The sequence below is a fragment of the Budorcas taxicolor genome, chromosome 12 (genome assembly GCF_023091745.1).
Source record: "Budorcas taxicolor isolate Tak-1 chromosome 12, Takin1.1, whole genome shotgun sequence".
In the NCBI taxonomy this organism is placed as follows: Eukaryota; Metazoa; Chordata; class Mammalia; order Artiodactyla; family Bovidae; genus Budorcas; species Budorcas taxicolor.
The window spans coordinates 14,273,505-14,345,593 of NC_068921.1; the positions used below are offsets into that span (position 1 = coordinate 14,273,505).

The following is a 72,089-nucleotide window of genomic DNA, read 5'->3' on the forward strand; positions in this document are numbered from 1 at the left end:
AGATTTCAGTGTGTAATTATTTTTGCAAGGTGACTTAGTTTGGGATCCCCAGAAGCAGACTCTGAGCAAGTAATTTATTAGTGAAGTTCTCCCAGGAGAAACTGGTAAGGGTTGCCAGAATGGAAAGAAGAAAGAAGCCAAGTGAGGCTGTTGTATTGGGCAAAGTCCTTTTGAGGGTAGCAAACCTCCCATAGACAGTATTAGGTGAGAGCTAGTGGAGGTAAAATTATGGCTCACTTGGGAGAGGGGTGCTCAACAGGATTTTAAAAAAAGATCTGAGAGGATCTGGGCAGAGCACTGACTGTGTCTACTACACAGTGTTTCGCAGAAAATTTATCTTTGTGACGCATTTCAAAGTAAAGATGGAGCCTCCTGCATAAGACAGTTGCAAATTAAAAGATTGTCTTCAATGTTCAGGATCTGTATTTAGGCCAGTGAATTAAACTTTGAGTTACAACAAAAATGGGAATTGGAGCTTAAAGATGATGCAACTGGAGCTGTGCAGGGAGTGAGGAAAGGAAAGCTCTGAAGGTGGAGATGGCATTTTCTGATGGAAAGAGAAAGAAAAGTGAGAGAATGAGACTAATTATTAGGAAACTGTGCATGAGTAATTACACTGGCAGATTAATTGAGATTGAAAGGCATAGAGGATGAATAATCTAAATTGGTGAAAGATTAGAAAAAGAATGGACTCTTTTGAGAATTGAGTGCTTCATATAAACTTGTATGAACCACAGATAAAATAGCAACATTTTCTAACTTCCCAACCAAGTCAATATCACATCCAACGGACGGAGTTGTCCTCAGAGCAGTATCCCTCCAAGGAACGACAGACACTTGGCAATGGCTGTACACTGTCCGCGTGGAAAGATGGCTGAGGAGAGAGCTGTGTAGTGTTTCCAGCCCAGGGATACCTCTGGCTGGCTGACTGGGCGTGAATTAGTTAACACTATGGGGTCGCACAGAGTCGGACAGGACTGAAGCAACTTAGCAGCAGCAGCAGCAGCAGTCCCTGAAGACAAAATAACTCGGTTCTGCCGGATTGTTACATTTCTCCTGTATCACACACACAATGAGGCACTATGGAATCAAGGAGAAATAAGTCCTGAGAGCACCTTGAGGAAGCTTCTCCGATATGAGTACAGGGATTACAAATTTCTATTCTACATAAAAAAATGTCACAGAGAGTAACAAGTAGATGAGGTGCATGGTATGTCTCGACGTAAATGTTTTGGACAAGAGAAATTTGAAAATGTATCTTAGATGGGCAGTGCATTATCACTTCCTCTAAATTACCTTGTGCTACGTGACTGAGGAATACTGGCAAATATCTGTAATTTAAGTGTTTTATTCTGATTCTTACATGATTGTTATGCCAGAGAGCTTTTTAAGATGATTTATCACATTAACTCTGGTTTTGCTTTTGGAATACATCATCTAATTAATTAAGAGATTGAAGTTTCATTACTTCATGTCTGTCTTTACTGGGTTATGTCAGCAGCAACTCTGTCATTACTAAATCATATGCTATTTTTATATTTCTCAAGATCTAGACCTCACAGTCATCACTTAAATAGAACATTACAGGGGAGAAAAAGCAATTTGAAGCATCCTATTCTTAGCTATGTATTGAATAAATCTATTCTGCTATTAGTATCTATTTCAGTTTATTTTTCCTTGTTTCGGTCATAGTTCACTAACATTCAGGAGAAAGTGCTATATGCAAGCTAATGTGATATAGAAGACCCATTACTTACCTGCCAAATTTATCAGAAAAGTAAAAGAAAAAATCCTTCTCTTAGAAATACATTATAAATTTAAGTAAACAAATACAGGATAGGTTATTTATGACAAGTTTTATTATGATTATTTATACAATTTATTATTATTTATTTGTTATGGTTATTCATGATTTAAGTTATTATAACTTTTAGCTTCTGATCATTAGCTTTACTAATCATTAGCTTAATTTTTGAAAAATAAAATATTTATAGTACTGAAAACATGAGCAACTAATAAATCAGATAGTTTTTAGTTGAAAAACCACAAGTTTTTCTTAATCTACTGACTCTCCCCACCAAAAAATAGTCCTAAATTTCCACAGTATTGATGGAGGCCTTAATTATTTTTATGGATGAGCAAAGGATTCCAAGTTCAATGAAAATGATATAGGAACTTTGCATGTTAACTGCAATACCCTACATGGCTCACACAGTAAACAATCTCTCTGCAATGCAGGAGACTCGGGTTCGATCCCTAGGTTGGGAAGATATCCTGCAGAAGGAAATGGCTACCCACTTCAGTACTCTTGCCTGGAGAATTCCAAGGACAGAGGAGCCTGGTGAGCAACATGACTGAGCGACTAACACTTTACTTGTGAACTTTACAAAGTTCCAAAACAACCTTTATAAGTAAAATTTCCCTTTCCTTGCAAAATTCTTTACTAACTTGCATGCACTGTTATCTATGGATCTAAGTGATTAAAAAAAAATAAAAGACATTTTTATAACAGTTGTAGGTTTACAACAAAATTGAGAGAGTTAGAGCTTTCCCATATACTTCCTGTTCCCACACATGTGTAGCCCCCCCATTTATTAACATTACTCACCAGAATGGCACATTTTTTTAAACCAAGGGTAAACCTACCTCAAAATCACCCAAAGGCCACAGTTTACCTTAGGATTCACCCTTGGTATTGTACATTCTATGCATTTGGACAAATGTATAATGACATATTTCACTTAGTAATATGTGACTTCCCTGGTGGCTCAGATGGTAAAGTGTCTGCCTACAATGCGGGAGACCCAGGTTCAGTCCCTGGGTCAGGAGGATCCCCTGGAGAAGGAAATGCAATCCACTCCAGTATTCTTGCCTGGAAAATCCCATGGATGGAGGAGCCTGGTTGGCTACTGTCCATGGGGTCGCAAAGAGTCCGACACAACTGAGCGACTTCACTATCACTATAACGACATATATCCATCATTATAGTATCATAGAAAATATTTTCAATGCCCCCCCAAATTCCTTGTGTTCTGCCTAATCATCTCTCCTCTAACCCCTCGCCCCCTGGTGACCCTGGCAACCCCTGACCTTTTTACTGTCTCCATAGTTTTGCCTTTTCCAGAATGTCATATAGTTGAACTTAGGTAAACTTTTCAGATTGGCTTCTTTCACTGAGTAATATACACTGAAGTTTTGTCACATCTTTTCATGGCTTGATAATATTTCTTTCTTAAGCACTGAATAATATTCCATTATTTGCCTGTACCACAGCTTATTTACTCATTCACCTACTGAAGGTCATCTTGGCCGCTTCAAAGTTTTGGCAATTATGAAAAAAAGCTGCCATAATCATCTGTGATTTGGTGTGGACATTGGTTTTCTATACTCCTTTGGATAAATACCAAAGAATGTGACTGCAGTACCATATCTTAAGAGAATGATTAGTTTTGTAAGAAACTGCCAGTCTTCTAAAATGACTTGCCTTCCCAGCAGCAATAAATGGAAGGTCCCTGTTGCTCCACATTCTCATCAGCATTTGGTGGTGTTGGTGTTCCAGATTTTGGCCATTCTATTAGGTATATGGCAGTACCTCACTGATTTATTTCTCATTTCCATGATGGCGTTTCATGTGGAGCATCTTTTCATGTGCTTATTTGCCATCTGTATATCTTCTCTGGTGAGGCATCTGTTAAGGTCTCTGGCCCATTTTTTAATCTGGTTATTTGTTTTCTTATTGCTGAGTTTTAAAATTTTACTTTATATTTTAAATAATGGTTCTTTACCAGGTTTGTCTTTTGCAAATATTTTCTTTCAGTCTATGGCTTGTCTTATCACTCTCTTGACAGTGTCTATTATGGAGCAGACAGTTTTAATTTTAATGACGTCTAGCTCTTCAATTATTTCTTTCATGAGTTGTGCCTTTGGTGTTGTACCTAAGAAGGACATCCCTATGCCGATGGTCATCTAGGTTTTCTCCTATATATCTTCTATCAGTTTAATAATCTTGCATTTTGAAGTTATGTCTGTGATCTATTAACCTTAACCCTTGTCCTAAAAAAGTAGCAAGAAAAAAAAACAAACAAAACCTAGTTCTAAGTCATGGACCAAAGCTGACTGTGTTACAGCATAAGCCACTTGAAGTGTTAGCCGTGATTAGCCATGCAAATTCCTAATAGGACTACAATTATTAGGCATAATAAGATTATTAATATCAGGTTTTAAATCAGCTATAATCTAACTGAGTCTTTGCACATAGATAGGTAAGGACAAAATGAACCTGAGATACTTTTTTAATGTTATTGCTTTGAACTCATTAAATCCTAAAAGTGAATATTTTAAAATCATATCTTAAATAATTAATAATTTATTTCTGCTTCTAAAAATTTGACTCAATGGAGCCACAAGAAGGAACGCTTTTACTCTAGAAGCAACAAATTAAGTATTGATTTGTTGCTGTGGACATACATGAGAAAAAAATACATGCTAGTCTACATTTGCTAACATTCATTTTTCAAGAGCTGGTATGTTTGTCTTACATGATGCTATAACTTGCATTTAGCTATAAAATAGTAAGAATGTATAGACAGAAAAGTGAACAAAAGATTGTATACACTGCAAAGCTTTAAAATACATTTATCCAACAGCAAAGAAAAAATGATTGTTACCTTCTGGATAAAAGAGAAACCTAAGTAAATATCGAAAGCCTTGACTACATAACAACATTATAATAAATGTCAATATTTATGGACTTCTTTGAGGCCAAGGTAAAAAAGCAGGTTGTCTGAAATAGACAACCATTTAAAATACCTTAAAAATTCAAATCATTGAAAATTCAAGTGCTTCTTTTCTTCTAAACGTTTGCTTCATATAATAGTGAAGGCAACATGTTTATAAATAGGCATTGATGAGTTCAGGACATCTTATACACTCAAAATATTCATACAGAGTCTTTCACTATTCTGTGAGCCTTCCTACTATCTCTCTATTGCTATCAATCAGTGTTGGAAGGAACTTTGGTAACAAACAGATGACTGGTTCAAAAAAGGAGAAAATGTATCTGTCCTTAAGACAACCCCTTGATAGTGGAGGCTGTTGTTAAGAGCCAAAGGATTTTCTCACCTTTCTATCCCATAATTTTTGTGGCATAGTCCAGGCTCTACAACACCCTATAGCCATGCTAATCTTTCATTCCAATACGTTTTCTCAGTTCAGCAGCGGTTTTTTCCAGCTGTTGGATGTTCCATTGCCATTGTCTTCTATTTGAGTGAAGCTTATTTACCTGACAGTGCAAACGCTTAAGAATTGCACCATATCTTTTATGTTGTACCTATTAAAAGAAGAGCACGTATCAACAGGGTTTGAGAAAGAAAAATAGTAAACAGCCATAAGGGATATTTTGACTACTCTAAATAGGAAAGCACTCAATTAAAAATTACTTAATAAATAATAATGATAATAAAAAATAAACAGTAATTATAACTATTTATTCAATGCTTACTGCATGTTAGATACTGTGTTGAGAGCTTTTTACATATGATTAAACCCTCATAACTCCTTATGATATAAAGATTATTATTCTCATTTTTGTATAAACTGAAGATCAAAGAGTTTAAGTCACACACTCAAGGTTTCACAGCTGGTAAATGATGGTGTTTGGGGTTTGAACCCAAGGCAAGCATTTGTGATGAAGGGCCTTCTACTTATCAAAGTAGTTTTCAGTTAAGAGAAATGGTTTTTTTTCCTGTATCAGGTGGTTCACTGAAACATAGACCCAACTGATCAAAAAGATCTAGGAAATAATGTAGGCCATTTTCCTGCCAGTAGGTCAGTATTTATGCGTGACACAGTACATATACCACATTTTGTTTATCCGTTCATCCATCTAAGGACATTTGGGTTGTTCCTATTTCTGGCTATTGTGACTAACGCTGCAATGAATGTGGGCGTATGAATATTCCTTTGAGAGACTGTTTTCAATTTTGGGGGGCATATACCCTGAAATAGAACTGTTGGATCATTTAATAATTCTGTTTTGAGGAATTGCCATGCTGTTTTCTACTCTGGTTGTACAAGTTTACGTTCTCACCAGCATGGAGGAGGGTTCCAATTCTGCACATGCTGAAAGCACTTTATATTATCTGCCTTTCTGGTCATAATTGAAGCCATCTTAGTGGGTATGACGTGGTACTTCCTTTGAGTGTGACAGTGGTGTTGTGATAAAACGTCCTTTTTAAATGAACTGATGGAATAATATTAATAGAATAATGGGACTGCGAAAGTTACCCCTTCATTCTCGTATCTGTTTAAGAGAGAGCTCTAGTCAATCAGGAAGGTGATTCTAGGTCAATACAAAAAAGAATCAGTTTGTCAAAACACCAGGCCACATTTATCAAAGTAACCAATTTGCCAAAAAAGCTTATAGCTTAAGATGGCTGTAGGGAGACAAGACTCTGGGTTTCTGGGACCTTAAGACTCTTCCCCAGGCTGTCTCCCCTTCCCCCTCTGTAACTCAGCTTTCCTTTCTACTGGGGGCCCTCTTCCTCGGACCCTCAGGGGAGCGCTCCTCTCTCTCAGAGTTCCTCCCTTAGTGAGCTCACAGCTTCTTTACCTTTATCATGCCATGGCTCATTTTGATAGTATAGCAAGGACCACGGACTCCTTAGAATGTTTTTAAATGTATAAAATACAATACACGGGATTACAAAAGAAATAAATTATATGGAAACACAGTTCTGCAGAGCATCAGGGGAACTAGGACAGAGACACTCTAGGTATTCCAAAATACTGACATAAAAACTCATCAACTAAGACTTCACATAAATAACTAAAATCTTTACATATCTTTTTAAATTTTCAGTTTTTTTAATTCTGGAAATTCAGATAGTTCATTCAAACTGGTGAACTAGGCCTCCTGATATGTTGGCAAAACAGAAACTGACTTTAAAAGAATTATAAATAAATTAGTAAACAGAAACATTATCATATTAGGTAATGAAACTATATTCAAAAGAAGATTTTAATATATCAAATATATTCAAAGGGATATATATCAAGTTGGGCTTCCCAGGTGGTGCTAGCAGTAAAGAATCCACCTGCCAATGCAGGAGACTTAAGGGATGCGGGTTTGATCCCTGGGTTGGGAAGATCTCCTGGAGTAGGAAATGGCACCTCACTCCAATATTCTTGCCTGGAAAATTCCATGGGCAGAGGAGCATGGAGGGTTATAATATAAACTAAAGAAAGAATAATCCATCAGAAGGGATTATGTAAAGAACACAGCATAAGAATGGGCAAGTGAAGATAGTTCCCACTCAGTGACTCTCTGATAAGAATAACACTGTTATGGAGATTGGCTCCTTGAGTGTCCAGAGCCAGAGGTCAAGAGCACTCAAACTCAAGTGATGGACTTGATTTCCATGCTCAGTAACCAGCTTTGTGATATCTGGCTTCCAGTGTCGTTTCCTTACAGGGAGAAGAAACACTAATGACTGATACAAGTTTTCTGATTTCCTTGAGAGTTTTGTGCATTCTTATAAATTAATAAACTGGCATTTGAGTTTTTATGTGCTCTGATTCCTGAGATAAACTTTGCCTGGTCATGAGGTATTAACTTTTTTATATATACCAGCTATAGTCAATGTGAAAATATTCTGCATCTATGTTCATGAGGAACACTGGTCTGTAATTACTTTTCTGATAATGTTCTTGTTCATTTTGTGTGTCAGGGTTAGGCTGGCCTCCCAAAATAAGCTTGGAAAAGTTCCTGCCTCAATTTTCTGAAAGAATTTGCATAATCTAGATATTAGTTCTTCCTTAAATATGTGATAGAATTTACCAGTGAGGTTATGTCAATCTGAAGCTTTCCTTATGGGAAGGGTTTTAATTATGAGCTCTATTTCATTGATTTCTAATTCATACCATTTATATAGCCTAATTTGAAATGGATCATAGAGCTAAACATAAAAGTAACTTCTTCCTGTGTTGATGACGATACGTGTATTTTTCAAGGAATTTGCCCATCCCATCTAAGTTGTCAAATTTATTGACATGAAGTTGTTTAAAAGAGGCTTTTATCACCCTTTTAAGTCTATAGGACCTAAAGTAGTATCCCCACTATCCTCCTTTTTCTGATCAGTATTGTTACAGTTTATCAATTTTATCAGTCTTATCAGCTTTTGTCGATTTTTCTGTTTTTCCATTTTCTATTTCTTTCATTTCTACTATTTATTATGTCATTTCTCCCTATTTGCTATTGGCTTATTTTTCTAGTCCCCTATGATAGAAGCTTAGATAATTGTTTCTAAACCTTTTTCCTTTTTAATATACACATTTAAAGCTGTAAGTTTTTCTCTAAATACTGCTTTAATTGTACCTCACAATATTTATATGCTGTTTTCATTATCATTCAATTTCAAATATTTTCTAATAATTCTTGTGATTTCTTCTTTGACTCACAGATTATTTATAATTGTGATGCTTAATTTCAAAATGTTGACGAACTTTCTAGTTTTGCTACTGTTACTGACTTCTAACTGAATTCTGCTGTGATTAAAGAATATAAAATTCTTTGAAATTTATCATCCAGTATACTGTCTGTCTTGGTGAAAGTTTCATGTATATTTGAAAACAAAGTATAATCAACAGTTGCTAGGTAGAGTATTTTATAAGTGGTAATTAAGTTTAGTTGGTAGATTAGTTGTTCAAATTTTCTATATGCTTGTTTATTGATTTTCTATATTGTTCTATCAATTACTCAAAAAGGTTAAGCTCTCTAGTATGACTGTAGATTTGTGTCTTTTTCTTTTAATTTTGTCCATTTCTACTTCTGTATTTTGAAGCACTGTGATTAGGTAAATTTACATTCATTATTATTATTCATTTCTGACAAATTGACTGGCTCCCTTCAACTTTGGGGGTAGTCCGTATCTTAGAATCTACTTGATACTAATATAGTTATGACCAGCTTTCTTAAGATTGATGTCTTCATAGTTTATCTTTTTCCATCTTTCAAATCATGTGTCTATATTCAAAATGTATCTCTTGTGAAAAAGTTATGTTACCAAACTGTTTTTTCAATCCAATCTGATGATTTTTCCCTTTTAATTGGATTGTTTAGTCCATTTACATTTGATGTAACTAATGGTATGCTTGGATTTAAGTCTACCATTTCAATATCTGTGTTCTATTAGTCTCTTTTGCCTTTTTTATTTCTTACTTATTTTCTGTCTTAAGAGTGGATCACAGGCTTAAGTATAGAATGCAAAACCATAGAACTCCTAGGAGATAACAAAGGAGAAATCTAGATGACTTTGGGTTTGGTGATGTCATACATACATACAACACTGAAGGCACAATTCATTAAAGAAATAATTGATAAGCTGGACCTCATTAAGCCTTCTGCTCTATAAAAGATACTGTCAAGAGAATATAACAAGACACAGACTGGGAGAAAATATTTCCAAAAGACGCATCTGATAACTGCTATTCAAAATACACAACAAATTCTTAAAACACAACAATGAGAAAAAATAACCAAATTAAAAAATAGACCAGAAACCTGAACAAACGCCATATCAAAGAAGACAAACATATGGTAAATAAGTATATGAAAATATGCCCAACATGAAATGTCATCAGGGAAATGAAAATCAAAACAACAAGATATCACTACACATCTATTAGAAAGGCCAAAATCTGGAACACCGACAACACCAAATGCTAGTGAGGATGTGGAGCAATGGGAACTCTCTCCTTCATTGCTAGTGGGAATGCAAAATGGTCCAGCCACTTTGGGAGACAATTTGGCAATTTCTTACAAAACTAACCATATTCTACCACATGATCCAGCAATCATAATCTTTGGCATTTACCCAAAGTGCTTCCCTGGTGGCTCAGTGGTAAAGAATCTGCCTGCAATGTAGGAGACTGCCTGCAATACAGGAGACCAGTTTAATCCCTGGGTCAGGAAGTTCCTCTGGAGAAGGAAATGGCAACCCACTCCGGTATTCTTGCCTGGAAAATCCCATGGACAGATGAGCCTAGCAGTATAGTCCATGGGGTCACAAAGAGCCAGATAGGACTGATCGACTAAACCAATTCAATTCAAGCGAGTTGAAAACTGATGTTTGCACAAAAACAGATGCTTAGAGCAGCTTTATTCATAATTTCTCAAACTTGGAAGCAACCAAGATCCCCTTCAGTAGGTGAAAAATAAACTGTTGTATATCCAGACAGGCTAGTTCCAAATCGGGAAAGGAGTATGTCAAGGTTATATATTGTTACCCTGCTTATTTAACTTATATGCAGAGTACATCATGAGAAATGTCAGGCATTTAGCAATAAAAAGATAAATAAATAAAAGAAAAAATGAGCTATCAAGCCATGAAATGACCCAAGGAACCTTAAATGCAATTACTGAGTGAAAGAAGCCAATCTGAAAAGGCCACAAAGTATATGATTCTAACTATATGACAGTCTGGAAAAGGTAAAACCATGGAGACAGTAGAACCATTTTTAGAAAAGATTGGGCTTTCCTGGTGGCTCGGATGTAAAGAATCTGCCTGCAGTGCAGGAGACCCGGGTTCAGTCCCTGGGTGGGGAAGATTCCCTGGAGAAGGGACTGGCAGCCCACTCCAGGATTCTTGCCTGGGAAATCCCATGTACAGAGAAGCCTGGCGGGCTACAGTCCATGGGGTCACAAAGAGTTGGACACAACTGAGAGACTTTCAGGGCTTCCCTGGTTGCTCAGAAGATAAAAAGATTGGGGTAGAGTCCAAAAGACATAGACTCATATTCTATACTGTCTCTTATCACTAGCTATATAAAATTACACGTTATTTAAATTTTCTGAAATTCTATAAAATATGTTACTATGAGAATTTAAATGGGATAGCTTTTAAAAAGTGCTTGAAAAATACCAGGCAATCAATAAACAACAACAGATTTAATAATACTGACTATTTCTCCCTGTATTTTTGTTACCATGTTATCTAGCTATCTGAATCATTCTTACCTTGCCTTTAGTTTACCTTTCTATCTTTGTTTCTTCGGGTTTTTCACCTAGGACAGCCTTTCTAGTTGTATAGTCATTTCTGTGGCTGACCTCAATAAGTGAATGGATTAGTTAGTTGTGCAAGTTGTATGGTATACTGTAACAAGTTAAATGTGTTTTGTTCCTGCTTCCTAGTAGCTCCGAAAGCACACTTAAATCTTTCCTGTACTTTAAATTTGAAGCTCAAATTGAACAAAATTTAGGCAAGAGTAACTAGCAATGAATCTTAAGGTGCTTTACATAATACCTATTATTACAAAATGTTACTTGCAGCACTCATCATTTGCTAAAAACTTCTTAAATGCTCTAGTTTCTCCTTCCTGAAAATGCTTAGATTTGGCAAATAACATGTTTTTAAACCTTGAACTAAAAATTACTGATCGTTGCCTAATGCTTTGTATTTGAAGCTTTGAGTTTGTATGCTTTGTATTTTGCTTCCCAATTTTTTCATCAGTGACTCATAACTTTTTCCTCTCTCTTATCTTTAGTTCCTTTCTTCAACAATGTATTTAAAGACTTACAGTAGACAGGGGCAAAAAGGCATTTGCAGGTAAGTATTTGAAATACTTCTTTCACTCAGACATGGCCTAAAACAACCAAACATATTTACTAAAAAAAACTGTAAAATCCAAAAACCATTTTCATTCTTTCTTAATCAAAAATGTGAACAGTAGCATTAATATGAAGATTAAACATGCAAAGCACAAAATGTTTGAAAGAGTTAAACATTAGAACGAAAGAATGCTATAACCTAGGTAAAAGATGACCAAGAACTGCACCAAGGCCACAGCTGAATACATCCAGAAGGGGAAGGAAAAAAAAAGACTCGAAAAAGAAATAAGTAATAAAAATCTGTTTAAATTTATCCTCTCAAAAAACTGGTTGTTTTGAGAAAGAGGTTGCTTGTATCAATGATGAATTCTCATCAAGCAATAAGAGAAATTGTTGGGGAAAAAAAATGCAGTGTTCTCAAGGCAATGCTGTGGCATTTGTCCTTCAGTGCTATAGTTTATTATAGATAGTCTCTAATTTCTTAGATTTTCATTTTTTCATTTTTCAACCATAATATAGTAATAGAATTAAGGACTATTTTTAATACATTAGAGTTAATAAAACTAAGATTAAAAAGTTTGGACTCTGAGGGAGAAGGAGAGGGTGGGATGATTTGGGAGAATGGCATTGAAACATGTATACTATCATGTAAGAAACGAATCGCCAGTCTAGGTTCGATACAGGATACAGGATGCTTGGGGCTGGTGCACGGGGATGATCCAGAGAGATGATATAGGGTGGGAGGTGGGAGGGGGGTTCAGGATTGGGAACTCATGTACACCCGTGGCCGATTCATGGCAATGTGTGGCAAAACCAATACAGTATTGTAAAGTAAAATAAAGTAAAAATTTAAAAAAAAGTATAGAAGAATCTTTAGTAACTCTATTATGAAAGCTTAAAAAGAGTTTATTGAATTTCACCATAATAAGTATAATGATGAAAACATTAAAAACTGACTATTAAGCTCAGTGACATTCCATCTAAATCTAACATTAGTAGTCACTTACATCACCCTTTACCACTAAATATACCCATGTACACTTCTGCTTCTGTCAAAATAAAGTATAAGTATTTCATATAACTACTCCTCATGCCAAGTAGAACTAAAAACCCTGGACATTGGATATAACATTAACTAACATAAGAAGTTCTGAAAGGTGGAGAGAAGAAGGCAAACTGACTGGAGGCCTTAGAATTCAAGGAACGACTTGGTAATAGCTCCCTGGGTTTTCATTTGGCCTCATACATCACAGATAAGAGGAAGGAAGAAAGAAAGCTTGAAATGCCAACAGATGCAGACAACAACAAAACAAAACAAAACAAATCCAGGAAAAGCCTGCTCTCTAATCAAAGGACCAGGAAAGGGCAGCCTAAGACTGAAAATTTGAGGTAGTAGCCACTCTACTGAAGTCAAACACCACGGAAAAAACAATGGCTCCACCACCACCCACACCAGCAAACACTGAGTGGAAAGCCTAAACTTTCACCATTGCTGGGCTATAACAGGGCCCCAGTCCTGCTGCTGGGCTGGTGTCAGAGAAGGCTGAGTGGGGAGACAGGACTCTTCATTCTCTCTGGAAAGTAACCACATCCCCTGGTGTGAGGGGAGCCCCTCTGGGGAGGCTAGACTTCTGCTCCATCTAGTGGCTAACAAGGCACTCTCCCCCTTCCCACTGGGAGAGTGTCAGAGGCGGCCTAGTGGAGAGTCGAGGTTTTTTATCATCACTCAGTAGTAGCAAGGTCGCATCTATGTGGGAGCAGTAATGAGGTGCTCCTGCCCCACCCAGCCAGGGGCTTATCAGTAGAAGCCGAGTGGGCAGCCAGGACTCCCACTTCTGACCAGCAATAACAGGAAGTCATTATTCCCTCCACGAGTGTCCATGGAGTCTCTGAACTTCTACTACTATGTGGAAGTAACAATGATACAGAACCTTACAACATAATACCCAACATGTCCAGATTTCAACAGAAAATCACTCACCAAAGCAAGAACCAGGAAGCTCTCAAACTAAATAAGAAATAACAACCAACATGTGCCAACACCAAGAAAATGCAGAGATTAGAATTATCTGGCGGGCATTTTAAAGCCATCATCATAAAAATGTTTCAATGAGTAATTAAGGAATGTGCCTGAAACAAACAAAAATATTAAAAGTCTCAGAAAAGGAGTGAAAGATACAAAAAAAAAAAAAAAAACAAATGGAAAAGACACAATAACTGAAATAAAAAACTTGGTGGAGTGGTTCAATAACAGAATGGAGGGGATAAAGGACAGAATCAGTGAATGTAAGATAGAACACTAAGGAGTATGCAATATGACCAACAGAGACAAAAGACTGAAAAAAAGAAATGAAGAGAGCCTCAGGGACCCGTGGGACTCTATCAAAAAAACGACCTATAATTTCTGCCATGAGAGTTCTGGAAGAGTAGGAGAAAAAAGGCAGACCTGCAAAAGTTTCAAATAAATTAGAACTGAAAATTTCCAAAATTTAGCAAAAGACATAAGCCTACAGAACTGAGACGTTAAGAATTTTCAAAATCAGATAAATCCAAAGAAATTAATTCCAGAAAAAACCCACTCCAGTACTCCTGCCTGGAAAATCCCATGGACGTAGAAGCCTGGTAGGCTACAGTCCATGGGGTCACTGAGAGTCAGACACCGACTGAGCGACTTCACTCAAAGACAGCAAAGCTTGAAAGCGGCAAGAAACAAATGTCTGAGAGGAAAACAATTCAATTCAAATGACAGTGAATTTCCCATTAGAAATTACGGAGACCAGAAAGAAGTGGCACAGCATTTTTCAACTGAAAAGAACAGTTAACCCAGAAATCTATATCCAGCAAAAACATCTTTCAGAGATGAAAGGGGGAACGAAGACATTTTCAGATGAAAAAAAAAAAAAAATCCCAAGACTGCCACCAGCTGACCTCTCCTAAAAGAATGAATTTAGAAGCTTGAAAGATAAAGAAAATAATAAAGGAGTAAATCTTAGAACATCAGGTAGGAAGAAAGAATATGGTGGAGCAAAAATACAGATAAATACAATAGACAGATGAAAAGGGCATAGCTAAAGGGTATCAGGTTTCTTTTGAGGTGATGAAAATTTTTAAAATCGACTATGGTAATGGTTACATGGGCTTCCTTGGTGGCTCAGTAGTAAAGAGTCCGCCTGCAGTGCAGGAGACGCATGAGACGTGGGTTCAATACCTGTATTCATATTAAAAACCATTTAATTATGCATTTTAAATGAGTGAATTATATGTTATGTGATTTATATCTCAATAAAGCTGTTTAAAAAATCAGAATCGTGGTAGCCTGAGAAAAAGGGACAAGAGATCTTTCTAGGCATGATGCAGAAGTTTTATATCTTGTTCAGTCATTGTAACACTGCTGCTGCTGCTGCTAAGTCGCTTCAGTCGTGTCTGACTCTGTGAGACCCCATAGATGGCAGCCCACCAGGCTTCCCTGTCCCTGGGATTCTCCAGGCAAGAATACTGGAGTGGGTTGCCATTTCCTTGGTATATATATAAATTGTCAAAATTAAACAAGCTGCTGCTACTGCTAAGTCACGTCAGTCATGTCCGACTGCGACCCCACAGACAGCAGCCCACCAGGCTCCCCCGTCCCTGGGATTCTCCAGGCAAGAACACTGGAGTGGGTTGCCATTTCCTTCTCCAAGGCATTAAAGCGAAAAGTGAAAGTGAAGTCGCTCAGTCCTGTCAGACTCTTAAAGACCCCATGGACTGCAGCCTACCAGGCTCCTCCGTCCATGGGAGTTTCCAGGCAAGAGTACTAGAGTGGGTTGCCAGTGCCTTCTCCGAAACAAACTAAAGCCTTACAAATAATGTACCTACTCTTATGACAGCTCTACTTTAATAAAAATTATTAAGAATCTCAAATTTCTTTCCAAAACGCCTTTACCAGCTTATTCTCATACCAATAGTATTTTAGAATTCAGGCGGTCCACATCTTACAAATTTTAATATGGATAATTGACAGGCCAAATTTGGGGCCTTATTTTGGGGTCTGATTTATCAATCCCTTACTGTTAATGAGGTTGGTCATCATTTCCATTGGGTTTTATCTTTTTTTATATATATTTATGTTTTAAAAGGTAAGACTTTTCAAACCATATTCCCAAGGTTCTATGGCTTGTTTGAAATTTTCTTATCACTTAGTCACTTATGTATGTTACAAATACACCCTCTCAAAACAAGTCTAGTCTTCTTTATTGTTATGCTGCATCTCAATAATCTAGAAATTTATGATATAGCCAAAAGTAGTATTTAATCATGCAGTTTGGATATATGTCTGTGTCTTTTAAAATAAATACTTCTGTAATGCAAATGCAAAGTAACTTTGTCCCTTACATTATCTTTAATCCTTGTGGAAGTCTATGTATGTATGTGTTCAGAGGTAGGAATCTAATTTTACTGCAAAATTGTTGTAATTTTTTCACATGACTAACATTTCATTTGTTCCATTTATGATGGATTATTTCTGGATTCCTTTTTTCTGCTTCATTAATCATTTTTTCTATTTCTATGCCACATATATAGGTTTATAATAAATCTTGATATTTAGAAGGGTAAAAATACCCATTTATTTACATTGCTAGTAAAATAGAAGATAAAATCATGGTGTTTCTTAAAGAGAATGTTTTGTAAAGGTGAGGGCTTTTGTCTTCAAATTCCTGTTGCTTTTTCATTGTGTCAAATTAGTCACAAGCAAGTTGAAAATATGTATCTTTTTATTTTCCAAAGTAATTTTAAAGGGTGAAAATTATTTACCCTTAACAACATACACTTTTCCCTTTTTGTTCTCCACTCATCTAAACAATGACTATAAGGTCTACCAGTGGCATCTCAAATTTAGTCTCACTTTTAATTTATCATTCAGTTTGTTTTCTAATTGGACTATTGAAAATTACAGATAGGAAATCAGAGGTTTAAAATACCAACACTTCCATTGTCTTTACTTTGAAGAGTCTTTAATTTCTGTCTATGAGTGGTCCTTTTTGACTGGATAGCCTCTGCTGTCTATCCATATTAATTGGTTACAAAGCTGATGGAATGTGGAGAAGGAAGTGGCAACCCACTCCAGTATTCTTGCTGGGGGAATTCAACGGACAGGGGAGCCTGGTGGGCTACAGTCCATGGGGTTGCAAGAGTTGAACGTGACTTAGCGACTAAACCACCACCACCACCACCAGATGGAATGAGACCTGGAAAAACTCTAAAGTGAAAGTGAAAGTGAAGTCGCTCATTCGTGTCCGACTCTTTGTGAGCCTGTGGACTGTAACCTACCAGGCTTCTCCGTCCATGGGATTCTCCAGGCAAGAATACTGGAGTGGGTTGCCATTTCCTTCTCCAGGGGATCTTCCTGACCCAGGGATTGAACCCAGGTCTCCCGCCTTGCAGGCAAAGGCTTTAACCTCTGGGCCACCAGGGAAGAACTCTAAGTCAGACTGAAATAAGACTGAGTACTTGCTTTTCTTGAATACATTCAATTATCTGAATATTTTGGGAGTTATCTATACTTATCTATTAATAGTTTGGATGTATCAACTGTTTTTCGTAGTTCTTTTTGGTTCTCTAGCTAGTAAACTACACAAATTATGACTACAGTATTAATAAAAGTTTAAAAAATGGTCCCATAAAACATTGAAATGCAGATATTTAAGACTTACCTCTATTTCTTTCCTTAATTTTTCATGTGTCTTTATTTCTTCCTGAAGAAAACAAGTTTGTTCACTGATGGATTCTTCTACAGTTGTAATTTCATCCTTCAGTTTTGTAATATCTTCCTGTATGTTTATGAAATTTAAAATATACATGTCAAACAATGAATCGCCAATATAAATCCAAGATTTCAGTGTTTCTATAATTTAAGAAGATTAACCATCACATTTAATTTTGATTAATACGATTAGAATGTTACTTCTATAGGTATAAGGAACGAGAAAGCATTATTCAAACAAGCAAACCTTAGATTTGAAGACACAGAAGTAAAAACCAAATGAAAATAAGACACAAAGGAAAGCGGAAGTCATAGCAGCAACTGTTTGGCAATGGTGTATAGGATATTTTTTTAATTCTTAGGGAGAAATAATAGATATTTTAAGTTTTTGTCTCCCAAAGTCTTCAAAGAATATTAAGAAAAAGATGCTTAGGGTGCAATTATTAATTCACATTGTTTGGGTAACAGCATTAAGAACACTAAATAGATTTTAATTGGTCTGGATCCATTAGACTGGAAGCTAGTTAACATTTTTGTGAGTCATACTTTCTGTAACAAATGGATTAATTGTTCATCTGATTTTGTTGGACCATATATTTTTATTAATCCACAAGGGATTTGGGGATGTTTCCTTTACGCATTTGTACTTTTGACATAGTTGTTACATAACTCATGCACTTATACAAGTTTTTAAAAGCTGTGAATCCAGTTAGAGCACTCATGGGTATTCTACCAAGTTAATGATAATTTATCGCTGAGTAAGTGTACTCACAAAAAAAGGAATACTAGAAAATGTTTTAATAAGTGATATTTCAAACCTGTGCTTGTCTCATCAGGTTTCCTTCTGGATTCTGGAGATCCAGCTTAAGTTCCTCTTTCATTGTCTTTAGTTTTTTTACGAGGTCTCGTTTCTCATTGAGTTCAGTCATAAATGACCATTTGTTCTCTACCTCTCTCAAACTATCTTTATGTGCTTTTATCTTGGCATAGTATTCATTATATTTTATCATTTGTTCCTCAAAATTTTCTTGGGCAGTTTCTATGTCAGATTTAAGCTTCACATTTTCTGCGTGTAAGGATTTGATTTGATTTTCCAGGTCTCCACACTGAAGTCTGGTATTCTGTATGGCAGCATCTTGCTGATAAATTTGCCTTTCTGTTTCTTTAGTTTCTGCAGAGACAGATGCTATTTGTGTTTCAAGCTCATGAAGTTCATTCTGTAAGATATTTCAACATTATTGTTATTAATTCATGATATTCAACATGAAAGAAAAGCCATTGTTTTGATCCACAGTGTGTGTAGAAAAATCACTTAACATAAAAAATATTTTTTATCAAATATAGAAAAATTGATGCGTAACAGGAGACATGTAATAAAGTAATGAAATTATCTTCTAATCAGAGGGAGCCCAGGGTTACATATTTCTTATTTTTTAATGTTCATCTAATTCTCAGTATTAAAATTTTATCATTTGTCTTGACATTTTATATATAAAAAATACTTTACAATAATTTTAACAATATATTTGTGGGCATCAGAAGTACAAACTAAAGAAAAATTTATGATAAAAACGATAAAACTCTGAGTTAAAAGAACAAAAGATCTAAGTTCTAGTGCCCTTAACTGCTGTTTACTGGGGTGCTTATACATGCTGTGCTGAGTTGCTCAGTCACATCAGACTCTTTGTGACCCCATGGACTGTAGCCCACCAGGCTCCTCTGTCCACGGAGATTCTCCAGGCAAGAATACTGGAGTGCGTTGCTATGCCCTCCTCCCCGGGATCTTCCCAACCCAGGGATCAAACCCAGGTCTCCTGCATTTCAGGTAGGTTCTTTACTGTCTGAGCCACCAGGGAAGCCCATGATCAAATAGCAAACATAATTATCCTATTCAAGCCTCACTTTCTTCACTTGTAAGATAAGTATGAAGGTATATTTATCTTTGCCTCCCATGTGGTGCAGTAGTAAAGAATCTGCATGCCAATGTAGGAGGTTCAGGAAACATGGGTTCGATTCCTGGGTCAGGAAGATCTCCTGGAGAGGGAAATGGCAATCCACTTCCACAATCTTGTCTGGACAATCCCATGGACAGAGGAGCCTGGTGGGCTACAGTCCACAGGGTTGCAAAGAGTCAGACATGACAGAGCACACATAACTCTTACCTCTTTGGGACATTTGGCATTTCTAACCAGCATCTGCTTTTTAAGCCTACCCAACACTCGTCTCTGCTTCTCAGATACCTCTGAGCATTCCTTCTCTGGCTCATTGGTTTCTTCAAATATAGGTTTCCCTCGGGGGGCAGTCATCATAATTTTCTTCTCTCATTCTATCTATACTCCTTGGATAATCTTACACATACTTAGATCTTGAGATACATATATACTGATGATTCACAGAATGTAAGTGGCTATTAAGTCCTATGCCCAGCTACCACTGGGCATCTCAAATTCATTGTCCAAAAATCAGATGACACCTCCCCTCCTGTGGCCCATCCTATTCTCCCTTGTATCAGTTGCCAATTGTCAGAACCACAAAAACTCTGTAACACACTAGTGTGTATTGCTACCCACTAGGTGGTTCTGTTAACTTCAGGTGGATTTGTTCAAATGTCTGGAGATTGGCGGTCTGTAGAATGGTTTAGGTTGGCTCCAATTGGGCTGACCTGGGTGTCTTGGCTTTGCTTCACATGTATCTTATCCTCCAGTGGGCCAGGTCAGGCATGTCCTTCTCATGATTACAGTAGATGGAAAGAATGGAAGCCCAATTATGTAAAAACTTTTTCAAACTTCTGTTGGAATAACATCTGCTAACATACCATCTGGTCACATGATCAAACTTCTCAGTGGAGGGGTAGAAAGTATGCCCATCCACTATGGGAGGTGATTATAATGATAAATGGTAAAGGGTAAAATATACATAAGGATGAATATTTGGGACCAAAAATGCAAATTACCACACCTCTATATTCCCAAACTTAGTTAATGGTATTTCTTTGGGAGCCATATTTAATTTCTCACTTCTGTTTATATTTAGTGTTAGTTGCTCAATCGTGTTCAACTCTTTGTGACTCTGTGAACTGTAGCCCACTAGGCTCCTCTGTCCATGGAATTCTCCAGGCCAGAATACTGGAGTGGGTAGCTGTTCCCTTCTCCAGGGGATCTTCCTGACCCAGGCATCAAACCTGAGTCTCCTGCATTGCAGGCAGATTCTTCACTGTCTAAGCCATCATGGAAGCTCTCTTTATATTTAACTATTCATCAAATTCTGTAGATTTTCCCACCAGTATTACTATAGGCTTTTATTCTTTTTCTTCTATCTAGTATGGTCATCCTCTTTAAATTAATGTATAATTATGGGAGGGAAGCACTTCACTAAGAAGGCAGACTCAGCCTATCCTTTTCTTGACAGAGACAGGAGAGGGAAGTACACTGAAAGATACAACATGCTGATGAACTTCAATCTTTATCTCCAGTTTTGATATTTAAAATGCCCATCTGACATTCTATTTGGATATCTAACAGCCATCTCAATATACGTATTCAGAAAAGAGCTTTCAATTTTCAAGCCCAATATGCTCCTCTTTCAGCCTTTCTGATTTCAATAAACTTTCCACCTTGGACACTAAAAAACCTAGAAGCCATTCTTGATTCTTCCCTTTATCTTATCCCCATAACCTATTTAACAGCAAACCTTGAAGCCTGGGCCTCTAAAATAAAATCCCAACTCACTTCTGACCAGTCTTTGTAGCATGGCCCAGCTCTTAACTGGTCTCCCTGTTTCCATGCTTCTTCCTCTCCCTCCCATAGGTCTTTTAGAATCAGTCTGTTAAGTTCTCTAAAAAAGCCTGCTGCAATTTTGAGTAGAACTGATTTTAAACAACAGATAGACGAGAAAGACCTGACATGTTAACAATACTGAATCTTATGATTCATGAAAATGGTATATCTCTCTATTTTGGTCTTTAATTTCTCTCAACAGTGTGTTGCAGTTTTTAGTACACAGGTCTTACATCTTGTCTTAGTTTGCTATAGCACAGCCATAACAAAATATCATAGATTTAGTGGCTAAAACAACACAAATTTCTCTCTCACAGTTCTGTAGGCTGGACAGAGTGTTAGCATTGTCAGGTTCTGGTGAGAACTCTTCCTGGCTTGCAGAGGGCCAACTTCTCACTGTGTCATCACATAACAAAGAGCAAGCTCTCTGGTATCTTTTCTTCTAAGGGCACTAACCCTACTGCCAGGATCCCACCCTCATGACATCATCTAAGCCTAATTACCTGACAAAGACCTCATCTCCAACCACAGCCACATGGGTTTTTAAGGCTTCAGCATATGAATTTTGGGGGTGATACAAACATTCAGTCTATAATACTTATGTTAAATTTACCCCTATTTCATAATTTTGATGCCACTGTAAATAATAATGCTTTTTAAATTTCAATTTCTGATTATTTCTTTTAAAATGTACAAATACAACTGGTTTTTATAATTAATCTTATCTTGCAACCTTTCTAAACTCCCTTCTTAATCTGGAAAAAGTGAAAGTAATGTCCGATTCTTTGCAACCCCATGGACTACACAATCCGTGGAATTCTCCAGGCCAGAATACTGGAGTGGGTAGCCTTTCCCTTCTCCAGGGGATCTTCCCAACTCAGGGATTGAACCCAGGTCTCCCACATTGCAGGTGGATTCATATTAGTCCTAATAGATTTTAAAATAATAGATTCCTTAGGATTTACTCAAAAAAATCATGCTGTATGTGAATAAAAACTTTTACTCCCTCCTTTCCAATCAGGATACCTTTTATTTCCTTTTCTGTGAAGGAGTGGCTTGAATTATCAGTACCACAGAATGAGCAGAAGTGATAAGAAGACATATGCTTGCCTTATCCCTGATCTTAGGAGAAAAATATTCAGTCTTCCACTATTACGTATGTTGCCTGTAGGATTTATGTAGATGCTGCTTTTGGTTGGTTAGAATTTTCCTCTATTCCTAATTTGCTGGTAGTTTTTATCTTAAATTGATGTTGGATTATAACAAGTATCTTTCATGCATCTAGAATTCTCTTTCTAAAACATAAGTTTAATCATTCACTCTTTTGAAGTCTATCAAAACCCTCTCATCAACTCTAAAATAAAATTTAAGCTTCTTTTCATGCTATACATCTCTTATTGCTTCTCAAAATACACTCTATGTTATTCCACTACCAAACTACTTATAGCTCTATGAATGTACCAATGCTATTTCAGGCCTCTGAATTTTCTCAGGTTTTTTTTTTTTTTTTGCCTAGAATATCACATCCTCATTTCCCTTTAACCCTCAAACCAATCCCATACACCCAATCATTCTAGTGAACTCCAGCTATTCTTTAAAACTCAACTGATCACTCCTTTTTCAATGTTAAATCTGTGTTTATGTCTCTATTGTTGACATACTTCCCTGCATGTAATTATTTGTTTAGTTATTTGTCTCCCTCTTCAACAGATGGTGAGGACTTCTCTGGTGGCTCAGATGGTAAAACACTTGCAATGCAGGAGACCCAGGTTCCATCTCTGGGTCAGGAAGATCCCCTGGAGAAGGGAATGGCAACCGACTCCAGGATTCTTGCCTGGAGAATTCCACGGACAGAGGAGCCTGGTGGGCTAAAGTTCATGGGGTCACAAAGAGTCCGATATGACTGACTAACACTTTCACTTTCATTTTCAACAGATGGTGAGTAGCTTAAGAGTGAGGACAATGTTCAGCAAAATGCTTAACAGAAATTAGGTTCTCAATATAAATGAAATAACATCTCTAAAACTCCTTGAAGATTGACAAGTTTTATGAAATGATTCTTTATAGAAATCTAACACATGATTATTTTTATATTATATCCTACTGTCAACATGTATTTTTTCCTAAAGTGACTTAGTTCAGTTCAGTCACTCAGTCATGTCTGACTCTTTGCAACCCCATGGACTGCAGCACACCAGGCCTCCCTGTCCATCACCAACTCCTGGAGCTTGCTCAAACTCATGTCCATTGAGTCAGTGATGCCATCCAACCATCTCGTCCTCTGTCATCCCCTTCTCCTCCTGCCTTCAATCTTTCCCCACATCAGGGTCTTTTCCAATGAGTCAGTTCTTTGCATCAGGTGGCCAAATTGGAGTTTCAGCTTCAACATCAGTCCTTCCAATGAACACCCAGTACTGATCTCCTTTAGGATGGACTGGTTGGATTTCCTTGCAGTCCAAGAGACTCTTAACAGTCTCCAACACCACAGTTCAAAAGCATCAATTCTTCCATGCTCAGCTTTCTTCACAGTCCAATTCTCACATCCATACATGACCACTGGAAAAACCATAGCCTTGACTGGACAGACCTTTGTCAGCAAAGCAATGACTCTGCTTTTGAATATGCTGTCAAGATTGGTCATCACTTTTCTTCCAAGGAGCAAGTGTCTTTTAATTTCACGCAATGCAAATATTTTCAAGAAATCTATACTAGCACATAGTGTAATTATTATCATATCTGTTGTTGCATTAATGCCTAAAACCATATTCAAAATCTGGCCCTACACTGCCCACCAGGGTCCCAGCAAGGATACCTTGAGTAATGTTTACAAGTATTCTTTCATTTAATTATCATGAAAACCTTACAGATAGGTCCTATTATTATTTCCATTTTACAAATGAGAAAACAGAAGCATGGAAAGATTAAATCAAGGAGCTAGAAGTAACAAATCATCTCCTGGCAATTCAGATCTAGAGTATATTCTTTTCATATCAATGATACATTTAATTTTAAAAATCTTTAAAAAGTAAAAACACTTTCATTTTTCCTTCTTCAGCTTTATTAACAGAATAATTATGTCTATGCTGAATACAAAAACAAATATGGTTTTCAGATTCCTGCGATGGAATTATGAACATATTTTGAAATTTAAGTGTTAGTTGCTCAGTCGTGTCTGACTCTCTGTGACCCCGTGGACTATAGCCTGCCAGGCTCCTCTGTCCATGGGATTCTCCAGGCAAGAATACTGAAGTGGGCTGCCATTTCCTTCTCCAGGAAAAATTTAAGGAACACAGAAATGTTCCTTATCTTCCTGAAATGTTCCTTTTCTATCTGAAATGTTCACTGGCAACTAGTAATTTCTAAGCCACATCTTTAAAAATACTGGCTTAAAAACTTAACCTACCTTCAATTCAGCATTTTAGGAAAAATTATCAAGCAAATTTAAAATAACTCTATGTGATCATTGTGTTTTCTATGCTTATCTGTAGTATGATGACATTGTTGAATCTCTGCAAAAATGTTCCTCAAAACTGGAATATTCATGTAGATTTTACTTAAGGATGTTACATGTGCTTAGTCACTCAGTCATGTCCAACTCTTTGTGACCCCATGGATATAGCCCACCAGGCTCCTCTGTCTATGGGAATTTTCCAGTGAAGAATACTAGAATGGGTTGCCATGCCCTCCTCCAGGGGATCTTCCCAACCCAGAGATCGAACCCAGGCCTCCCACATTGCAGGTGGATTATTTACCATCTAAGACACCAGTGAAGCCCTTACTTAAGGACACCAGAATAATTTAGAAGGTATAAATATGAACATTAGAAATGTTATATTGCTTCCTCAGAAGTTATTCAGTTCAGTTCAGTCGCTCAGTCATGTCCAACTCTTTGTGACCCTGTGAATTACAGCACGCCAGGCCTCCCTGTCCATCACCAACTCCCGGAGTTCACTCAGACTCACATCCATCGAGTCAGTGATGCCATCCAGCCATCTCATCCTCGGTCGTCCCCTTCTCCTCCTGCCCCCAATCCCTCCCAGCATCAGAGTCTTTTCCAATGAGTTAACTCTTCGCATGAGGTGGCCAAAGTACTGGAGTTTCAGCTTTAGCATCATTCCTTCCAAAGAAATCCCTGGGCTGATCTCCTTCAGAATGGACTGGTTGGATCTCCTTGTAGTCCAAGGGACTCTCAAGAGTCTTCTCCAACACCACAGTTCAAAGGCATCAATTCTTTGGCGCTCAGCTTTCTTCACAGTCCAGCTCTCGCATCCATACATGACCACTGGAAAAACCATAGCCTTGACTAGACGGACCTTTGTTGGCAAAGTAATATCTCTGCTTTTCAACATGCTATCTAGGTTGGTCATAACTTTTCTTCCAAGGAGTAAGCATCTTTTAATTTCATGGCTGCAGTCACCATCTGCAGTGATTTTGGAGCCCCCCAAAATAAAGTCCTCTTACTAATTTAATATAGTTTTGAAGAACATAAAAACTCATTTACAAGACTTTGTGAAATAGGTTACCTGCAAATGGAACAGAATTTTTCTGTTTCTTTCTATTTCTGATGTTTGTGATTGTTGTTGCTTTGCAACTTGTTCTACAGCATCGGTTAATGAAGATGTGTCTTGTTTAGCCAGACCTAGACAAAAAGAGTAAAGTACATAATAAAAATCTAAATGCAAACATTCTAAGAAACTAATGTTTCATCACCCCAAATCATGAAAATTGTGATGTTTTCTCATTAACAAACTAAATTTAGGGTTGATATTCTTCCCTTTCTGACTATAAACAAAACTAAAATCAAAGGCCATGATAATAGACAATTCAAAGTCACCTAATGCAATACTACACCTGTTCCTTTATGGAACATTATAAATATTTTGATTGTCCTAAAATTTTTTATCTAGACCATCTGCACATATACTATAATTATAGTGCTACCATAACAACTATTTCTCAATTACAGTTGATGAATTTTCATTATAGGCCTGCATTTTCAGGTTGTTATGCCTTTTCTAAACACTCTAGAAGCTACCTCCTGGCAGTTTTCCTCTATTCTAATTTGCTACTAATTTTAACCCAATTTTCCTATGACACTACTTTTTCTGTTACTCCTCATCTTTCAGCTCTATATTTATGAAAAGTGCTTGATTACCTTCTTTGGGAACTCCTTGACTCTTCCTTTCGTTTTCTGACATTCTTGTGTCTCTTTCCACCTTTTCAGTTCACCTTTTCTCATACAAAATAATCAGTGCTGATAATCTTTCACTTTTCTTTTTTGTGTGTTGTGTGTTGGTGATCCTGAAAGTAAATTAACTGTCAAATGTGTCACAGGGATGGCAATGGCATTCATCATCACTTCCAGGAAGTAAAATACAATGATTGAGTGAGAGAGTGGGGAAGAAAGTAGAACTCTCTATGGATCTTGCCAGTCCTGCTTTTTAGCTAGTATGACCCTGAGAAGTTTCTTAATTCATTTGATCATCAATGTCCTTGTCTGTAAAACTTCATAGGGCTAGTGTAATAATGAATGTGGGCTTCCCCAGCTGGTGCTAGTGGTAAAGAATTCACCTGCCAATGCAGGAACCACAAGAGAGGGAGGTTCCCAGAGACCTGGGAATGTGGGTTCCCAGAAGTGGGTCAGGAAGATCTCTTGGAGTAGTAAATGGCAACCCACTCCAGTATTCTTGTTTGGAAAATTTCCTGGTGAGAGGAGCCTGGTGGACTACTGTGGTCCATGGGGCCACAATGAATTGGACATGACTGATCACACAATAATGAATGTATGTAACATACTCCACACAGTATCTGACATATATCTTAAGTAAATAATTATTATGGATCAGTAGCTGGTACCTCCAGTACTATTGTGAAGTGTATTCTAAAACTACAACCAGAATCTGTGAAAAACAGTAATAAGATGGATTAGCAACTTCTGCCATGGGTACAGGATGCAGGGAATATGGCACTCCTGTCCAGTGCCAGCCAAGGTAAGCCTTACAGAGGTTTAAAATCACCAACCTCCTCTATACTTAGGAGAAACTGATGAGATATTTTTCTATCTTGAAAGATGAAAAGAAAGAGTTCTTTCCTCTACTAGTGAATGAATGCAAGGAATGAATGCTGAGTTGGCAGAATTAAAGACATTACCAGTTTTTGGAAAAAGCATATCTGATTTTGCCTGTCCATCCCTGTACAGAAGAAATCACACAATTCTGCATGATTAATAAAAGGAATGTAATGTTTCTGCTTAACATTTGAACATACGGATTTTTCTTTTTAGATGAAATCTTTTTTAAAAAATCTTAGTTAATTTTTTTATAGAACTTGTGAATCTTTCCAAATCATACTAAAATCATGATAAACTTTGCCAGCCAGAAGAAGTAAAATATTATCATAACAGTAAGGCATGTATATAAGGAAGCTTCCACTAGGAAATGTACAAAATCACTAAATATCTTTCCTAAAGATTGGTTAAATATTGACACAGAGTACTTGTATACTAGTTACAAGTGTTTTTAAAAAACAAAATTTTAAAAGATTACAATCTGATAAAAACAAAAACAAAGTTAAATCGCTTCATAAGTCAGGAAACTCAAATCTATCCAGAAATATCTTATCAAGTTAAAGAAGTCCTGAGAGAAATACTCAACAGTGTCATAATCACCTCTGAGAATATATGATTCTTTCCTGTTTATTCACATTACTTCCTTTCTTCAAACCTCACTTCTGATCTGCCTCCTCCAGGAAGTCTTCCCTGATACTGAGTCCATTCACTCTGTTCATGCCATTACTCTGTCTTTTCTGCTCCCAGATCAATGCCAATGAATCCAAGCTCTCTAGCTTTTCTGTATGGGTTTCATAGTTAAAGATATTATTCTTAGTGTTACCTATGTTGAAAATGCATACCGTCTACATTTATACTTTCAGTGAGTTCTCTCAATTGATTATAAACAAATAAATAGTGCTTTAGCTTTTTGTCCCACTGTTCTAAATGTTTTAGATTTAAAAAAAATGAACATTATATAGTGCTGATTCTGTGCTATGTATGGGAACTCTATAAATATTCAGTTTATAAATATTAACTCATTTAGCCCTATGAGGTAGATACTACTAGGTCTTGGGGTACGACAGGGCTAATCTTGAACCAAGGTTGAGCAACTGCTAGTTTATTAGATAAATTATTTCCAACCTGAGACTCAGAATCCTTATCAATAATAGCAGCCACCTCATTAGATTACTGTGAGGATGAAGTGAAATAATGAATGTATTTAGCAAATTTCTGTCACTCAACTATTTCTATTCCTATTACTGAATTTACATTATTTTATACTGTATTTCCTTATTATACTATAAGCTCCAGGAAGGCAAATACAGTGTCTTATTCATTTTCATATTCTCTACAAAGTATTTGATGAAGAACCCCCCCCCAAAATTAGAAAATTAGATTTTTACAGTAAAAATAAAGTAATTGGTACTTTTCCATCTCTACTCCTGAAGCAGCATACACTGAAGAACTGTTGGGTGATATTTCTTTAAACAAGCTATTCATGAAAGGATACCTAGCTTAAAATTGAGAAAGTAATCATTTTTTTTTCGGATCTTCCTAAAATGGACAAAAAATAAAAATGAAAATAAACTACTGCCATCTACTGATAATTCCTTACAATTGCATAAATCAATGAAAACAAGAGTTAGACAGTATCAGTTATTCTTTCATTCAAGCTACATATGGGGTACATATATATATACACAAAACATTGTGGGAAATATAAATATGAATTAAGTGACTCTGATTTTAAAAATAAAAACCTTATAATATCTACAGTATTTGATAATAAATAGACAAATATTACATGTAAAAAATCAATTAGGAAAAACACTTTCAACTAAATAACTAGCTTTACAGAAAACATGCAATGGAAATACTATAATAAACCACCATGTCCTATTATAACTACTGTTGTTTAGTCGTTAAGTCGTGTCTGACTCTCTGAAACCCCATGGACTGCAGCACACCAGGCTTCCCTGTCCTTCACTATCTCCCAGAGTCTGCTCAAATTCACATCCATCGAGTCGATGATGCCATCTTACCACCTCATCCTCTTCCTCCCTCTTCTCCTTTCTCCTTCAAATATTATCAGTTCAGTTCAGTCGCTCAGTCATGTCCGACTCTTTGCAACCCCATGAATCGCAGCATGCCAGGCCTCCCTGTCCATCACCAACTCCGGGAGTTCACTCAGACTCACGTCCATCAAGTCGGTGATGCCATCCAGCCATCTCCTCCTCAGTCGTCGCCTTCTCCTCCTGTCCCCAATCCCTCCCAGCATCAGAGTCTTTTCCAATGAGTCAACTCTTCGCATGAGGTGGCCAAAGTACTGGAGTTTCAGCTTTAGCATCATTCCTTCCAAAGAACACCCAGGGCTGATCTTCAGAATGGACTGGCTGGATCTCCTTGCAGTCCAAGGGACTCTCAAGAGTCTTCTCCAACACCACAGTTCAAAAGCATCAATTCTTTGGCGCTCAGCTTTCTTCACAGTCCAGCCCTCCCATCCATACATGACCACTGGAAAAACCATAGCCTTGACTAGACGGACCTTTGTTGGCAAAGTAATATCTCTGCTTTTCAACATGCTATCTAGGTTGGTCATAACTTTTCTTCCAAGGAGTAAGCGTCTTTTAATTTCATGCCAACATTTATTAATTACCTGTAACTATTTCCACATAGTGGGGTCATTCCTGGTGGCTCAGTGATAAAGAATCCACTGGCCAATGCAGGAGACATGGGTTTGATTGTGGGTTGGGAAGATCCTCTGGAGGAGGAAACGGCAACCTGCTCCAGTCTTCTTGCCTGGCAAATTCCATGGATAGAGGAGCCTGGCAGGCTACAGTCCATGGGGTTGCAAAGAGCCGGACGTGACTTAGTGACTAAGCAACAACTTTCACATAGATTATCTGTTTTATCCTTCAGAGCAGTCCTACAGTCTAGACATTATTTTTACCTATATTTTGAAAATAAGGACACTAAAATTTGGAGAAATTAGGAAATTTGCCAAAGATCATACATCCAAGCAAGAAGCATGAAATTTGAATTAGGATCCAAATTAACATTAGGTATTTAATATGTACTTAGGCATTGTAATAAACAACATTTTTGTACCATCTCATTTGAATTCAAGAGGCAAGTGCCTATAATTGGCCCTTGGGAGGAGATTTTTAAAAGGCCATGTTTCCAGCTTTTGGAAATTCATCATCCAGTACCTCCCTCTAAGTTAAGGAGCAAAATAAAGCAAGGCTGTCAAATCCTTCCCCCCACCCTTCCAGCCCCAGGGTTTTGAGAGCTTCCGGCTTAAAAGAATGAAGAGGCAACCATCCATGTGCACCCATGTCACATAAACATCATTTTTCATCCAGAATGGAAAAACTGCTATGTGGACCTGCCAGGTAGTTTTAGTTAAGTTTATAATTTCCTCCCACCTCTTTTAGAACAAATATTTTATGAGAAAACAAGGAGAGAAAAATTGTGTAGATAATTTTCAACTGGGTATGAAATTGCCTTTTTGTTTTCCAAGTGGGAGAGGAAATTTAATATCTCAAGTTGATTTCGACTGCGGAAGCAAAAAAATAACCTGGGGAAAGATAAAAGTTTTCCTGAAACTGAGACTTAAAAAAACATGATGGAATCAGTTCCGGATGGTTCATTTCCAACAAAAAACTAAAGAGGCATCATGGGAAAAATATTACATACTGCACATATTAGTAAGAATCAATAATACACAATTCAGGTAAAAAAGACTGTTTCTACCGCATGTTTTCAAGAGAAGCTAGAACATCAGAGTCATCCCAAAAGAATAAATTAAGTGAATCATTAAAATTAAAAAAATTATCATAATACCATACCTATTATATGGCAGAGTCTTAGAATCTGCTGAAACTAGGGATTATTCTCTTCTCTGGCTAGGCAATGAGATTAAAGTTTCAGGTTGCTGAAAATAGAAAGTAACCAGAGGATCAGTACTGTTTCTTAACTTCCTTTCAGAGAGAATGTAGAGAATATTTATGTATTATTCATTGTTTATAGCTTTAAGTTGAAGGTGGGATTTCTCTGAGCTGGTTTGACGTATGAAGCAGGGCACCGAAAGCCAGTGCTCTGTGATAACCTGGAGGTATAGGGTGGAGAGGGAGGTGGGAGGGGGCTTCAGCATGGAGAGGTCCTATGATGGAGTCATACTGATATATGGCAAAAACCATCAAAATACTGTAAAGTAATTATCCTCCAATTAAAATACATAAATAAATATTTTTTAAAAAGATTTCTGCCTCCATAATTACAAGAGAACAGATTTTGTTGTTTTAAGCCATCCAGTTTGCTCATTTGTTATGGAAACTAACGTAAGTTTTTCACAAGGAAATTTGCATGTTTTATGTCCATTTCTGGAAGGACTCATAAACTCTAGTGTAAATGGCTTAAAGACAACTGTTACCAGTTTTAAAGTTATCAAGAGAAGGATTTACATGGTGATGTAACAATTCCTGGTGATTTTCCCAATGGTTCCCCTTAACAGCCAGGCACTATCTCTGTCCCCCAAAGACTTTTGAAGTCTCTATGGGTGAAGTAGATGCAAAGTCAAATAATGAAAATGTAGAGGTACAGTGTGTGTTTGCTAAGTCTACCTACACTTAACCTCTCACCAATGAACTCATTCTATTTCCTTTTAAATCATAAGCTGCAAATACCCACATCACGCGGAATGTGCATGCTGAATGCTACAGGGTTAGAAAGCCACTTTCCAATGAGTCTGCCCACTTCTGCTCCTACCAGTGAAAATTGTACATCTGACAATGTCACTTGTGTCTGTTCTCAAACCTGTTTATGCCAGTTGAACTTGTCACTGTGCTTTCACAATTTAGTTATTAAGTAAACCAATGTAATAGTGTGGGAAAAAAGTTTGTTCTTTAAAAGCTACAATTATATTTTTCAAGACCCCATGTTTGAATGCATAACTATAAAAAGATTATAAAGAAGTAATTTGCACTCAGATAGCTTCACAAGTATCTCTTGCGTGCATGATAAGTCACTTCAGTTGTGTCCAACTCCTTGCGATCCCATGGACTGTAGCCTGCCAGACTCCTTTGTCCATGCGATTCTCCAGGCAGGAATACTAGAGTGGGTTGTCATTCCTTTCTCCAGGGGATCTTCCTGGCCCAAGGATTCATAGAACCTATGTCTCTCCTGCATTGGCAGGTAGGTTCTCTACCACTAGCGCCACCCAGGAAGCCTCATTTTCCTCTTAAAAGAATGAAATTTTGAGAAAGCTTAGCTGATGGTTGGGAAGTGTACTTTATGGTAGCAATATGATGCAGAACTCTAATCTGGAGGCCATGTACAAAGGAAAGGCTGTGGCAAAAGGCTGTGCCACTCAACAGACTGGCAAACAAGCATGTAGCTGTTTCAGGTTAAAAAAAGAAACTTTAAGGTATTATGGTATACTTTTTATACTTTTTCATGACTGGTTTAACTTTCCTTTGAAATAGATTTATTTAGATATAATTTATATACTACCCTGTTCATATTTATGAAGTATACAATTTAATCTTTAACTGACGTTTTCAATGTATTGCTTGGTTATAGATATAGACTGCATCTATGAATGAGCTTCTCCTGTACAAACAAAATGCTACAAGAAGTTGTTGATGTGCTTGGTGAGGGGATGGGGCTACAAGGAAGGTTTTATTTGAGCTTAAAAAAAAGTATATAGAGAGAACAATATTCTAAATAGAAGAAATAGTTTATGTAAAGTGATGATCCTATGGTGTTCCAAGGAACAGCCTTTAGTTTGAGTGGTTTGGTAATAGGGAAGTCATTTTTTTCAAATCTAATCATGCATCTGAATCATCTGTAGAGATTAAAACAAAACAAAAAGCAAAGCGAAACAGGCTGAGACTTGACTCCTTGAGTTTCTGATTCAGATGTGTATCTGGAGGTGGTAGAGGGGGGTGGTCTCTGCATTTCTGGTTTTTAAAGTTCTACATGTAGTTCTGATGTGCAGCCAGGATTGAGAATCACTGGAGTGGGGGAATGCGGATGAGATGAGTGTCAGATCAGGCCATAGTCCAGGACCAGATGGTGAAAGGAAATGGGTTTATAAATACAATATAATGACAAACTTTCTCTTCCCTGATGGCTTCTCTATTTTGAAATATTTCTTTTTTAGCTTGTTTACTGTTACATGACAGGAAATAAATGCCCACCATCGTCTATAAAAACACATAAATGTTTTAACCCAGCTTTGTAACTAAAGCTTGGGGCAGAGCGGATCCGCTGCAACGTTTACCACTCAGTGTTCTTAATAAATGTCCAGAAAAATAATGAAAATACAGTTTTCGGGAAAAAAAATCTGCCAGAACTGAAGAGTGGGTTAACTGGTGGGTGGATTGGGGACCCCATTCTCTAAACAGAATAGCAGCAGTCTCAGTTCCCAGTGCTCTTCTAAACTCCCAGATTGCTGAGATTCTTTCAGGGAAACATTCTTCAGAACTTATCATGTGAGCAACTGTCAGAAAAAAGGGACCCCTCCTTCCATCATAACCAGTGCCACAGGAAGCACCTTGGCTCCTACGCTTTGACGGTTGGAGATATTTTCCCTTTGGCCACAGCATCTGCCATCTAAAATAAATAAATGTTACGCTCTTTGAGGGGAGAAAGGGGATGCTCATTTACATTTTTATCACAACTCTTAAGGTCAGTGCCTTCTAATTTTCTATGCTTGGCCCATAATTTTATAAGGACATCGGTTTATCCACACACGTGAAGGAGCTATGAAGTCTAGTCAGAAAGTTAGGCGGGATCAGCGAAAAAGGCAAAGGAGGGTTCAGCCACCTAACTTGTTCAGAGGACAGGAAACAGGGAAAGATGAAAGAAAAAAAAAATCTGCCTCAGGAGGCGCAGTACGTGAACTTGGACGAGACACAGTGTCAAGTGCTAACGTAAGGAGGTTCTCGGGCCAGGGCTCTGAGGATGAGTCTGGGGGACCCGAGCGCGCCGAGCGCGGACGCAGGAGAGGGCGTCGTCGCGCGTCGTCGCCCGGCGAGGGAAGCGGCCGCCGCCGGCCCCTCAGCCGCTCCGCCGCGCGCCCGTCGGGAGGCCGGCCCGGCTCCCTCACGGCCCGCCCGCCCCTCACCCGCCCCGCCTCCTGCCCGGCCTCCCGCCCGCGGACCTGCCTATAGCTCCGCTCGGCCCGGCCGCTGCTCGGTTCCCGTTCCTCTTCCAGGAGCCGCGCGGCAGGTACGAGCTGGACCCGGAACTGCTGACGGTTCCCGGCGCTCGGGCGCATCTGCCCCCCGGGTCGCTCCCGCCCCCCGCTCCCCGCCCCCCGGCCCCCCGGCCCGGCCTCCGCAGCCGTCGGGCGGATGCGGAGCGGGTGCCCCGTCCGCAGTCAGGCGGGTGCAGCGGCTGAGGCGGGACGGGCGCCGCCCTCACAGCGGCGGGGACCCGGCTGAGGGCTGCGGGGCGCACGCTCGCGGCCTCTGGGTCTCGTTCACGCTCAGGACCGGGGCCGGTAGACGCCTCAGAGCTCGAGCTCGCAGCCGAGCGTGCAACCGAAAGTGACGGAGGACGGCCTCGAGTGTGCGCCGGACGGTCAGAAAGGCCCGCAGGGGCGGCAGGAGTCGGGGCGAGGGGTTAGGGGGGGCAGAGGCTGACGCCGGAGGGGTCACCAGAGACAGAGCGGCAGCCCGGAGGGGCGGGCAGGGGCTGAGGTAAGAAAGTGTAGTGGGGGAGTGTGGCGAGCGGGGGGTGGCGGGAGTGATGAGGGTGGGGGGGGGTGCTCACGTGATCCAAGTGGCCGTTGCTTGCCTGATCATTGGACTTAGGAAGGGACCGAGTGCCAAGAGCTAATGTAACGAGGTGTTGCCATACCTGTGAATCCTGGAGGCAAAACCTCTTGGTCATCTCTGCTCTTAACCTTCAAAACGGATTTTTTTTTTTAAATTGAAGTACAGTTAATTTACAATATTAATTTTGGGTTCAACATGGTGAGTCAACATTTTTATAAATTATACGCCATTTAAGGTTATTCTCAAATACTGGCTGTATTCTCTGTGGTGTACAGTATATCCGTGTAGCTTATTGATTTTATAAATAGTAGTTTGTATCTTAATCCCCTTACCCCTGTCTTGCCCCTCCCCACCTTCCCTCAACCTGCTGGTAACCGCTCATACCTGTGAGTCTGTTTCTGGGGGGGGGAAAAAATACAATTTTTCTGAGAAAAAAAAATTAAAAAAAATTTTAATTTTAAATACAACTCCATTTAATTTTATTGATCTTAAGGCCCAGGTATTAAGATCATGGCATCTGGCCCCATCACTTCATGGGAAATAGATGGGGAAACTGGAAACAACGTCAAACTTTTTTGGGGGGCTCCAAAATCACTGCAGATGGTGATTGCAGCCATGAAATTAAAAGACGCTTACTCCTTGGAAGGAAAGTTATGACCAACCTAGATAGCATGTTGAAAAGCAGAGACATTACTTTGCCAACAAAGGTCTGTCTAGTCAAGGCTATGGTTTTAGTGGTCATGTATGGATGTGAGAGGTGGACTGTGAAGAAAGCTGAGCGCCAAAGAATTGATGCTTTTGAACTGTGGTGTTGGAGAAGACTCTTGAGAGTCCCTTAGACTACAAGGAGATCCAACCAGTCCATCCTAAAGGAGATCAGTCCTGGGTGTTCATTGGAAGGACTGATGCTAAAGCTGAAACTCCAATACTTTGGCCACCTCATGCAAAGACTCATTGGAAAAGATCCTGATGCTGGGAGGGATTGGGGGCAGGAGGAAAAGGGGACGACAGAGGATGAGATGGCTGGATGGCATCACCAACTCAATGCACATGAGTTTGGGTGAACTCCTGGAGTTGGTGATGGACAGGGAGGCCTGGTGCCCTGCGATTCATGGGGTTGCAAAGAATCGGACAGGACTGAGCGACTGAACTGAAGGTCCAGGTATTTCGTAGGAAGGGATGTGACCTAACAAGCCTGTCATGTCAGGATTAATGATATATCAATGATACGTTGACACCCTGTAATTAAAAAACAGGACTTCCTCTAAGTCAATAAGTAATTGCCTGCTTAAAATTAATTATCTGAAAACAAAACAAAACCTGTTGTTCTACTGGAAAGATGTAAAGTACATTCACAAAATGAATTAAGAGCTGGTTTTGCTTTCATTGGCATGGTTCTCTTCTGATAAATAGTGGATTAGCTTTTCTGGGAGGAGTCCAGGCTCACTATTCTGGTTACATTTTTAAATCAATGTAATTCTTCTTTTTACCCATCCACAAGTTTCTGTGTAATTCTAACTATATTGATATAATTTTGCATTCTTACTTATGCTAATTTTTCTTTACAGGTGAATTTTGGGGGACACATAAACTTCTTTGAAGAACTTTGTACAGAATTGAAGGATGGCAGAAGCCGTGTTGATTGATCTCTTTGGTTTGAAACTGAACTCTCAGAAAAACTGTCATCAGACATTATTAAAGACATTGAATGCGGTCCGATACCACGATGGTGCCAAGGCCAAGTTCTTTTGCATAATGTGTTGTAGTAACATCAGCTGTGACCATGATAATTGTGAATTAGAAACAGGCAATGGATTATCAGCTCTCTTGAGAGAATTTGAGATTGTTAGCAATCCCAGCATGGCTGCCTCTTTGTATACAATTAAACAAAAAGTTGATGAAAAAAATTTGAGTTGCATTAAGGTAATTGTGCCTGTGCACCGGAAGACATTAATGAAGGCTTTCATTGATCAACTCTTTACTGATGTTTACAATTTTGAGTTTGAAGATCTACAGATGACTTTGAAGGGAGGTCTTTTGAAACAGTCTACTGAAGTAAACATAATCACATCTCAAGAACTAGAAGCAATCCAGAATGAAATAGAAACATATTTGAGAAGTTTGCCAGCACTGAAGGGAGAATTAACCATTATCACATCTCCTTTGATCTCAGGTATGTTAAACACTATCAGTAGTTTTACTTGAATATGAAAAGCCAGTCTTTCTTTACAGGTCGTTCACTGCTTTTCCTTGTTTCTTTTGTAGACTGGTGTGAGATTATGTGTTCCTTAGCATCAGTTACAACATGGGAGTGTCATGGACAGCCTTATAGAGTCACGAGTGTGAAGGGATAGTCCCTTCAAAGCTACTCTAAATAAATTCGCTTTATGCAAATTTAGCTTTAAGACAAATCCCCCAGCCTTGGTTTTAAATGAGATTTATGACCCTAAGCATTTCCTACTTAGAAATTCTGAAACCTTAACTCCGTAGTGCCTTCACAGAAGAGTGAAATTTAAAACAGTTGATCTCACTTATTAGTAAAAGGATATTTACTGTGAGCTATATGCTATTGGGATAACAAAAACTAATGGGGAAAAGATACCCTTTGAGAAGCACTAATCCCACGGAGAAGGTAAAACAAACTCAAAACATTGTGTCATAAGAACAGATGACGCTATAAAGAGCTGTAGAAATTAGAAGCTGGATAAACTAAGGCAGGGTGAGATTATTAGGGAAAGTCTTAAGGAGAGACTGGGTTTGTAAGGCTTTATAGTCTTTTGTACAGCCTGGTTTTAATCTTCATTGTTTAATCTTCATTGTTTATCCTCAACAGATACTTTCATACATGGATTTACTACAAGAACAGGTGGGATATCTTACATACCAACTCTTAGCTCATTCAATCTCTTCAGTAGTTCCAAACGGAGAGATCCCAAGGCAGTTGTTCAAGAAAATCTGCGTAGGTTGGGGAAGGCTGCAGGATTTAATGCGAATAAATTTTACCAAATAAAGGTACGATTTTGTTTCATATTTTGGAAGATTTAAAGTATATTCTTGACTCTGCTAATGACTATATGGACTTTAAATAAGCTATTTAATATTTGCATCTAATGTTTTATCTAAAACTTAGGATGATGTTTGTGATTATTTTTCTTAGAGATACATATCATATTCTAAAGATCAATTCTCTGATATAATACACACACACACACACACACATCTGGAACTCCTTACATCTAAAAGTACAGTTGTTTTTTAGTCACTAAGTTGTGTCCGATTCTTGTGAGCCCGTGGACTGTAGCCCACCAGGCTCCTCTATCTATGGGATTTCCCAGGCAAGAATACTGGAGTGGGTTGCCATTTCCTTCTCCAGGGGATCTTCCTGACCCAGGGATCAAACCTGAGTCTCCTGCATTGATAGGTGAGTGTTTTTTTTTTTTTTTTTTTGTTTTTTTACCACTGAACCATGAGGAAAGCCCCAGAGTATAGTACCACTGCCTTTTTGATTTAGAGGTAAGTTTCCTGAATGGTGGGAGAGAAAAGCCATTGTTTTCTATATCAACACTAGGAGGAACTAGGGTAAACCTGATCATTGTTTCTTACAGAATTCCAGATTTCTCTGACTCTAGGAAAAGTAAAAATATTATTGATTTGGAAATTTAATTTCTTTCAGTCAATTAGTACTTTGTGGAAGGTACTGCTATTAGGTTTAGACCCTAATGCTGAGAAAGATTGAGGGCAGGAGGAGAAGAGGGTGACAGAGGATGAGATGGTTGGATGGCCATCAACTCAATGGACATTAGTTTGGGCAAATTCCAGGGGATAATGAAGGACAGAAAAGACTGGTATGCTGCCGTCCACGAAATCAAAGAGAGTTGGACACAACTGAGCGACTGAACAACTACTGCAGTTAGAGATTTACCAATCTCTAGTGAGGGGTATTCATGATGGATGGACTATTTTGAATTTTTTTAAATTTATTTTTAATTGGGGGAGATCTCTTCAAGAAAATTAGAGATACCAAGGGAACATTTCATGCAAAGATGTGTTCGATAAATGACAGAAATGGTATGGACCTAACAGAAGCAGAAGATATTAAGAAGAGATGGCAAGAATACCGAGAAGAACTGTACAAAAAAGATCTTCATGACCCAGATAACCACGATGGTGTGATCACTCACCTAGAGCCAGACATCCTGGAATGTGAAGTCAAGTGGGCCTTAGAAAGCATCACTATGAACAAAGCTAGTGGGAGTGATGGCATTCCAGTTGAGCTATTTCCAGTCCTGAAAGATGATGCTGTGAAAGTGCTGCACTCAATATGCCAGCAAATTTGGAAGACTCAGCAGTGGCCACAGGACTGGAAAAGGTCAGTTTTCATTCCAATCCCAAAGAAAGGCAATGCCAAAGAATGCTCAAACTACCACACAATTGCAGTCTTCTCACACGCTAGTAAAGTAATGCTCAAAATTCTCCAAGCTAGGCTTCAGCAATACGTGAACCATGAACTTCCAGATGTGCAAGCTGGTTTTAGAAAAGGCAGAGGAACCAGAGATCAAATTGCTAACATCTGCTGGATCATCCAAAAAGCAAGAGAGTTCCAGAAAACATCTATTTCTGCTTTAATGACTATGCCAAAGCCTTTGACTATGTGGGTTACAATAAACTGTGGAAAATTCTTTAAGAGATGGGCATACCAGACCACCTGACCTGCCTGTTGAGAAACCTATATGCAGGTCAGGAAGCAACAGTTAGAACTGGACATGGAACAACAGACTGGTTCCAAATAGGAAAAGGAGTCCATCAAGGCTGTATATTGTCACCCTGCTTATTTAACTTATATGCAGAGTACATCATGAGAAACACTGGGCTGGAAGAAGCACAAGCTGGAATCAAGATTGCTGGAAGAAATATCAATAACCTCAGATATGCAGATGACACCACCCTTTTGGCAGAAAGTGAAGAGGAAATGAAGGGCCTCTTGATGAAAGTGAAAGAGGAGAGTGAAAAAGTTGGCTTAAAGCTCAACATTCAGAAAACGAAGATCATGGCATCTGGTCCCATCAGTTCGTGGGAAATAGATGGGGAAACGGTGGAAACAGTGTCAGACTTTATTTTTTTTTTGGCTCCAAAATCACTACAGATGGTTATTGCAGCCATGAAATTAAAAGATGCTTACTCCTTGAAAGGAAAGTTATGACCAATCTAGACAGAATATTCAAAAGCAGAGACATTACTTGCCAACAAAGGTCCATCTAGTCAAAGCTATGGTTTTTCCAGTGATCATGTATGGATGTAAAAGTTGGACTGTGAAGAAAGCTGAGCGCCAAAGAATTAATGCTTTTGAACTGTGGTGTTGGAGAAGATTCTTGAGAGTCCCTTGGACTGCAAGGAGATCCAACCAGTCCATCCTAAAGGAGATCAGTCCTGGGTGTTTTTGGAAGGACTGATGCTGAGGCTTAAACTCCAATACTTTGGCCACCTCATGTGAAGAATTGACTCATTGGAAAAGATCCTGATGCTGGGAGGGATTGGGGGCAGGAGGAGAAGGGGACGACAGAGGATGAGATGGATGGATGGCATCACCGACTCAATGCACATGAGTTTGGGTAAACTCTGGGAGTTGGTGATGGTCAGGGAGGCCTGGCGTGCTGCGATTCATGGGGTGGCAAAGAGTGGGACACGACTGAGCAACTGAACTGAATTGCTTTACAATGTTGTGTTGGTTTCTGCCGTACAACAATGTGAATCAGCCACAAGTATATATATATCTCTTCCCTTTTGAACGGCTATCTGTTTTACATATGGAAGTGTATATATGTCAATACTACTCTCAGCTGATCCTACCCTGACTTCCCTGCCCTCCTGCTGTGTCCACAAGTCTGTTCACTACATCTGCATGTCTATTCCTGCACTGAAAATAGGTTCATTAGTACTATTTTGATTTTTTTTTAATGTTGAAGTCTGTTTTCCTTTGAGAAAAATACGTAGAGATTACCATATCATAGAATTAAGTAAATTTGTTATTACATATATATGGACCTGATGTTATTAAGGAATGCTAGTAACCTTAAACTGGTTATATAATTTTGTACAAAATACACATTTTCAGAAAAGCTTATGGTATGAGAAATTCTATTTTAAAAACATTTTTCTTTCACATCTTTGGTATTAGACTGATCATGCCAATGACGTCTGGATTATGGGAAGGAAGGAGCCTGAATCTTATGATGGAATCACCACAAATCAAAGAGGAGTCACAATAGCAGCTCTTGGTGCTGACTGTATTCCGATAGTTTTTGCAGATCCTATCAAAAAAGCATGTGGGGTTGCTCACTCTGGTAAGTGTACTTAGTTAAGCACCTAGGATTTTTACCAATTTGGGGGGAAAGTTATAATTTTTCCCCAGATTTATAAAAGTTATAATTTCTTTCTGATGGACATTGTTTTTGTTCATTGTGTAAGTAATGGTCCGACTCTCTGTGACCTCATGGGCTGCAGCACTCTAGGCTTCCCTGTCCTTCACCATCTCCCAGAGCTTGCTCAGACTCATGGCCATTAAGTCATGCCATCCAACCATCTCATCCTCTGTCATCCCCTTCTCCTGCCCTCAGTCTTTCCCAGCATTAATAGTTAATTACTACCCATGGTGATAAGTAAAGATAGAAGAGGGCTAGTAGACTCATAGGTCAGGAGCAAATACAAGGAGTACTTATGTCAAATTATGTGACTCAGAATATAATCCTTAAAGAAAGCAGTTACCTAGGCTGATTCTTGGGAGATTTGTAGGATTTGGCTAGGTACCAATGTTTCTCAGCAGGAGTGTTATTAACATTTGGGGCAAGATAGTCTTACATTGCAGACTTAAGTTTGCTTGGCTTTCAAAATTCTTAATACCAGTTGTACTTGTTGTAATAACGAAAAAGAAAAGCCTCAATGCTTTTCAAAACATTCCCAGGGAGTTGTACTGAGTTGTATTGTCTCTGGTTTGAGAAGTCTACCCTTGAAGTCTAGGTAATAGGGAATAGGAAGGTTAGACATGTCACAGAAGGTGTTTTTGAAAATGCAGCAGCAAGTGTAAAGATAAAATACAAGATATGTTCGGAAAATTGCATTTAGTTTAACATGTTATAGTTGATTAGCTTTAACTATTCTCTGAAAATAAGAACAAATAATTTTTAGGTGCTATGTTTGTTAAGGTTTTGAAATTTTGTTTGTTCAAAGTTTTTTAAAAATACTATTTAGATTATCCAGTGGTAATGAGTCTATGTAAAATGAGTGATCTTTTATTATTGTCTGCTTGTAAATCTATGGCTACTTTGTTTGCATTTTAGACTATAGACAAATAAGAAAGTGGTTTTTTGTTTGTTTGTTTTGATCTAAATAAAGTAATGGAATTGAATGACTAGAAGTCAGGTTTACTATTTAACATTGTCAAAAGTTATTTAAAATATGTCTTAGTTTTTGGATATAAAATGTGAATATTATTTGTTACTTCCTGGGTTTTGAAACATTAAATTTAAAATTATGAAAGGTAAATGAAACAGTCTTGAAAAGGAACAAAGTTAGATGTCTCATACTTCTTGATTTCAAAACTTATTATAAAGCTACAGTAATCAAAACAGTGTGTATGGTACTGGCATAAAGACAATAGAGCAATGGAATAGAACAGACATTCCAGAAACAAACCCTTGCATGAGGGTCAGATGATTTTTGACAAGGTACATAGACCATACAATGGGGAAAGGACAGTTTCTTTGACAAATGGTACTGGGGAAACTGGATAGGCATATGCAAAAGAACAATGTTGGACCCTTATGTCATATATAAAAACTAACTCAAAGTGGATCAAAGATCTAAATGTAAGAGCTAAAACTCTAAAAATTATAGAAGAAAGTCTAAGTGTAAATCCTTGTGATCTTGGATGAGGCAATGGTTTCTTAGATATGATACCAAAGCACAAGCAACAGAAGTAAAAATAGATAAGTTGGATTTTATCAAAAACAAAAATTTCCGTGCATCAAAGAAACACAGTCAGCAAAGTAAAAAGTCAGCCCAACAGATTGAGAGTAAATATTTGCAGTTCATACATCTAATGAGGAGTTAATATTCAGAATACAAAAAGAATACCTACAGTTCAACAACAACAACAACAACTAAAAGATTTGATTGAAAAATGGGTGAAGGACTTTAGTAGATCTTTCTCCAAAGATGATATGCAAATGGTCAGTAAACACGTGAAAAGATGCCCAACATCACTAATTTGGAAAAAGCAAATCAAAACCACAGGATATCACCTCACATCCATTAGAATGGCTGATATTTTAAAAAAATGAAAATAAGTTTTGGTGAAGAGAAATGGAAACCACGAGGCACTATTGGTGGGAGTATAAAATGATGCAGCTGCCATGAAAACCAGTGTGATGGCTCCTCAAAAAGTTTTAAATAGAATTCATGTTATCCAACAGTTCTACTTCTGAACATATATCCAAAGAATTAAAAGCAGGATGTCAATAGGATATTTACACACCCATGCTCAAAATAGAAATTATTCACAATGACTAAGAGGTGAAATGACCCTTAGGAAAAATACATAAACTGACCCTGCTCATTTTTAACTTAGATATAAATTAAGATAACATTTTGTTGTTTTGACTTTGCTTATCTCTGTTTTGTCCTATTTACTAGGTTGGAGAGGTACCTTGTTAGGTGTTGCTATGGCTACAGTGAACGCTATGAGAGCAGAATATGGCTGCAGTTTGGAAGACATTATTGTTGTATTGGGGCCTTCAGTCGGACCGTGCTGTTTTACTCTTCCAAGGGAATCAGCAAAGGCATTTCATAATCTTGATCCCGGATGTGTACGGCTGTTTGACTCACCAAATCCGTATGTTGACATCCGTAAAGCCACTAGGTATGTTTGATTTCAGGCTTCCCTGGTGGTTTAGTGGTAAAGAACTCGCCTACCAATGCAGGAGATGTGGGTTTGATCCCTGGGTTGGGTAGACTCCCTGGAGAAGGAAATGGCAACCCGCTCCAGTTTTTTTGCCCGGGAAATCTCATGGATGGAGGAGCCTGGCAGGCTGTAGTCCATGGGATCACAAGAGAGTCAGACAGGACTTAGCGATTAAACAACAATAATGATTGATTTCGGTCCGGAACTGTAATGGTGAAATCTACCATTTCCTGTTGTGTCCTTGTTCTGTAACTGAATGACAATTTGCATTATTCCAAGCAGATCTTTCCCAGAGTTCTTTTACACTAATATCAATGCTTTTTCCATATTGCTTTGTCTGTTGGTAAAGTAAACTTTCTGTCTTTGGAAAAATCTTTATCCTAAGGATTCTTCTAGAACGGGGAGGAATTCTACCACAGAATATTCAGGACCAGAACCAGGATCTCAACCTCTGTACGTCTTGTCATCCTGACAAGTTTTTTTCCCATGTCCGAGATGGCCCCAACTTTGGTACACAGATCGGCTTCATCTCAGTTAGAGAATGAGGTATAGTAGCTTCTCTCTCCCCGCTCCTCCTCGCTTCTCCTCCCTGCTTCCACCTTTCCCTCCCCTTATTTTGAAAAATAACTGTATTTAACTTCACTCCTTTATTCCTGTAGGAAGAATTAATTTTCTACTTTTTAGTGAAACAATAATGGTAGAGCAGTTCATTTTCAGTGATGTACTCTAATATAAAAGGGCAGTATAAGCATATATGAGTATAAAAGTAAAACAATTTTTCATTAAATCCTTTTTGTATGCCATTTAACTCTCCTAAATGCTCAACATCTTCTGTTTTTATCACAACATCTTTATAATTTTAAAAATTCTTTTGAGTTTTAAGAAATCCTTGCTAAAAACCCTCAATTCTAGAGTAATAATACATACACAGAGCAGCCTAGTTTTACGACCAAACTTCCAACTGGTTATCTGTAGCAGGAGTTGGTCAATTTTTTTAAAGGTCTAGATAGTACAGATACTAGGTGTTGTGAGACACATCGTCTCTGTCTCAGCTATACAAGTCTGCTTTTGTAGAGCAGAAGCAGAAATGAATGAATATGTCTGTATTTCAGTAAAATTCTGTTGACAAAAAAAACAGGTGAGGGGCCAGATTTGTCCACAGGGCATAGTTTGCTGACACTTGAGCTACAATCATAGAGCAGGATTGAGTGTAATTTCATTAAATCAGTATTTCTTAGAGATGGATTTTTTTGGTTATACAAAATTTTGTGACAGTGATCTGGCACTGACTCTTTAGCATATATCTGATTTTCCTTAAGGTTATTTTAACTGAATATTGTTTTTAGTCTTTACAATGTCTTTAACTCTTTAATATACTAAAGTCTTTAATAAATTTAGTGATTCTTTTAATAGCACTACTAATGGTCTCATATTTGATTTCTATGTATTTTTACAGATACTTGACTGGATTTTTGCATAACTATTTCCTGCTTCCTTCCAAACCAACTATAAGAGAGAAATGTAGCTGTTTGATATACTTAAAACCAAAAGGATTACAATGAATAATTCAACTTTCAGATATACTTTCATTATTATCCAAAGCCAAATGATTAATTGATTTTAACAATAACTGACACAAAATCAATATGATATAGTTTGTATGTTATACAGATAAGAATTATTCTTAACGTTTGTCCTCTGTATTTGTTACATACATCAGGAATAAGTCTATTCAGTTTAGTATTTATTGGGTAGCCTCTATTTGTCAAGCATTCTGTGAATCATAGATGAAATCAAGATGAGTAATACTTTTTTCCCTTTGAGTCTAATGCAGTGGAAGAGATAAACACTTCTAACACTTTAGTTTAATAGAAAAGTACAGGAGAAGGAGGATTCATTCTTTCTGGAACGCAGACTGAGAAGGTATTGCAGAGAAAATGACTTGTCACATGGATCTGAAAGACGTATAGACTTTTGACAAATAAAGGACAACCATAACAGGTTAAGGGAATACCATAAACTAGGGCATGAAACTGAAAGTGTTCTAGAAAGAGGAGGGTGTAGGTAGGAGTTACTGGAAAAACAGGTTAGAAACCAATTAGGGTCTTGAAAGCTATGTCAAAGAATTTTGGAGTTAATTTTCCAGGCAAAGAGTAGGCATAGAAAGTAGGGGAGTGTTTTTATGTCCTTGGCATTATATTTAACACGATGGATTTGTGAGAGACTAAAGCAGAGAGATTAGTTAAGAGGCAGTCAGAATACTTTAAGAAAGAAATAATGAAGCCCGAATGCAGTGGAAATTAAAATTGAGATGAGAGTAAATGAAATAGTATGACATTTCAGAGATGGAATCTGCAGATCCTGTTTAGAGCATGGAGGTGAGAGGTGAGGACCAGTGGGGAAATCTCTGATTACTCCCCAGTCTCTGCTTGCTGACTACCTGGAGTGGCAGCAAAGATGGGGAGGAGGTTTGGGACACGGGAGGAATAATGAATTTGACACACAGACTGAAGTGCTTCCAGATGGAAATATGTGGTCAACAGTTAGATATAGAGACCAGGAACCTGGGAAGGATCCATGAAGAAAGAGGGATTTGGGAGTTGGCTGCACAGAGATAGTGCCTGGGTCTACTGGAATAGGCTGGGTCATCTTCACAGAAACACAGAGTGAGAAAAAAGGAGGTCCAAGGATGAAACCTTACACACCTGCATTTGAAGAGCCAGAGACTGAACCAGTAAAAAAGATTAGAAAAAAAAAATACACAGTCATTTTGGGGAGAGAAGCCAGCATAAATATGAGAGGTACTCAAAAAGAAATGTTCAGGGAGTTCCCTGGTAGCATAGTGGTTAGGATTTGGTGTTTCCACCGCGGAGGCCTGAATTTGATCTCTGGCCAGGGGTGGGAGGGATCCTGCATGCCGCTGGTTGCAGCCAAAACACAAAAATAAATAAGAAACTAGTAGATTAATAACTGTGTTGAGGCTGTTCGATGGGTCGTTGTGATGGATTTCAGTGCTTTGAGGAAGAGGATGCACCAGTGTCAAATGCGACTTTGCTAGTATTTATTGAAGTAAGTGAAGTTGCTCAGTCATGTCCGACTTTGCGACCCCCTGGACTGTAGCACACCACGCTCCTCTGCCCAGCCCATGAGATTTTCCAGGCAAGAATACTGGAGTGAGTTGCCATTTCCTTCTCCAGGAGATCTTCCCGACCCAGGGATTGAACCCGAGTCTCCTGCACTGTAAGCAGACGCTTTACCATCTGAGCTAGCAGGGAAGTCCAGAGAACATAAAACACCGGGGGCTGTATTTTGACACAAGGGGTGTATATGTATATTGTGTGTGGGGGGGGAGGGAGGTGGGGTGAGTAGTTTTAAGTGTATGTGTAGGCTGAAGAGAAAAGGTGTTTTCACTTGGGAAAAATGGTATGGTACCTATTTTTAACATGAATTTTGTCACGGTGAACCTTAACAGGATTTCTTATTTCATACATATATTTCTTACCTGAATATGCAGAAAATTACATTTGTTTGATACTTCTCATCCATTACCTCATTTTAACCTTTACAGGTACTCTGAAATACATAGGTCAGGTGCTATTCCTTTTATTCAGATGACCCTCGATGAGTTAGAGATTGAAATCACATAAATTGTGATAAAGTAAGATTTGAACCTATGTCTTGTGACCCCAAATCTCATTTCAGATTTTACAGTTAATCAAAGCTATCTAAATTAAAATTTTACAACTTTTTATTAATATCAGTATTCTTATACTCAGTCAAAATTTTGTTGAGGTGCTAGGGTAGATTAAAAAATACAGTTGTAGCCCACGTTTTTTTTAATATCCAGTGAAAGGTGACAATACAACAACAATTTCAATACTGTAATATGTGTTGTATGGTTGTGACAACCTGATACCTTGTTTGTTTAATTCTTTTATGAAACTCATGAGAAATTTATATAAAATATCTTATTTCAAAGTAAGAAAGACAAGATAAATATCGGGTACTAACACATATATCTGGAGAAGAAAATGGCAGTCCACTCCAGCACTATTGCCTGGAAAATGCCATGGACAGAGGAGCTTGGTAGGCTACAGTCCATGGGGTCGCAAAGAGTTGGACACGACTGAGCGACTTCACTTTCACTTTCAACGCATATATATGGAATCTAGAAAGATGGTACTGATGAATTTATTTGCAGGGCAGCAGTGGAGAAACAGACATAAAGAACAGACTTACAGACACAGGTGGGGGAGGAAGGAGAGGGTAAGTTGTATGGAGAGAGTAACATGGAAACTTAAATTACCAAATGTAAAATAGGTAGCCGGTGGGGATTTTCTGTATGTCTCAAAAAACTCAAACGGGCTCTGTAACAACCTAGAGGGGTGGGATGGGGTGGGAGATGGGAAGAAGGTTCAAGACAGAGGGAACATATGTATACCTCTGGTTAATTCATGTTGATATTTGGCAGAAAACAACATTTTGTAAAACAATTATACTTGAAAAATAAATACATTAAAAAAATACCTCATGTCTTCCAATTCAGGGAAGGCATTAAATACAAATTATAAGACAGCAATTTCAAACTCATGCAAAATACTCTTGTTTCATGATAGCAATAAGATTAAAGAGTAATTCCACTGAGAAAGATGGATAATTTTCCAATTTGTCACTCTATATTAATCTGTTGAATGCAGAGTATTAGGCAGCCATGTTTTTTTGGTACCAAAATATTAAATTCCAAAGCCAAATAAATTATTTTTGAAGAAAGTTATGTTTGATTATTTATGACTTTGGATTATCTGTGTCAAAGCATATAAAGAGAAGTTGTCTCCTTGCAATTTTACTGAGAAGTATTGATTCAATAACTCAGAAACAGACTGTTACTGTTAAATAGTCACATCTTATTGCCTCTACAAGATTCTCATGTTTATAGGTTTGTATATAGGTTTGTATTTGTATATAGGTTTCTGGGACTTTCAGGGTGTAACTACAATGATCACTTACTTAGTTTTGTTCTGTTTTCAATCTCAGCACTGCTGCCAACTGCACATAGAAAATACAAGTTGCATTTTAGTGAGACGATAAGTTAATTTTTAAAATCAGAGTTCAGGACATCATTTTTTAGAGGTACTAGTTATCAAACTAAAATTTATCTAATTGTAATTTGAAATTCTGAGGGGTAGCATAGTGACTAATTATGCTATACTCCATTGCTTTACAAAGCAATGCAAAAAAATGGTCTTTCCATGACGAGGTGGTAGCTCTGCTACTTTCTACAAGTAGCTCTGTTCTGTTTCTTGGTATAAAGTTGAACCAGTCTTAACCTATGTGTTTGTACAAAATACTTGTAAAGCTCTTACTTTAGATAGAACTTCTTTACACTTTCAAGTAGATAAAAACACTTAGGAATCCTCACCTGCCTGGGTCTCACTTCTACAGAATCTCCAGTAACTGCTTTTCTGTAAGTAGATTTCAGGGGAGGAAATTCAGAGCTCACTCTGTGTCACATGGCAAACAGATAATACCCATGGATTCAGAAGCTGGAAATAGGACAATGACATATGAATTACATCATTTTATATCTCAAAGTAGGACTTTATATTTGTTTTCACCTGGTTTTCCTGAGGTTATCCTTCCAATGTATCCATCCTACTTCTTCATGTGAACTTTTAGAGAATGCCATCAATCTGTAGAAGTCCACTCAGTTATCTGTGTGTTTGTGTGTGTAGTCATGGATCTATGTGTGTGCTAAATAGTAAATGAGAAATTTCTGTGTGCCATGTAAGATACATAGCCTCTTTGCCCTAGCTAGTGTAAATTCACACAAAATTGGATGCAGTGGAATCATAGGTTTCTCTGTATAAAAATTTGTGAATCATGCAGTAAAGAATGGAAGCATGGTCCCTGTGCTCACCGTAGTGTTTATGGGAACTCTGGCCTAGAGCATGCCCGTTTCCATTGTAGGCAATGTTTCCAACTTTACTTGTGATGGCAAAGATGAGGCAGCTCCTGTAAGTAATACACTGTTCCATGCTAGGTCATCGCGTAACTAAGGAAGAAGAAATCTGCCAGTACTGTTTTTTCTGGATTTAATACATTTAGTTTGGACTCAGTGATCACATGGCAGTTACGTGGAGACAAGCTTCTCATACTCTCCCCACAGATGCATCTTCTTTGTAGAAAAAGATATGCTTATGTCACACCCCGCTGTGTTTGTGTCAGGGGCCTGAGGTGAACTAACTGTCCTCTCTGTATCTGAAGCAAGCTTTTTAATTCTCAGAAGGCTGGGGTGTCCAGTTACTGTATCTTGTTAAGCAATTAAAATTTCCAGCCAATTCAATAGCTCAAACTACTACAGTCCTTTCTAACAATAGCAACAATAAAAAGGGTACTCATTTCATGAGAAACATTTGAGTGTAAATTAGACTTATTTATAGTGACAATTGAGTTTTGAATTTTCATCCTTTATTTTCTTATTTTTGCATCACTCATTACTACATTTACATCTTACCAGTGCTTCCCTATTCCTTCACTTTCCTTAAGCATGTTTTAGTCTGTTAGTGCTCTCAAGCTAATTATCGATGTGTAAGAAATATGTGCAAGAGAGGATTAAGTTGATACCACAAATTTGAGGAGGTAAAAAGGGGAGCCACAGTTTCCAACTGGTCAAGAACTTTAAAAAGGATAGGAGATATAGCCGAAACCAAGATGTCAACTACACTTCAGTAAAATTTTTTAAAAACTAAGTTGACTATACCATTTTACAAGAAAAAGGCAGACTCTTCTAGATGAAAGTATGTATATTAGACCTAACAATCCCATGTAATGAGCGGTCTATTTGATTCCAATGAGAAGAAATAAACTAAAAAACATTTTTGAGACAATTGGGAAAAATTTAAATATGGTTGAGGTATTAAATGATGACAGGAATTATCATTAATTTTTCTAGGGGTTAATGATATTGCAGTCTTGTTAAAAATGTCTGTGTTGATCCTTATTGAACTATGTAGGAGTAAACTGATATGTTGTGTGCCAGTTGCTATGAACTATTTTAATAATAAAATGAATATGATACAATAAGAATAATATGATGCAAATGTGGCAGTATCTTGATAATTGTTGAACCCGAGTTATGGTTATCTGGGGTGCATTGTGCTATTTTCTCTGTTTTCCTGAATGTTTTAAATTGAGCCATAATTTCTTGCCCTGCTAGGAATATTTAAAGTAACATTTCTGTTTTGAAAAAATATGCACATATTTCAGTTTTTTTAAAGCAGAAGATGAACAATGTCAACTCATTCTTGTACATATATGGTGTGGAGAGTGGAGAGAAGATAGCAAAAATCTGTTGAGCTCTTGTTTAAAAGAAAAGTTTGAGGGTTGTATGTCATTTATATTAACACTGTTCTCTTATATAGAGGGAATAATTCACTAAATATCAGACAACAAGGAACTGCCTTTTCTGCTAAATAACAACTATCTTAAAATAATAAGCTTACTTTTGCCTTTTATATTATATGAAATGGAATCTGGTTTATACAATGATTAATGAAAAACTACATGAAGAGTCCATCCTCTGGAATAAGAATAGACTAGGACAGAATACAAATGTATGGCTTAATAGCAGTTTATGATAAAAGTCAGTGTTTTCCAATGAAAATTAATGGGACTGCCAAAAAAGCTCATAGAATAAGCAAAGCAATGTCTTTTTCTTCTAATAAATTGATTAGACAATATTTGGAGCATTATAATATATTTTGGGAAATAATCCTTGTATAAGGTCAAAGAAAAGTAATACTAATGGTGAGGGTAAAAAGCAAGAAAGTTCCAGAGTAACATCTACTTCTGTTTTATTGGCTATGCCAAAGCCTTTGTATGGATCACAACAAACTGTGGAAGATTCTTCCAGAGATGGGAATACCATAACACCTTACCTGCCTTCTGAGAAATCTGTATGCAAGTCAAGAAGCAACAGTTAGAACCAGACGTGGAGCAATGGACTGGTTCCAAATTGGGGAAGGAGTACGTCAAGGCTGTATATTGTCCTCCTGCTTATTTAACCTACATGCAGAGTACCTCATGAGAAATGCCAGGCTGGAGGAAGCACAAGCTGGAATCATGACTGCCAGGAGAAATATCAATAACCTCAAGATATGCAGATGACACCACCCTTATAGCAAAGAGCGAAGAGGAACTAGAGCCTCTTGATGAGGGTGAAAGAGGAGAGTGAAAAAGCTGGCTTAAAACTCAACATTCAAAAAATGAACATCATGGCATCCAGTTCCATCACTTCATAGCAAATAGATGGGGAAACAATGGAAACAGTGACAGACTGTTTTCTTGGCTCCAAAATCACTGCAGTTGGTGACTTCAGCCATGAAATTAAAAGACATTTGCTCCTTGGAAGAAAAGCTATGACCAACCTAGACAGCATATTAAAAAGCAGAGACATTACTTTGCTGACAAAGGTCCATCTAGTCAAAGCTATGGTTTTTCCAGTAGTCATGTATGGATGTGAGAGTTGGACCATAAAGAAAAGCTGAGTGCCAAAGAATTGATGCTTTGAACTGTGGTGTTGGAGAAGACTCTTGAGAGTCCCTTGGACAGCAAGGAGATCAAATCAGTCAATCCTAAAAGAAATCAGTCCTGAATGTGCATTGGAAGGACTGATGTTGAAGCTGAAGCTCCAATACTTTGGCCACCTGATGTGAAGACCTGACTCATTAGAAAAGACCCTGATGTTGGAAAAGATTGAGGGCAGGAGGAGAAGGGGATGACAGAGGATGAGATGACGGCATCACCAATTCAATGGACATGAGTTTGAGCAAGCTCCAGGAGTTGGAGACAGACAGGGAAGCCTGGTGTGCTGCAGTCCATGGGGTCACAGAGAGTCGGACATGACTGAGCAACGGAACTGACTGGTGAGGGGACTCAAAGCCAGATTATGTGAGGCATGGTCAAAGGGACTAGAAATGATTAGTTGGGAGAAAAGTCTAAGTGGAATTTAAACACACTACAGGTATCTGATGTACAAAATGCTGAAGGGATAGAAAGAAAAAAGAACAAGTTAGTGGAAATTATAGAAAGGCAACCTGCCATAGTCCTTCAGTACCCCAGCAAGGCCCCATCTGCTGTTTCCTCCCTGCCACCCTCCCCCCGCCAGACCATTTATCAGGGTAGTTTGAAGCAAGCAACCTTGAGGGATAAGTTAGAGATCCCACTTGGGAGAAAAGATAGACATGTTTACTACTTACTATAAAAGCAGTGAATTCCCCCAGCTCAGTGTTCTTAACCTAGGACAAAACCCTACTGTGTGCTTATAATATACCTGGGCCCCTCTTTGGTCCCCTCATTGACCTTGTAGCATAAGGGAAATTAACTCAAATGTGATGTTTATCCTGCTTGTTAACTATGAATAATGGAATCTTTTGTCTCTGATTCAGACATCTCACATCTTCTGCCAACACTGATGAAACAGTGATAGACTAATTTATTAGTTCATAAGTAGGATTAGATAAATAAATCCCAGACCCAACAAAGGAAAAACACATTAGTTAGTGTGTTCCCTGTTGAGAGGTACTCAAAAGTGGATGCACAAACCTTTATGTTAGAATACTGCATAGACATAGCAAAAACTAAAGCCCCACACTAATTTTCCTTAGTTAATGTCTTTCCAGTTGAGTAAATTTTCTTTCTAGGGAACACAGTGTATAGGTTTAGACTTGTCTGTAGAATACCAGAAGACTTTTATTGAGTTATCCCAAGAGAATATTGCTGTATCCCTCCAAGATGAACCATTAGGAAATCCCTATATGATCATGATTCAATGCATCTTTAAATACCCAACTTCCACCCACTGTCCCTACATATCCCTAATCTCATAAATCTTTATTTACTAGCAGATGAAGGAAAACTCAAAAAGTATTGTGCCAAAATTTAATTCATCCGTGACTTCTCATCAAAGCTTTTAGCACTCTGGCGAGTCAAGACTTGAATCTCGAATCTCTGCCTTGGCAGCCCTGTTTCTGCCATATAAGAAGCTAAATATCTCTTATTTGTCTTATTGGAAATTCATGAACTTAAGTTTTATTAGCCTTAGTGAGACTCTAGTATGTAATGTGGTAAGCACACTCATAATATTTTTCTTTCACTGCTAAAAGCCTCTCATTTACCAGAATACTTTGAAAAATATGTATTAAAATCTAGTCTGGCTTTTGCATGAGTGGTGTGATTCAGATTTGCAGCACATATGATATCCCTGAACACAAAGTTTTAACACAAGCTTCCTGTGATAAGCTCTCACATTCTTTGCCTTTTTCTTTCCGTATGATTTGTGCGTCACACACATTCATCCACTGGGTGGCGATGTGTACTCAGGAATATTTACTGTTTCTCGTTCCCTCAATCTAACTGAATTTGACATCAGACGTTTTTATTTGGAAAACTGGCATTGTATCAAACCTTATGAAACAATATTACCTGAATTCAAGCTCCTACCTACAGAGACTTTAATAATTTTAATACTTCCTCCCAGCGACTGAACTGACCTGACCATTTGTTCTCAATGACATGCTCCTCCCAATATGTTCATAGGCCACACATTTGCAAAACAGATGATCCCTCATGCTCTTCTCAGTCCATGCCACTCTATAATTATTCATACGTCACTCCTTAAACACACATATGCCCTTTCTATATTCCCCTAAACTGTTTTCCAACCCTAACACTCTTAGTTCCCTACCTCTCATTTCTGTGGCTTGTGCCTGACAATGGATTTTCCTCTTTTCCAACTTGTTTCTTGAATATCACATCTCCTTCATAGTGAAATCAAGAGGCACATCATTAAGCTCCTATATAACTTGATAGATATCCACTCTGGTTCTTTAGTACATCCTAGATAAGGAGAGCAGATTGAGGATATTCAGCCTTGGGAAGTTACGTAGTTGCACTTAACTGTCCAAAATGTAGAATGAGACTAATTAACTAGCTCTATGTAAGATTTTGGGCATCCCTGGTGATTCAGAAGTAAAAAATTTGCCTGCCAAGGTAGGGGATGCAGGTTCAGTTGCTGAGTCAGGAAAATCCCCTGGAGAAGGAAATGGCAACCAACTCCAGTATTCTTGCCAGGGAAATCCCATGGAAAGAGGAGCCTGGCGGGCTACAGTCCATGGGGTCACAAAAAGAGTAGGACGCAATTTAGTGACTAAACAACCATATTCCGTTATACATATCATCTTCTTTATCCATTCATCTATTGACGGGCACTTGGCCTAGTATGTAATCTAATCCTGGAGAATGTGCCATGTATATTTGAAAAGATTGTGTATCCTTCTGCTTTTGTATAGAGTGTTCTGTTAATATTAAGCCATTTTGTTTTAATGTGTCATTTAAGGTCTGTGTTTCTTTATTGGCTTTCTGTCTGGATGACCTATCCACTGATGTAAGTGGGCTGTTAAAGTTAATTTCAGTAAGTTCCTGTCAATTTCACCCTTTATATCTGTTAATAGTTGCCTCATGGATTTAGATACTGGTGCTCAGAGGTAAAAGAATCCGCCTGCAAAGGAAGACACCTGAGTTCGATCTCTGGGTCAGAAAGATCCCCTGGAGAAGGAAAAGGCAACCCTCTCCAGTATTCTTGCCTGGAGAATCTCATGGACAGAGGAACCTGGTGGGCTATATAGTTCATGGGGCTGCAAGAGAGTCAGACATGACTTAGTGACTACACAACAACATGTAAGATTTATTTTCAATTTAAGAAAGGGAAAAACTTCCAAGAAATTAAATTTTTTGTCAAGTCTGATTGCAATATGAGAAAACCCACAAAAATTCATATATATGTATATATTTAATTGAAAATAAAATAATAGTAATAGTAGTTGCATTAGATGGTGAAATTATGAAAACTTCCATTTCTCCTTTTCCGCTCTTCTGTATTTTTTAAAATATTTTCTATTTATTTTAATGAACTACACTTTTTTCCTGGAGGAGGAAATGGCAACCCACTCCAGTATTCTTGCCTGGAGAACCCTCATGGAAAGAGGAGCCTGGCAGGCTACAGTCCATGGGGTTGCAAACAGTCAGACACTACTGAGCAACTAAGCACATACTTTTTTCAAAAGAAAAAAATTATACGTAACTGTGTCTAAAACATATTTATTTCTCTTCCCTGGATTGAAAACTTTTTTCTTTCATATACACTTCTGCCACCTAATTTTCCAAAAGGTACTTAATAATATTTTGAGATTTCCTTGCACAACCACATGGTGGTGAGTATTTTGGGAGGGTTGGCTCATGCTTTTTTTTTTTCTGTTAAAGATTTATTTTAGAACAGCTTTTAGACTTACAGAGAATTGTAAAAAACAAGACAAACCAAAACACAACCACTTTTCCCTATTACTAACATCTTAAATTAGTTTGGTACGCTTATTGCAATTACTGAACCAATACTGATACATTATTTTTAACTAAAGTTAGACCTTATTCAGATGTCCTTTGTTTTCATGTCCTTTTTCTGTTCCAGGATCCCATCTAAGACACTCCATTACATTTAGTTGTCATATCTCCTTAGGCTCCTCTTGGCTACAAAAATTTCTCAGGCTTTCCTTATTTTTCATGACTTTGGCAGCTTTGAGGAATACTGGTCAGGTATTTTGTAGAATGCCCCTCAAAGGGTATTTCTCTGGTGTTTTTCTATTAATTAGACTTAGATTATGGATTTGGGGGAAGAAGACCACAGAGGTGAAGTCATTTCATGGGTAAGTGCTATCCTCATGACTTAGCACAATTGGTCACCTGGCTGAGGTAGTGTTTGTTAGATTTCTCCATTGTAAAGTCACTCTTTCCAGTCCATGCTTTACTCTTTGGTGGTATGAGCAGTTATGCTGGTTCCAAATAGGAAATGGAGTACATCAAGGCTGTGTATTGTCACCCTGCTTATTTAACTTCTATGCAGAGTACATCATGAGAAACGCTGGGCTGGAAGAAGCACAAGCTGGAATCAAGATTGCCAGGAGAAATATCAATAACCTCAGATATGCAGATGACACCACCCTTACGGCAGAAAGTGAAGAGGAGCTAAAAAGCCTCTTGATGAAAGTGAAAGAAGAGAGTGAAAAAGTTGGCTTAAAGCTCAACATTTGGAAAACGAAGATCCGGTCCCATCACTTCATGGGAAATAGATGGAGAAATAGTGGAAACAGTGTCAGACTTTATTTTTGGGGCTCCAAAATCACTGCAGATGGTGATTGCAGCCATGAAATTAAAAGATGCTTACTCCTTGGAAGGAAAGTTATGACCAACCTAGACAGCATATTGAAAAGCAGAGACATTACTTTGCCAACAAAGGTCTGTCTAGTCAAGGCTATGGTTTTTCCAGTGGTCATGTATGGATGTGAGAGTTGGACTGTGAAGAAAGCTGAGCGCCAAAGAATTGATGCTTTTGAACTGTGGTGGTGGGGAAGACTCTTGAGAGTCCCTTGGACTGCAAGGAGATCCAACCAGTCCAATCTAAAGGAGATTAGTCCTGGGTGTTCTTTGACTGATGCTAAAGCTAAAACTCCAGTACTTTGGCCACCTCATGTGAAGAGCTGACTCATTGGAAAAGACCCTAATGCTGGAAGAGACTGGGGGCAGGAGGAGAAGGGGATGACAGAGGATGAGATGGCTGGATGGCATCACTGACTCGATGGACATGAGTTTGGGTAAGCTCTGGGAGTTGGTGATGGACAGGGAGGCCTGGCGTGCTGCGATTCATGGGGTTGCAAAGAGTGAGACACAACTGAGCGACTGAACTGAACTGATCTGATGCTTACTGAGTAGGGAGTTATGTTCCACCTCTGTGAAGGCAGAGAATCTACATAAATTACTTGAAGTTTTTATGCAGAGGAGATTTGTCTACTCTTCTTTTATTATCTATTCAATTATTTATATTAAAAGAAAACAGAAACACTAATTTGAAAAGAAACATGCACCCCAATGTTCACAGTAGCACTAGTTACAAGGCCAAAATATGCAAACAACCTAAATGCCCATTGACAGATGAATAGACAAAGAAGATGTGGCACATAGATGCAATGAAACACCACTGCTGCTGCTGCTGCTGCTGAGTCGCTTCAGGCGTGTCCGACTCTGGGCGACCCTATAGACGACAACCCACCAGGCTCCGCCGTCCCTGGGATTCTCCAGGCAAGAACACTGGAGTGGGTTGCCATTTCCTTCTCCAATGCATGAAAGCGAAAAGTGAAACTGAGGTCGCTCAGTCATGCCCAACTCTTCGCGACCCCATGGACTGCAGCCTACCAGGCTCCTCTCTCCATGGGATTTTCCAGGCAAGAGTACTGGAGTGGGATGCCATCACCTTCTCCAACAATGGAATACTACTCAGCCATAAACAAGAATGAAATAATCGCCAGCTGCAGCAACATGAATGGACTCAGAGATTATCATACTAAGTGAAGTAAGTCAAGCAGAGAAACACAAATACATGATATTACTCACATGTGAAACTGAAAAGATAAAATGAATGAATGAATATAACAAAACAGAAACAGACTCACAGATAAACAGAACAAACTAGTGGTTACCAGTGGGGAGAGGGAAGGGAGGAGGGGCAAGATATATGTAGGGGACTAAGAAATAAACTACTATGTATAAAGCAAATAGGCTGCAGGATGTATCATACAACACAGGGAATATAGCCAATCTTTTATAATAACTTTAAATGGGAGTAAAAACTATAAAAAATTTGAATTACTATGTTGTGCACTTGAAACAAATATCATATTATAAATCAATTATACTTCGATTAAAAACAAAATTCAGCCATCCCAATGAAGCTTTTTGTATTTTCAGGACTGATATGTAGCTTCTCTTCTGGCACTATTAGCGATTCTACGTATGCCAACACTGAGGCCCAGAGATCCGGTGACTTCCTTAGGTCACCCCCTAATCAGCAGTATGGAACTGGATGCCTACTCTCTTGACCTTCAGATCAGAGATCTTCCCACCACAGAGCTTTGCTTCATTTAATAACTGACTTATGCATTCAACTCATTCATTTGTTCAACAACAACAACAACAAAAAATAGCTGAGTAACTGCTCCATACTTGCCACTCTGCTAGGATTTGCAGGTATTTAAATTTTTGGAGAGTTCATACCACTTTAAAAGAATTGAATCTAAAAGTGGATAAATGGCCACCAGGTGGCACAAACCCTCAGACTGGCAAGAATGTTTGTAAGTGTTTTATAGGTAACCAGTTCAGCTTTTCCTTTCAGACATGTTTTTTTTTTTTTTTTTTAAATTCGGACAGTGAGAATTGGTCTGAATGTGTTATCCAGGTTTATCATTTTCTGTAAAGGTGCTACACATCTTCCAGCCTTCCAGCAAAATCTTTGAGTTACTTTTCTGTTTCACTTCGCATTTTACTTATTGAGTCACTGCTTGTTCAAATTGGCTCCTTCCCTCACCTGTAGGTAGTTCATAAAAGCCTCCAATTTGGCAGTGTCAGGGGAAAAACACCTGGGCTGGTCTCAGCCTACTGCAAATTCACTGCCATTTCTGGACCTTACTTCTGCTTTTCTCTTTCCCTGAAATTCCTCCTCTAAACTCTTTCATTACTGACTCAGCAATGTTGAGCAAACATTTAAGTAGGCATTAAGGTGATGCTAATATAAAAAAGTCCTAAACTATATACTCTCTCCTCACACTGCTATGTCCCTCCCTACCCTTCTGAGGGTAGAGAATATCTTATTGATAAAATGGTTTTATGAACAAATATATTGAAAGCATTTGCCAGAAACTATGGTTGGTAGCCAAATTACCGGCCTTGTAGAGATGGTCAAGAAAGACCATGGTCCTTGGGTTAGGACTGAAGCTAAACAGTGTAAATGGATACAGAGTTAAATATGGTTTTACACAGTGAGATGAAAGGGCATGGTATTTCAAAGTCTGACAATGGATGGAAGGTAGGAGGTATATAGGCAAATGGCCAACATTGGTGTGAAGAAGAAAGACAGGGACGAGATTTTGAGGGCCTTTGAATGACATGCAAAGAAGTGTTACGACTTACATATTGGGGCACTCCTATGTTGGGAGAATTTATGCTTTGGACCCTTGGAGTCACTGAAATATTTAGAGAGGGGGATGACACAGACTTGCACTTTAGAAAGGTCATCTGCAACTGTGTGTGGCATAGATTGTAGAAAGGTGGGATCAGATACGAGGCAACCAGCTAGGAAAAGGGCATAGAGCCTGGGTGGAGACGTGAAGGCCTGAGGCAGGGTAGAAGCCAGAAGCTGTCTGAGAGAGGTCAGGGAAGACTCTGACAGATTCAACAGAACTTGATGAAGAATAAGACTTGAGAGTCAAGAGAGTGTTATGTGACCACAGTTTCTTGATTTAGGTCACTGGGTGAGTGGTGATGTCATTAATCAGGGTAGAGGATACAGGAGGCTGAGCAATTTTTAGGAGGTAGTGGTGATGAACGTCTTGAGTCTACTTGAGGACATATTATTCAATTATTTGCACTAATCAGCTTCATACATTATTAATACACAGGTTAGAATGAAAGATTCCATAGAGAAACATCTCCTGCTGCCATTCATCAATCAATCAATATGCAGTCAAAAATATTTTAGGGGTTAAGTGGAGTGGGTATTGTAGACCATACATCCCAAACTTTTCAAGACAGTTTTACTTCCTGCAGTTTTATTCTTTTTAATAAATACAGGCCATTAAATGTATAATTAATATGATTTAACTTTTATCTCTTGTAAAGACTGTTCTCATAAGTAAGTCCATAAATCATTAAAAGGTTTAAGATCTGAGTCCCGTTAGTTAGGAATCCATAGCCTAATCCAGAGGAAGAATTCAACACCCAATGGGAAACCATTTAGTGATAAACCATAGTGTACAGAAAGTATCTGTCTTTTGGGGCAGAGAGGGCTGCACCGAGGAGAAGCTGGAACTGCAGCAAAGCTCTGAAGGCTGAGCAGTATCTGAAAGTCTGATTTCCCAAGGAGAGTCGCCTTGGGAAAGGAGCCAACCTGGAAATGACCTCACCAAGTCCGAGGGAGATGGAGGCCCATGACCTTTCTTGATTTGTCTTTTGACTCAGCCACAAGGAGAGGCTGCTGGGTGCTGCTGCTGCTGCTAAGTCGCTTCAGTCGTGTCCGACTCTGGGCCACCCCATAGACGGCGGCCCACCAGGCTCCCCTGTCGCTGGGATTCTCCAGGCAAGAACACTGGAGTGGGTTGCCATTTCCTTCTCCAACGTGTGAAAGTGAAAAGTGAAAGTGAAGTCGCTCAGTCGTGTCCTACTCTTAGCGACCCCATGGACTGCAGCCTACCAGGCTCCTCCGTCCATGGGATTTTCCAGGCAAGAGTACTGGAGTGGGGTGCCATTGCCTTCTTCTGCTGGGTGCTGTGACTCCTATTTCTGCATTCCTATATCCATCTCCTCAGCAGGATTCACTATGTGATCATTTTTCTATGATAGAATGAAAATTTCTAGTTGTGTGGATTCCAGGGTTCCTTTTTTTCATCCCCTTTCTGGCTTTTTCCCATTTGCATCTCGTTCTGAATTTTAGCTTTTCTGACCTGAGTCCTAAAAGCTTTTGCTAGGTTGTAGGATTCCCTAGTCACCTTAGTCTCTATTTTGGGTAAGATTCCTGTTTTCCTGTGATGTATACACACAGTCTTTTGAGGTAGTGTTATTGGAATTCCCATTAGAGTTAACTGTATAACAGTGAGGTATTCTTCTAGCATAATGGATAGATAAATGTGTGGTACTGAAAAATCCATAATGTAAGGAAGATACGTAATAGTGACTCCTGCACAGAGGCATCTGATAAGTTTTTGTAAATGAATTAATTTTATGTAATAACCTATTTAAAAAAGAACACATCTTTTCTGTTCTACACTTAAAAAAAAATTTACCTATTTCATTGCAGCGTGCAGGGTCTCAGTAGCCGCCACATATAGCATAGTTGCCCCATGGCATGTGAGATCTTAGTTCCCCGACCAGGGATCAAACCCACATCCTCTGCATTGGAAGGTGGATTCTTAACCACTGGAGAACCAGGGAAGTCCCATGTTATATACTTTTTAAGAGCACTTTTTACCATCAGAACAACAAATACAGTAGAGGCTTCAGAGACACATGGTGAGGTCATGCTTCTGAGACGATGCCTCTGGCTTCTCCTTAAGTCAAGCTCCGACTCCCGAGGCTGTGAGAGCAGGTGTGGGTCAGAGGCCTTGTGTGTCAACCCCCTTCTCTCCAGGGTCCCTAGCTCAGGGATCTGTAAGAAGTGTATCGAAACATTAGTCCAAGTGGCTGGCTCCACTTCAGCTACGGTGTTCTAATGGGAGTTCTGAACACTCTGAAAACAGTCCATTCTTTAAGGTTGATGAACATTCCTTTTATAATTTGCTGACACTGTGTGTTGGACAAGCTACTAATATATCTGATATAGCAAAATTAAAATTCAGCTAGCTGTATTCTGGTGGTTGATCATAAATCCAAAATTGGCAAATTCCAATTAATGAGGTTTTATTATCCACATATACATGTGTATGTATATAGGGTTACATGTATGTAAATAAGGATAGCAATTTAGAACTGAAGGGACACAGAAAAATAAATTCTGTTTAAAGCCTACAATTTTGCAGATGAAGAGATTTGTGACTGGTAAATTGTTCTTCTTGTACCCAAGAGACTAGCTCTATATTTAAACACAATCCAGAAATAGCCTCCTTTACAGGCGTAATTTGCTAAGACTCCATGACTCCACTGAGCACATACATGTTATGTAATGCTCTTCGTCCCATTAGCTGTGTCTTCTCTTGCTGTAAGTCTCCAACCACTTTGAAGACAGATTTTATCTTTTTACAACCTTCATTTATCTTTTCCCAGTCTCTTCCCATGTCTGGTACTGGACCGAGCATCAGTCAAGCCAACAGGCAGCCATGATCCTGCACTGAAATTAAGGAAACACGCGGTCATCTGATAGATTTCTTGGGAGCTTTGCAAATCTTCTTCTCCAGTACATCTGACAGCTTTCCCAGTTAACCTTGTGTGCTGTTTGGAGTGCTGTGGTCTTTACTCTTCTCCTGATAGTGGGAAGCTCTGCCTTTATGATAGGGCTATCCCATCCCATTGTTTCCCCACCCTAACACCAACAATTGCAGGGGACTGCACTGGGTTTGCCGTTCTCTGGTATGGATACAATTTAGAATTGTTGCCACTCACCAGCCCTCTTTTAATGGTGCCCCTCAGCTCAATATCCTCCATTCAGGCAACTTGAGTGGTAAATAACACAGCAGCCCATGTAATCCCACCCTGAGATCTAAAGCTATTGCTTGCCTGGAACTGTTACATAAAATAAATGGGTGTTGAATAATTTGAAAGAGTGAATGTGGACATTATTCACTCAACCAGTATTTATTGAGTACCTAATATATTACACAGTGTAGTAAATAGCAGAGACATCATTTTGTTGACAAAGATCCATACAGTCAAAACTATGGTTTTTCCAGTAGTCATGTACGGATGTGAGTGGAGGACCATAAAGAAGGCTGAGCACTGAAGAACTGATGTTTTCAAATTGTGGTGATCTTGTTGAGAGTCCCTTGGACTGCAAGTAGATCAAACCAGTCAATCCTAAAGGAAATCAACCCTAAATATTCATTGGAAGGACTATTGCTAAAGCTCTAATACTCTGGCTACCTGAGGCGAAGAGCTGACTTACTGGAAAAGACCCTGGTGCAGGGAAAGATTGAAGGCAAAAGGAGAAGCAGGTGGCAGAGGATGAGGTGGTTAGATAGCATCACCAACTCAGTGGACATGAATTTGAGCAAACTCCAGGTGATAGTGGAGGACAGAGGAGCCTGGCATGCGACAGTCCATGAGGTCACAAGAGTTGGACACAACTTAGCAACAGTGGCTCAGATGGTAAAGAATCTGCCTGCAGTGCAGGAGACCTGGGTTCGACCCCTGGGTTAGGAAGAACCCCTGGAGAAGGGAATGGCTACCCACTCCAGTATTCTGGCCTGGAAAATTCCATGGACTGTATAGTCCAGGGGGTCACAAAGAGTCGGACACGACTGAGTGACTTTCACTGAAACTAGCAACAACAACCTAATCCATACGATACCAGAGCCTTTTCTAGGTGCTGGAGACACAGCAGAAAGCAAGATCAAATTTCTGCCCTCATGGAGTTTACATTCTAGCAGGAAGGGCACAATAAACAAGTAAATTAACAGATAGATAATATAAAGCCACTGCTTAAGAGTTAAGTGCTGTGAAAAACAAGAAGCAGGAGAAGGGAATGGAAAATGACATCACTAATCAACATCTCTAATCATCAGGGAAATACAAATCAAAATCTCGATGAGTTATCACCCACGTTGTCAGAATGGCTATTATCAAAAAGACAAGAAATAGCAGGTATTGGCGACAATGTGGAAAAAGGGAACTCTCGTGTACTGCACGATGTCCATGTGTAGAGTTTTCTCTTGTGTTGTTGGAAGAGGGTGTTTGCTATGACCAGTGCATTTCCTTGGCAAAACTCTATTAGTCTTTGCTCTTCTTCATTCCACATTCCAAGGCCAAATTTGCCTGCTACTCCAGGTGTTTCTTGACTTCCTACTTTTGCATTCCAGTCCCCTATAATGAAAAGGACATCTTTTTTGGGGTGTTAGTTCTAAAAGGTCTTGTAGGTCTTCATAGAACCGTTCAACTTCAGCTTCTTCAGCATTACTGGTTGGGGTACAGACTTGGATTACTGTGATATTGAATGATTTGCTTTGGAAACGAAGAGAGGTCATTATGTCGTTTTTGACATTGCATCCAAGTACTGCATTTTGGACTCTTTTGTTGACCATGATGGCTACTCCATTTCTTTTAAGAGATTCCTGCCCATAGTAGTAGATATAATGGTCATCTGAGTTAAATTCACCCATTCCAGTCCATTTTAGTTCACTGATTCCTAGAATGTCGACATTCACACTTGTCATCTCCTGTTTGACCACTTCCAATTTGCCTTGATTCATGGACCTGACATTCCAGGTTCCTATGCAATATTGCTCTTTACAGCATCAGACCTTGCTTCTATCACCAGTCACATCCACGACTGGGTGTTGTTTTTGCTTTGGCTCCATCCCTTCATTCTTCCTGGGGTTATTTCTCCACTGATCTCCAGTAGCATATTGGGCACCTACCAACCTGGGGAGTTCCTCTTTCAGTATCCTATCATTTTGCCTTTTCATACTGTTCATGGGGTTCTGAAGGCAAGAATACTGAAGTGGTTTGCCATTCCCTTCTCCAGGGGACCACATTCTGTCAGACCTCTCCACCATGCCTGCCGGTCTTGGGTGGCCCCACAGGGCATGGCTTAGTTTCATTGAGTTAGAGAAGGCTGTGGTCCTAGTGTGATTAGATTGACTAGTTTTCTGTGATTATGGTTTCAGTGTGTCTGCCCTCTGATGCCCTCTTGCAACACCTACCATCTTATTTGGATTTCTCTTACCTTGGACGTGGGATATCTCTTCACGGCTCCTCCAGCAAAGTGCAGCCGCTGCTCCTTACCTTGGACGAGGGGTATCTCCTCACCACCGCCCCTCCTGACCTTGAAGTGGAGTCGCTCCTCTAGGCCCTCCTGCGCCCGTGCAGCCACCAGTCCTTGGACATGGGGTTGCTCCTCTCGGCCCCGCCCCTGAGCTCGGACTTGGGGTAGCTCCTCTTGGCTGCCGCCCCATGGGCATGGGGTCCTCCCGGCTTCTGCCCCTGACCTTGGACGTGGGGTAGATCCTCTCGGCCGCGCTTGTGTGCCGTCGCAGCCACCCGTGCTGTGAAGAAAGCTTAGCTCTGAAGAATTGATGCTTTTGAACTGTGGTGTTGGAGAAGACTCTTGAGAGTCCCTTGGACTGCAAGGAGATCCAACCAGTCCATTCTAAAGGAGATCAGCCCTGGGTGTTCTTTGGAGGGAATGATGCTGAAGCTGAAACTCCAGTATTTTGGCCACCTCATGCGAAGAGTTGACTCATTGGAAAAGACTGATGCTGGGAGGGATTGGGGGCAGGAGGAGAAGAGGACGACAGAGGATGAGATGGCTGGATGGCATCACTGCCTCAATGGACGTGAGTTTGAGTGAACTCCGGGAGTTGGTGATGGACAGGGAGGCCTGGTGTGCTGCGATTCATGGGGGTCACAAAGAGTCGGACAAGACTGAGCTACTGAACTGAACTGAACTGTGTACTGCAGATGAAATTGTAAACTGATGCAGGCACTTTGTAAAACAGTGTGGAGGTTTCTCAAAAAGTTAAAAATGAAAAAAAGAAAGAGGCATTGCCCTTGAACAGGAAGTCACTATTATTATTGTGACAAATGTTACTGAGAGATCACAGGTCATTTATTGAGTGTCTTCCATTTGTTGGGTATTTGTTGGGCATTCAAAATCAGAGATGGGTAAAACACAGGCCTTGACTTCAAGAAGCTCCAGGACAGAATTATGAACAAATCAAAATGTCAGGGAATGAATGCAACAGAAGCATTTACAACTCTCCAAGCTTGCTGCTCTTGTTCCCACTCTATACATGAGATACCGAGACTCAAGATTAAATGATTGTTCAGTGTTATACAGCAGACAAAACTGACATCCAGCATGGAGATAGGGAGTTAAAACCTAAACCCTTCCTGTCATTCCATACAACCTTCTTCAGAAAGCGAGAGCAGAGGGGATCCAGCCCAATGCCTCACTGGATGCTGGAATCCTTGCATCCTTCCGCAGAAAGCCAACATCTTGGTGAATTTGGTCATAGATGATGAATGTAAAATGGAGGATTACATATGCTTTGTCTTGGTTTATAAGTGTTCTTTTTACCCATTGACAGGTTGTCCATCAAACTAGCATTTGTAATATTAAGTAGTAAGCTAGATTTGCATACTTATCCTGGGCTAGTAGAAATATGAGGTGTCCCCTGGAGGTATGTTGGTCAGTTTTCAAAATATCTTAGTCATAGGTCATAGCCTTTTAGTGAATTGGATTTTTGTTAATATGATGATGATAGTATTTTGATGATAAAGGGAAAACTGAATGGATCATTAGGTCTTCCATTCCTGAGAAGTAAGAAGTATTGTGGACAGTCATACGGTATCCTGAGAGCTACAGTGTATGTACAGTTATACCTTTCAGCTCTGTTAGCCACTGTGGAGCTATTACCATAATGTTCTATATCAGTATTTGTTAAGGGTACCATAACAGTTTAATATGAGATGGCTCTTCACACTCATTCAGAAAAATATCCATGAGCTAAATGTTTCCAGAACATTTACCATAACTCTCTTAAGGTAAATTATAGGTACTATACTATTGTTCCTGTGTTAAGAAAGAGAAATCCAACTAGAGGAGGAAATAAAAATATGCACCTCACTTGGGTACAGTAATAAGTCATCGGAAAAGTCCAAGGTAGGACAGAATCCTAGTGACTCCTAGCCTGGCGTAACAGAGCTTTAGTTTTTAAAACAAACTTTTGGGGAATATGAAGGGCACAAAAACAAACCTGACCACCAAGACTTAATTTTGTGTGGCCTATTGGAGAGAAAGTTAATTGAGCATGTTCAATGCTCCAGCAAGAACTGGGATAATTATGAAAACTAGAAAGGATTAGAAAGCTTGATCAATCGGGACAATGTTTTTGTGCCATTGTTTTACACTGGAGATGTTTGCATTTTGTTCATTTCTTATAGTGAGTTTTGTATTGACTATTTGAGGTCTGGATTTTGTTTTACTTCAGTTCTAGTTAGCATAATGCTGAATGACAGTATTCTGTTACTTCGATTCTCCCCTCCTTTCCAGTTCCCAAGCCCTTCCATGGAAACTCAGTATTGAAAGTCTGTCTCAGGAGTGGGTTGCCATGCTCTCCTCCAGGGGATTTTCCCAACCCAGGGATCGAACCCACGTCTCTTGTATCTCCTGCAAAGGCAGTCAGGTTCTTTACCACTAGAACCACCTTGGAAGGCCTTTGACTAACAAAGGCCTGGAAAATCTGCAAGTGTCCCTTCCTCACCTTGATGATGGAGCACTGGAACCAAGTTGAGCCTACTATTCAGGTAGCCTTCACTCTTGAATATGCTGGAACACACTTTCAATTGACCTCTGGTGAAATCTGGAAAATAATGACAAGGAAAAAAAAAAAAATCACCCAATGCAGGTCTAGATACTCAGAATATTTTATTTACAGTGGGCAAATATCCTTACAGTTTTAGGAGCTCTTCCCATGTGTGTGTCTGATAAAGAAACAGGATCTCAGATGTTTCTCTCTCTGGAGAGGATATTTATTGACATAAAAGAAAGGCAAGGTTAGAATGGTTTGTCTATGAACCTGTGTGAGCAAGCCCCTGGTATAAGGAACTGTATCTATTAGGACCTATTTATTATTACTGTCTAGCAATTAGGGTCTATTCTATTTTCTTTTTATTGTTTTTTATTCTTTTGTCTTATTTTTTAAAAGAGAAGTAGATGGAAAAACATATGGCCCTCTTCCTTTGGATCAGAAGGTAAATGTTCTCTCATCATGGAGCAAATTATTTGGGAAAGAGTAAATTAAAAAGTTAGAACAATTTGAGATGGGAACACTCAGCCTATTTCTTTGCCATTAGTGGATATTACCTCATGACTATGTTTGGAATTTTCCTCAGCCTGTTTTTAAGGGCTGGAATTGATCAATTTAAGCATTTCCATGATACCAAACTTGATTTCTCTCCATCTGAATTTCATATAGTTGCTTCTAGCTAGAAGGTAATTTGTTTGGCTCATTATAAAAAATGTTGAAATGGCCAAAGTTTCCAGAATCATTTCTATTTTTTTTTCTTTCTTTTGGTAAAACCAAACTGCTTAGCCAATTGTCCAATTTGAATTAATTTCCTATGAGGGAAACTTCTTCTAATGGTGAAGGTTCTTAATTTACTTCGACATCTTTAGATATATTGGGTTGGCCAAAAGGCTAATTTTCCATAATCTTATGGAAAAACCTTTTGGCAAACCCAATAATTTGATTAGTTCATGATGGTTAGACTTTTCTTTCCTTTGGACCAACATCTATTCTGTGACTTTTCCCTTTCTGTAATTTTTTTCCACTCATTATTCAGACAGTTTTGCTCTTGTAGTATCATACTATTTTAATCACTGTAGCTTTGTAATATATTTTGAAATTAGGATACCTCCACTTTATTCTTCTTTCTCAAGATCTCAGGATCAAAATAGCTTTGGTTATTCAAGATCTTTTGTGACTTCATATGAATTTTAGGATTTTTTTTCCTATAAAAAGATACCATTGGGATTTTGATGGAAATAGTATTGAACCTGTAGATTGCTTTGGATAATATGGATATCTTAACAATATTGAGTATGAACATGGGGTGTTTTCCATTTTTTTGTATTTTTATTTTCTTCTTTCTTTCTTCAATGTAGTTCAGTTTTCAGTGTACAAGTTTTTCCAACTATTTGGTTAAGTTTATTTCTAAGTATTTTATGCTTTTGATGTTACTGCAAATGGGATTGTTTTCTTGATTTTCTTTTTGTATATTTCATAGTTAATATATAGAAATGGAACTTGTTTTTTTTAATTAATTAATTAATTTTAATTGGAGGCTAATGACTTTACAATATTGTAGTGATTTTTGTCATATGGAATTTGTTTTTGTCTGTTGATTTTCTATCCTGCAGTTTTCCTGAATTCATAATTAGTTCTAAGATTTGTGTGTGTGTGTGTGTGTGAAATCTTTAGAATTTGCTGTATATAGGAGAAAATTATCTGTAAACAGAGATGCTTTTCCTTTTTCCTTTCTGATTTGGATGTCTTTTATTTTTCCTTGCCTAATTGCTTTAAGACTTTCCTTACTATGTTGAACAGAAGTTTCACCACTATATTTCAATCAAACACCAGTAATAGTGGTTTGACCTCTTATGTATTTTTTCTTTTTCTCTTTCTCTCTGCTGCCACTTTGGTTTTCATCACTTCTCTCTGCAACAGCCTGACTGATTTCTTTCTGATCCTTCGTTGCTCCTTTTGATTTTTACACCTCTCAGTGGAGTGACATTTCAGTAATAAAAATGCTCCCTTTCTTAAACACATGTTTTGTATTCCTTCAACTTTTAGGACGAAAATAACATTTTGGTTTTTTTGCTTAGCACGTAAGGCCCTTCATGATCTGATTTTCAGACATCTCTTTTGTCTTTTACCAGCCCTTCATACAAAGCATTTACCAAGTAGAACTCCTATCATCTTCTAAATATTGTGCGCTTTCCCACCCCTGGTCTGTGGTCAAGCTTTGAACATTATAAGATCTTTTTCAGATCATCTTCTCTGGATCTGCCTCTTATCCTTCGACTCATTCATCGTCAGTCAGTTCAGTGTCACTGTCTCCCATTTTCATTCAGATGTCCCTCTTCTGTGCTCTTATAGCGTCCATATCACATATCTTTTAAACTAGACCACTTGCATCTAGAGCTGTTACTCTATGCTTTTTTAGTATATTTTCTACTATGAAAAGTGAATTAAGTGCAAGTGTTGGTCACTCAGTCATGTCTGACTCTTGGCGACCCCATGGACTATAGCCCATGATGCTTCTCTGTCCATAGGGATTCTCCAGGAAAGAATACTGGAGTGGGTAGCCATTCCCTTCTCCAGGGATCTTCCTGACCCAGGGATCAAACCTAGGTCTCCCTCATTGCAGGCAGATTCTTTACCACCTGAGCCACCAGGGAAACCCATTTTCTACTATAGTCACTGATTATTTTTACATTCTAACAAAATAAAATAATTGAGGGAATACCTATTGAGGGAATTGATAGTATTGGGCTGCAGAAGAGAATGGTGTGGAGGGGTGAGGTGGGCAATACAGAGGGGGTGGATCATGATACCTGTTTCCACACCTGAGAGCTTTCCTAATGGAGGGTTTATAAAGCCATCTGGGGGATACTGCAGGGGAGCAGACTTTCTCTTGATATAGGAAAAATGAGCAGTGTTGTTTGAATAAAGAATAGACTACTGGGTCACGAGGATGTGAATAATTCACTTATGGGTCTGTTTAGAGAAATATTAGACTGTGTCTTTTGATTGAGTAAGTTTTCTCTTGAAGGAAGGAATTCAGCCTTTTCTGGAGGCCTAGGTCAGATGGCCTATGAGGTTTCTTCCTAATGTTTAAAAAAGTATGTATTCATTCATTTATTTTTGGTTGTGTGGGGTCTTAGTTGTAGAATGTAGGAGCTTTCCATTGCGGTGTGAGGGCCCTTTGTTGAGGTAAGGAACATAGGGGAAATGTCTGTACCTTCCTTTCAAGTTTGTTGTAAACCTAAAGCTGCTCTAAAAAGTAATGTATGTAAAACAGCCTCGTCACACTTATACCCTGAGAACAGACTGACCTACCTAGTACCATTCAGAAACTACCAGTATACGCAAAGGATTTACTGCACAAGTGTTTGATGGGGCGGCTTCCCGATGTCTGTGTTTCACTCTTTTTCTCATCAGTAGTATCCCATTCCTGATGGCCAGTATTTCACAGTACAATGGTCAAGGAACAATGTTTCATGTATCCTAAGACGCCTATCTCTTCTACCTTGTGTTAACACATTGCTTTTTTTTGTGCTTGAATATCCACCCGATTACATACTGAATGATGTCTTCAATTTTCATTTACCATCTGCAGCTTTCATATCTGTCCTTAGCAAGGATTCCATAAGTGATTGTTAAGCTGAATTGAATTTAGGTGACAGGACAAAACAGATTCAGCTAATTCATTCTAAAATAATGTAGTATCTACCAGAGGGATGAAAATAGGAAAAAAAAAAGAAAAAGAAAAGCCTGAACATGGGACCTCAGGATACTTTGGCATTTCAGTTCCTGAAACGTGGCAAGTGGATAGTACTGGCCGGTTGGCAAGGGAGAAATGCCCGTCACAGGGTGGGGAGGTGAGCAGTACAGCTGAGAGTCACAGCAGGCACAGGGGGCTGAGCACCTCCGTCCCGACTTAGCCTTAAGTGGTCCTCAGTAGCGTCTGACAGGCAGACCCCCCTGGGGATCCAGGAAATGTTGCAAACACAGGGAATTCAGTCCATTGTTAATGTTGGCTAGATTACACACAGTATGAATTTAAATGCCAGAATTCACAAAGCAA

At 38.7% G+C, this 72,089-nt stretch overlaps 2 protein-coding genes across 2 annotated transcripts; one reads left to right on the forward strand and one right to left on the reverse strand.

Moving 5' to 3' along the window:
- Positions 1-5,179: 5,179 nt before the first annotated feature.
- On the reverse strand, positions 5,180-26,319 carry CCDC122 (coiled-coil domain containing 122). The gene is made up of 5 exons (XM_052650349.1): positions 26,277-26,319; positions 25,645-25,760; positions 18,164-18,562; positions 17,296-17,412; positions 5,180-5,329 (listed from the first exon to the last, which is right to left on the reverse strand). Exons 1-5 carry the CDS (start codon positions 26,317-26,319, stop codon positions 5,180-5,182), a joined length of 825 nt encoding a protein of 274 aa, XP_052506309.1.
- Positions 26,320-36,580: 10,261 nt separating this feature from the next.
- LACC1 (laccase domain containing 1) lies at positions 36,581-44,458 on the forward strand. Its single transcript, XM_052650314.1, has 5 exons — positions 36,581-37,130; positions 37,791-37,969; positions 41,133-41,298; positions 43,646-43,871; positions 44,299-44,458. The coding sequence occupies exons 1-5, from the start codon at positions 36,581-36,583 to the stop codon at positions 44,456-44,458; spliced, it is 1,281 nt and encodes a 426-aa protein (XP_052506274.1).
- Positions 44,459-72,089: the final 27,631 nt, after the last annotated feature.

What these genes read in the sequence shown, in the direction of transcription:
- CCDC122 (XM_052650349.1), bottom strand. Translation starts at nt 26,319, where the DNA reads ATGTCAGAAAACGAAAGGAAGAGTCAAGGAGTTCCCAAAGAAG. An exon ending in ACCTGATGAGACAAGCACAG is followed by an intron (nt 17,413 to 18,163) that starts GTTTGAAATATC and finishes ATAAACATACAG; the next exon opens with GAAGATATTACAAAACTGAA. An exon ending in AATTAAGGAAAGAAATAGAG is followed by an intron (nt 5,330 to 17,295) that starts GTAAGTCTTAAA and finishes TTCTTTTAATAG; the next exon opens with GTACAACATAAAAGATATGG.
- LACC1 (XM_052650314.1), top strand. Translation starts at nt 36,581, where the DNA reads ATGGCAGAAGCCGTGTTGATTGATCTCTTTGGTTTGAAACTGAACTCT. An exon ending in CACATCTCCTTTGATCTCAG is followed by an intron (nt 37,131 to 37,790) that starts GTATGTTAAACA and finishes TATCCTCAACAG; the next exon opens with ATACTTTCATACATGGATTT. An exon ending in ATGTGGGGTTGCTCACTCTG is followed by an intron (nt 41,299 to 43,645) that starts GTAAGTGTACTT and finishes CCTATTTACTAG; the next exon opens with GTTGGAGAGGTACCTTGTTA.